Source organism: Sphaerodactylus townsendi, linkage group LG08 (assembly GCF_021028975.2).
Source record: "Sphaerodactylus townsendi isolate TG3544 linkage group LG08, MPM_Stown_v2.3, whole genome shotgun sequence".
NCBI lineage: Eukaryota > Metazoa > Chordata > Lepidosauria > Squamata > Sphaerodactylidae > Sphaerodactylus > Sphaerodactylus townsendi.
Window position 1 is genome coordinate 113,282,982 of NC_059432.1, and position 71,465 is coordinate 113,354,446.

Sequence of the window (71,465 nt, forward strand, 5' to 3'; positions counted from 1 at the left end):
TTCTTCTTCTTCTTCTTCTTCTTCTTCTTCTTCTTCTTCTTCTTCTTCTTCTTCTTCTTCTTCTTCTTCTTCTTCTGTGTTTTGATCCTGCAGGGCTTTTTCTTAGCCAGGAACTGACTGGGTAGCCGGGCGGCTTTCTCTCAGACACTCTGCTAAGTAATATCGGGCCCCTTGCAGTGAAAAGTGCTTCACACACATGATTGCCAGAATGTGGACTTAGCATCAGTCTCACTCTGGGTCTGCCTTGTCCATCTGAATGTGCGTTCCTGCACGGCAGGGGGTTGGACTTGATGGCCCTTGGGGTCTCTTCCAACTTTATGATTCTATGAATAACATTGGTCCCCAGGCGTCCTCTTCTCACAGCTACTCCTCTTCCGCGCGTTCCCTGTTGCAGATGCTGTTACACGCAAGTAGCCCAGACGGTGTGCCAGGAACTGTATAATAATAAAAAGTCTCTCCTTGCATTGTCTGTCCTTAAGCTGGTTAAGGAACCTGAACAGGCAAAGAAGACCAGAGTCAAGGGTGTGAAGAACACTTTGCTCCACAGAGTACGTAGTCAGCAAGATGGGGCATGCAGCGAAGAGCTCAGCAGGGTTTGGACTGCGCAAATCTGAAAGCAAACATAAAATCTCAAGCAGAACTGAAATAAAGCAGTTGTTTTTCAGTGGGGTGCATGCAGTTGGTGTAGAAACTACCTACCCTGTTTCCCCGAATATAAGACATCCCCCAAAGAGAATAAAGGCGTGAGAGTAGAGGTTTTTGCTGAAGTCGCTTGAAAATCATCAGGCATCCCCCAAAAGTAAAGAGGCCCACAGTAGCAAAGTTTTTTGTTTACGGAGAAGCATGCCCGATGGGAACAGAGCCTTAATGAAAAATAAGACATCCCCTGAAAATAAGACACAGTGCATCTTTGGGAGCAAAAATTAATATAAGACACTGTCTTATTTTCGGGGAAAGACGGTATGTCTGAAGCATACTCACAGAGAGAGGTAGCAAGACAGTGAGGCAAGTCACAGTTTGTACCCCTGGGGCAAGAGGGAGAGACCCTCCCAACTCCCAAAGAAAGAACCATCTCCTGACATCCACCTCCGACTCAGAGGGGCGACCAGAGAAGAATCTCCAAGCCAGATGTAAGATGAGCTGACCCGTTAGCTCCAGGTAATAGTCAGGCCCTGGTATTTTGCAGAAATTGGAGCTTTTGGGTTGTTTTCAAGAACAGCCTTATGTAAACGGCAGTCTAGCCCCGGGCCTGGGTTAGCAAGACCACCTTGGCTGACAGTAGAAGGGAAGATAGCCCATGTTACCGTAAAGAGTTGATGGTTTTAAGCTGTTTGGATGCGCATTTTAGGCTGTGCTGTGGTTGTTTCTCTGCTCATGAGTGTGTGTGTGTGTGTGTGTGTGTGTGTGTATTATCTGTTGTCAACTGTTCCTGGCTTCAGGCAACCGTATGAATTGATACCTCCAAGATGTTCTCTTGTTAACAGGGTTTTTTTTTTCATAGACTGCTTCATTTGGGGTGAAGAAAACAGTATAAATTCATTCATTCATTCATTCATTCATTCATTCATTCATTCATTCATTCATTTATTAGGCTTGATAGACCGCCCAACCCCCGAAGGGCTCTGGGCGGTGTACAATGAGACATAAAACAAATACAATATAAGATCTCATAATACAATATAGCGATAAAACATTAAAATTCATTACAATACATTATAGCAGCAATTCCAAAAATTACAGATAATATATGACTGAGGATCGTTCCCCCCTGCCTTGCTCCTGAAAAACCTCTAGGAATTTCTCAGTCCAGACTTGGCAACTCTGACTATTAACTTCTATGGATCCACAAACGTCAAGAAGCAAACCGGCTACTGGCCGTTCCCATAAAACATGACGATTTTGGTCCCTTTATGCCAAAACTCTGCCCCCTCCCCATATGTGCATGCATACACAAGACTGTAACAGCTTTAGCTTGATGGCCATCCGGCCAAGAAAAGAGGGGGCCCCTGCCTCCGGGTGGACGGGCGTAATTGAATCCAGGTTCTCCGGAAATGGAAGCCGTCTATTTGATAAGTGTGTGGTCATTATTACCGAGCGATGGCCCCGGGGAGCAAATGGAGCAGAGCCGCTACCCACCCCTGGAAGTAGAGGGAATTACTGGGTAAGCGTGTGGTAATAAGGATTTGCAGATGATACCAAATTATATGAAGGGTGAGTAGGAGAACCACAAAGGGATTCGCAGAAGAGCTCCAAAGCGGACCTTGATAGGAGAATTAGGTGAGTGGGCTCCAGGGAAATGGCCAAATGCTACAGTTCAATGTAGCAAAATGTAAAGTGATGCACATAGGGGCAAAAAATCCAAACTTCACATACACGCTACAGGGGTCAGTGCTATCAGTCACAGACCAGGAAAGGGATTTAGGTGTCTTAGTTGATAGTTCCATGGGAATGTCAACTCAATGCATGGCAGCTGTAAAAAGAGGCAAACTCTATGCTGGGGATAATTAGGAAAGGAATTGATAATAATGGAAAACTGCAAAGATTGTCATGCCCTTATATAAAGCAGTGAAGATGCTGACCGCACTTGGAGTACTGTGTCCAGTTCTTGGTGGCGCATCTCAAAAAGGATGCTCCGATTGAAGAGATAGAAAGAAGTGCAGAGAAGTGCAGAGGGCAACAAAGGGATTGGGATTGAGGGATTGGAGCACCTTCCTCATGAGGAGAGGCTGCAGCGTTTTGGGAGACTCTTTAGTTTGGAGAGTGAGGCTGAGGGGGGGATTATGATTGAAGTCTACAAAATTATATGCATGGGAGTAGAAAATGTTGACAGAGAGAAATTTTTCCTCTCTTTCTCCCACGAAATACTAGAACCAGGGGGCATTCATTGAAAATGCTGGGGGGAAGAATTAGGACTAATAAAAGGAAACACTTCTTCACGCAACCTGTGATTGGTGTTTGGAATATGCTGCCACAGGAGGTGGGGATGGCCACTAACCTGGATAGCTTTAAAAGGGGCTTGGACAGATTTATGGAGGAGAAGTCGATTTATGGCTACCAATCTTGATCCTCCTTGATCTGAGATTGCAAATGCCTTAACAGACCAGGTGATCGGGAGCAACAGCCGCAGAAGGCCATTGCGTTCACCTCCTGCATGTGAGCTCCCAAAGGCACCTGGTGGGCCACTGCGAGTAGCAGAATGCTGGACTAGATGGACTTTGGTCTGATCCAGCTGGCTTGTTCTTATGTTCTTATGTTCTTAGAGCGGCTTTGCTTTCAGAAGCAACGTTTTGGGTTAGTGGAATGACTGGTGGATTCTCCTTGCGAACAGCTGAGGCCAACTGGGGCCAAGGGAGGGATAGATGGAGGGATAGATGGAGGGATGGAGGGATAGGCAGATAGATGGATAAATAGATAGATGGATCGATGGATCGACAGATAGATAGGCGGATAGATAGGCGGATGGATAGGCGGATGGATGGATGGATGGATGGATGGATGGATGGATGGATGGATGGATGGATGGATGGATGGATGGATGGATGGATGGATGGATGGATGGATGGATGGATGGATGGATGGATGGATGGATGGATGGATGGATGGATAGATGGATAGAGAAAATAAGAAGAATGAATGAATGAATGAATGAATGAATGAATGAATGAATGAATGAATGAATGAATGAATGAATGAATGAATGAATGAATGAATGAATGAATGAATATTTTTTCTGGCAAGTCACAGCTGATTTGTGATGATCCTGTGTAGGGTTTTCAAGGCGGGAGACAGTCAGAAGTGGTTTGCCATTGTCTTTCTCTGCATAGCGACCTAGACTTTTCTTGGCGGTTTCCCATCCAGACCCTAAACAGCCCCCCCTCCTGCTTCACGTCTGATTGAGCTAGCCTGGGCTGTCCAGGTCAGGGCGTATATAAATACGCTGAATTGCTTTTACAAGTATGAATGAATCATAGCATAACATACATCATTTACTCCAATGCAGGACTAGATTTTTATCCAGGTATGCCATCAAAAGGCCGGGGGGGGGGGGGGGGATTTTACATTTGTGGACAATTCACACTTATGCCAAATAATAAAAATCATTTTGTGTATACCATTTTTTAGAGGGCTAGTCTTATATTCAGGGTGTTCTTCCTTTTAAGTAAATGTAGTATTTTGTACCTTTGGATGTTCCAGATGCACGCAGTAAAGGATGGCCGATTCTAATGCTGATAGTGATGTGTGGCTATGCTCAAAAAATCACAAGCAGATTTAAAAAAAAAAAACTTTGTACAATCAAATTAGGGTTCTCATCATCCCCGCTGGGGGTGGGGGTGAAGAAAGTGTATGCACTCCTTAAGTTTACTTAGAAGTCATTCATCCAGCATGGAAACATTTAGTCCTTCTTGGCATGGCTAGGTGGTTGTAAACAAGGCAACCTCTGGCCCCTCCCGAAAGCTGTAAACTGAGTTTGCGTCGACACAAACAGAAATTGCCTTTTGCAGTGGCGGCATTCTGAACCTGACAGACAGGTGAATTGTCAAGGGTGATCGGCTGGGAGTCATCTCCCTCTTTGAGGACTAGAGGAATTGATGCCATAAAAACCCTGATGTAAGGTCAGGGAAGGATTCACGTTTCATTCGCTTTTGCATTTCATTCAGACTTAGACTTGCTGCAAAGATTCATGCCTTCAACTGTATTGCTTTTGTATACTTGGAACTGTCTAGACTAGAGCTAAGAGAAACCTGTTTGTATTTTTTTCTTTTCTTCTCTTTTTAATAAACTTTTAAAAGCTCAGTTACTAGACAATGTTGACAGAGAGAAATGTTTCTCTCTTTCTCACCATACTAGAACCAGGGGGCATTCATTGAAAATGCTGGGGGGAAGAATTAGGACTAATAAAAGGAAACACTTCTTCACGCAACGTGGGATTGGTGTTTGGAAGATGCTGCCACAGGAGGTGGTGATGGCCACTCACCTGGATAGCTTTGTTACCGCGCTGCTCAGGATAACACTTTCCGTTCCAGAGGTATCCCGCTCTCGGCAGCGCCCAGGAACCCAAGCAAGACCCGACAAGGCTTGGATAAATAAAAGTGATTTATTGAGATGCTGACCTAAGTGTCAGCACCTCCCTTCCGCACAAACACTGCGCTGCCTAGCAGCCTTGCAACCCCTTAAGTACACTTTCTCCCGTCGGGGCCCGGGAGAACCAAAGACAGCCCACCACCATTCATTAACAAAATTCAAAACAACCAATCATTCATTTGCAACATGCAGGAACCAATCCAAGTGTCCGATAAGGCATCCCTTCTCAAGGTTTGGCCTTAGAGCAGAGTGAGAGGCGATGGCGTGTCCACTGACGGGGGACACACAAAGGTTTTCTCCAGGTGTCTTCCGGGGTCAGGAAGCAAAGAGCGATGACGTGAGTCCCTTATCTGCCTGCTGACGAGATTGAGGCAGGGCAGAAGCGGCTTCGACCGAGGGTTTCCCTTTGTCCAGCGTGCATCAGGGAGACTTTTACACGTGAATGGGAAGGGGTGGGGGGGCAGAGATGGCTCTCTGCCTTGGGCCAAGGAGGTTCCATACAATCACAAATACAGGGAAACTTACAAATCCTATTTCTACCTAATACAAACCAGTTTCTACCTAAATAAATACAAAACGGAATAAATCCTCCAATCGTTTTAATTCAGACATAGTCCAGGAGCGGGATTCTCTCCTGGCTCCGCTATCAGCTTTAAAAGGGGCTTGGACAGATTTATGGAGGAGAAGTCGATCTCTGGCTACCAATCTTGATCCTCCTTGATCTGAGGTTGCAAATGCCTTAGCAGACCAGGTGCTCGGGAGCAGCAGCAGCAGAAGCCCATTGCTTTCACCTCCTGCAGGTGAGCTCCCAAAGGCACCTGGTGGGCCACTGCGAGTAGCAGAGAGCTGGACTAGATGGACTCTGGTCTGATCCAGCTGGCTTGTTATGTTCTTACTTGAGAGTACCTGGATCAAGGACTCTGTTTCTCTGTACATTACAGGAAAGTGGGCACCCATCTTAGGGCAACCTCCCTGTTCCTTCTCAGTGGGGGATTCCCCACTCTGACCCTCTCCCCCCCTCCCGCTGCAAATGGTGGCCAGCATTGATGTATCAATGTCACTTCAGGAAGTGATGTCATCACGATGCCAATGACCATTAGTCGGGTATTTGGTCAAAAATTGTGTGATAAAAAGGATTGTACTATAGAATTTCTGCCCAAATACCAGAGTGTCCTAATGGTCATTGTACAAGTTGCACAGTGGCAGATAGGAAGGCGCTCCAAAGAGTGATCGCTACTGCACAGAGGATGATCGGCTGCCCTCTCCCCTCCTTGGAAGAACTCTATGATTCCCGAAGCCCAAAGAAAGCCCAACATATTCTGAGAGACCCGTCTCATCCAGCACACTCTCTTTTTGAACTGTGACCATCCGGCAGACGATACAGGTCTATCAAAACTAGGACAAAGAGGCTTAGAGACAGCTTCTACTCTAGAGCTGTGGCTATGCTGAACTCCGCGGCTACGTGTTGATGTGTTTGGGGCTGTGTAGGGATGGGTGGAGGAAGGGGAAAGGGAGGATGGGGTATGAGTCTGGAATTGTGTGCATTGAGGAAGGCTGCTGTAAATTTCGTTGTGCGGGCACAATGACAATGAAATGCTTATGCTTATTGGCATTGTGATGATGTCACGACCATTATTATATTCTAAATATTTTTTTCCAAAACTGTAAAATCTGTCTACTTATCAACTTGTGTCCTCCAGTGCAAGGATCACAATACCAACACCGACACGTACTGATGATTCTCCGAATGCGTACTGCATCTCCACTATTTATATTTCATTTGATTGTTCCTTTTACATTTGTGACTGAGAATCTTGATGTGACCGGTCTTCTTGATTTCTTGCTTCTAGTTAAACCAACTGGATAAGGCAGCAGATGCCGCCCACACCTTCTTCCTGGCAAACCCGGAACACATGGAGGTTCAGCAAGACCTTGAAAATTACAAGACCACGGCAGGAAAAGTCGATTTGGTTGACCGAGAAGCCAGACAGCACATGGTAAGATTGGGAGGTTATCATCGTTGTTCCACAGGTTTGAAATAAGGTTGGCGCTAAAAATTTGTCTAAAGTGGAGCCTGCAGCAAACTTCAGGACAAAAATACACCCAGTGAAGTTAAAACCTTGTTTCCCATTGACCAAAGTGGAGCAATTTGGCTCACAAATCCTGACCAGGGTATTGATACCCTCGTCGGCGTCGGCATCGGCGTGGTGGTGGCGGTGGCGGTGGCGGTGGCAGTGGCGGTGGTAAGCACAAAAAGTGGACAGAATGAACACCAAGGATACAGCAAACCCAGCGTGACCAAATGAACAAAGCCTGTATCAACAATAAAGAAAAGATTTTTAATAACGCAACTGTACTGTTATTATTGTTCCAAGCCAAATACAAGGAAAAATGATAAGCCAGAGTTAATTTGATTCTTAAATAAATACACTGCTTCAATGCGGAACATTGAGGGTCCTTATTAGGTAAATCACAAGTCCGAGTTCACATTAAATTCCAGGAGCAAAATCTTTTATAACTTCTCACTGTTGAAATCAAAATCTTCTTACGCGTCTCAGTTGTTGTACAGCAACTGTAAACTCCATACTGAGAAGCTTAAGAAGATTTTGAATTCAATACTGAGAAGTTTTAACAGATTTTGCTGCTGGAATTTATTGTGGACCTTGTGATTTACCTGAATAAGGACTCTGAAAGCCCTGCATTGAAGCAGTTTATTTCTTTAAGATGGAAATCAGTTCTGGTTGATAATTGCTCCCTATAATTGACTTGCAACAATAATAACAGTATAATTATGTTCCAATAGATATTTTCTTCATTGTTGACACAGCTTTTGTTCATTTGGTCATATTGGGGAGGGGGGTTCTGCATATCCCTGGGTGAGGGGGCTCCAGACTGAGGCTTGTGGGTGCCAGATTGGCTGCCAACATGTTTCCCGGTGCCGACCAAGTATTTTAGAAAGTGGCTAGGGCCAAGTAGGGAGGGAGGGAGGGAGGGAGGGAGGGAGGGAGGGAGGGAGGGAGGGAGGGAGGAAGGAAGGAAGGAAGGAAGGAAGGAAGGAAGGAAGGAAGGAAGGAAGGAAGGAAGGAAGGAAGGAAGGAAGGAAGGAAGGAAGGAAGGAAGATAGGAAGGAAGATAGGAAGGAAGGAAGGAAGGAAGGAAGGAAGGAAGGAAGGAAGGAAAAGGAAGGAAGAAGGAAGGAAGAAGGAAGGGAAAGGAAGGAAGGAAGGAAGGAAGGAAGGAAGGAAGGAAGAGAGGGAAGGAGAAGATAGGAAGGAAGGAAGAAGGAAGAGGAAGGAAGGAAGGGAAAGGAAGGAAGGATAGGGAAGGAAGATGCGGAAGGAAGATGGGAAGGAAGGAAAAGGGAGGGAAGGGAGGGAGGGAGAAGGAGGGAGGGAGGGAAAGGAAGGAGGGGAGGGGAGGAGGAAAGGAGGTCGGGAGGAGAAGATCACGGGAAGAGGGAAGATCGCGGGAGGAGGGAGGGAGGGAGGGAAGGAAGGAGGAAGGAGGGGGAAGGGAGGGAGGGAGGGAGGGGGAGGGAGGGAGGGAGGGGGGAAGATCGGGAGGACGGAGGTAGGAAGGAAGATAGGAGGGAGGGAGGGAGGGAGGAGGGAGGGAGGGAGGGAGGGAGGGAGGAAGGAAGGAAGATAGGAAGGAAGGAAGGAAGGAAGGAAGGAAGGAAGGAAGGAAGGAAGGAAGGAAGGAAGGAAGGAAGGAAGGAAGGAAGGAAGGAAGGAAGGAAGGAAGGAAGGAAGGAAGGAAGGAAGATAGGAAGGAAGATAGGAAGGAAGATAGGAGGGAGGGAGGGAGGGAGGGAGGGAGGGAGGGAGGGAGGGAGGGAGGAAGGAAGGAAGATAGGAAGGGAGGGAAGATAGGAAGGAAGATAGGAAGGAGGGAGGGAGGAAGATAGGAAGGAGGGAGGGAGGAGGGAGGGAGGGAGGAAGGAAGGAAGGAAGATAGGAAGGACGGAAGATAGGAAGGAAGATAGGAAGGAGGGAGGGAGGAAGATAGGAAGGAAGGAAGGAAGGAAGGAAGGAAGGAAGGAAGGAAGGAAGGAAGGAAGGACTGATACTGTAGACATGATTCTTCACCTGTCGCTATCTAAAGAATCCATCAAAGAAAGCATGAAGCGCGCGCTATTGCGCAGCGCAGTTCAGCGGCAGCGCGCGATCGTCTCAGATCCTATCCCTTCCTCCAGTCCGCCTCGCGCTCATCCGGGCTCCTGGTCGTCAAGTCCGCCATCCATCTTTCTTTCGTCAAATCTGCGGATCATCTCCTTTCAGCTCAGCTCAAAAGTCTGGCAGAGGCCACTAGCTTTGGAGAACAGATGTTTAATTTGGTGAGAATTTATATCGGATGGGATGCAGGAAATGCTTCGCTGCACTCTGGGAACTGTGGGGTATAAAATAAACATAGAAGTCTACCAGATCATCTACAAGGTTCGGCGTTCAGAATTAAGGTGGTAAAGGCCGGCAATCCGGTTAAAATTAATCGTTTCCGCCGATCGCTTCACTAGAAGTTATGGGGTCAGGCCCAAAGGCCAAAACCAAGGGCTTAAAGTAAAGGATACAAGCCAAATTACATTAAGGTAAATTATCCGGAATTGGCGTCAGTCATGAATTGAGCAATAATGTCACAATTAAGTCATCAATATGTCAATATGCCAGGAGATGTTCTTAATGCTCCCAGAACATGCAGAGATTTAGATTCGTAGTTTGACCTGATTTAGCATATTTCACACTATTGACATCCTGTTCCTCGGATGTTCCTGCTTTCTTATCTAAATGTGCCTTTTCTTTGTTCTGGGGATGCCTGCATTCTTTAACATGTTTTAGAACAAAAGGGATCTTTTAATGACACTATAAATTCCATTAGGCCGAATGCTAATAGACCAGGGCAGAGAGCCTACGCGGTCTCTCGCTTGGTGGATTATGCCTGCTCCCACCCAGGGCCTAGCTAGGAAGGGAAAAAGAGAGAAAACGCCAACCCCGCGTGGCAGCCACTGTTCTGGGCCACCAGGATTTTACCAAGGGTTCTGTGCAGATGTAACCTCTAACTGTGGGTTCTGTGGGGCAGAACCTGGAATGAGTTTGCAACAACAATTTTTAAAAACAAAATGGTTTACTTTCTTAACACATAACATCAACATTTAACATCACATTTCAAGGTCCGGTTCAGGTTGCATTTTCAAGTCCTTATATTTACAGTCTACTGATACTGCCAAGTCCAATTCTTCCTGCAAGTGGGTTGGCTCCTGAAGACTCCAAGGGCTTGAGGAACAGGATTCAACATGATGAAGGTTTCCAGGAGAACTCTCACACCCATGACAACCACAAAAAAGAAACCCTGAAACAATAAAGCTCCAACATTTACAGCATAGCAAAAATAAAGGTCAACTACCTTCCCAGTAGTTTATGGCATTTCAGTTACCTTAACAAGGTGTTAAGGGCTTATACAGCTTAGGTCCGAGTCTGGTAGCCTTATTATCCTCCAACTACATGAGGTCTGCAGCCTCCTCCTGCTTTGGGTCTCCACCCCTTTCTGGGTCAACCCATTCTGAGCATGGGGGTTACACATACAGTGTAGAGCTAAGCTGTGTGTCCTCCATAACTTGGACGTGCCGTTCAAAACCGTGGCGCTCTTTGTTGTTTGAATTTGCAGTCTTTTTCCCACAATGGCTGCACCTCACCTCATCTTTACACATTCTGGCTTTTGCAGGAGGATTACCTTGCTGGAGTGAGGCATTATGACCAAGAGGAATACCACCTGGCCATCCATTTCCTGGAGCGGGCGCTGGACGGATACAGCACCGCTGACACGGAGTGCCGAATCTTGTGCGAGGGCCCCCAGCAATTTGAAGAGTATGAATATCTGAACTATAAAGTCACCCTCTATGAAGCAATTGCAGGTAAGGGGCCCTGTGGAAGAGGTGTGGGGGTTTCCTCTCCATGAGCATCCCCTCTGGCACCCACCTAGGCTAGAAAGGAACCCAACTGGGTCTAATTCCTGGGTCCCAGCAGGGCATCCAAAAAAGGAGCAGGAAGGGACATACTGAAAACAGAGCTGCCTGTCAGGACCACCTTGGTTGGGCCCTAATTCCACCTTGGGCCCTGCCTATCTCCTCCCTTTCCTCCTCCTTTTTCCTTTCTTTGGCCTTTTAGATTGGGCGCCTGTGTATATGTGTTTTACACAATCTTGTTGTTTTAATTTATTTATTATTGTTATTAATTGCTGCTGAGTTTCTAATGAGTTAAATTTTATGTTGCATCAATTTGCTGTTGGAAACAACGTGTTGTGAAACATCCTCGAGCCCTTCGGGGATGAGGCGGCCTATAATTTAATTGATTGATTGATTGACAGACAGACAGACGATAGATAGATAGATGATCCTCTGAAGATGCCAGCCACAGATGCCAGAAGTGAGAAAGCGTCGGGAAGATAATGCAACTGGAAGTTCTGACCATACAACCGGAGAATACACTAGCACCTTGATGATTCGACTGCATTGAAAGCCTTCCTTAATAGGTAATTCGAAGGTAGGTAAGGTAGGTAGGTAGGTAGGTAGGTAGGTTAGGTAGGTAGGTGGGTGGGTAGGTAGGTGGGTGGGTAGGTGGGTAGATGGAGTGGGTAGGTGGGTAGGTGGGTAGGTGGGTAGGTAGATTGGGTACTTGGGTAGGTAGGTAGGTAGGTAGGTAGGTAGGTAGGTAGGTAGGTAGGTAGGGAGGTAGGTAGGTAGGTAGGTAGGTAGGTAGGTAGGTAGGTAGGTAGATAGATAGATAGATAGATAGATAGATAGATAGATAGATAGATAGATAGATAGATAGATAGATAGATAGATAGATAGATAGAAGACTGAATGTGACGTGGCACCTTCTGGCAGCAAAGCAAATTTTAAATCTGCCACACGTGGTTTTGCTTGTCACAGAGAGAGTGGGAAGTGAAATCGGGTGTGGAGGAAATACATTCGTACAAGAAACCTTGCCGCAGTGAACATTTGCCTCCGCCACGCAGCAAACACCCTGTGCATAATTGTCCAAGGTGTCTACTGTGGGGAGAGGAAGGGAAGGAGTTTGTGAGCCGCTTTGAAACTCCTTACAGGAGAGAAAAGTGGGGTATAAATCCCAATTCTTCTTCTAATCACTCGTATATTGAAGGATTTCCTCTTTTTTCCCAGATTCCACTACGCAGCAGTGGCTTGGGAGGTTAAGAGCTCGTGTATCTAATCTGGAGGAACCGCATATGATTCCCAGCTCTGCCGCCTGAGCTGTGGAGGCGAATTCAGATTATCCTGTGCACTCCCACACACGCCAGCTGGGTGACCTTGGGATAGTCACAGCTTCTCGGAGCTCTCTCAGCCCCACCTACCTCACAGGGTGTTTGTTGTGAGAGGGGAAGGGAAAGGAGATTGTAAGCCCCTTTGAGTCTCCTGCAGGAGAGAAAGGAGGGATATAAATCCAAACTATTACTCCTCCTCCTGCTCCTTCTTCCTCTTCTTCTTCTTCTTCTTCTTCATCTTCTTCATCATCCTCCTCTTCGTCTTCTTCTTCTTCATCATCTTCTCCTTCTTCTCCTTCTCCTTCTCCTTCTTCTTCTTCTTCTTCTTCTTCTTCTTCTTCTTCTTCTTCTTCTTCTTCTTCTTCTTCTTCTTCTTCTTCTTCTTCATTGGTTGCCCGTGCACACGTCAGGTCTCCAGGATAACTACCTGTAGGCCAGTCACAAAACATCATGGTCTGTTGAAGACCCACCTTCCAGTCCAAATTCCTCAAAGCCAGTGGGCGTGGGTGACACGGTCCAGCTGGCAGGCACTCAACTGCTTAGGAGGATGAGGGCCTGAAAATCCACGGGAAAACAAGAGCTCTCGGATCTCTTCCGCCGGTTGGCCTCATCCCAGCAGGGTTAAGAATGAGGAATATCATGAATGGCTTGATTGGCCATGAGGGGAAACGCTGGCAATAAACCGGAGCCCGTTTGGCTGGAAGAGACCTATTTAGCTGTCGAAGCCTGACGCACTCTGCGGGCTGAGGTTTATTTAGATTGCTCTCGCTGCTACTATGGAAAATAAATATAGCCCTTCAAAGCAATAGACTTAGCAGAAGGTATTTGTGTAGAAAGGCCCAGAACCCAGAAAGGCCCAGACCCTGGAAATTTGCCCCGGGGTTGCTGAAGAGGAGACGGAGGTCCTTTCTCCTCCTGAGAAGGCTGCTGCTAGGTTAAGGCCTGAGCCGATTTTAGGATGTTAATCCATTTGTCCAGGTGAGGATAAAGAAGCCTCAATAAGGAGAAATAGAAGAAGAAGAAGAGTTTGGATTTTTATCCCCCCTTTCTCTCCTGCAGGAGACTCAAAGGGGCTGACAATCTCCGTGCCCTTCCCCCCTCGCAACAAACACCCTGTGAGACAGGGTGGGAGCACAAGGAGGAAAACCGAAGCTGTATGACTAACCCAAGGTCACCCAGCTGCCAAGCGTGTGTGGGAAGTGCACAGGCTGATCTGAATTTGGGCTTAAGCCTCCACAGCTCAGGCGGCAGAGCGGGGAATCCTGACAGGGGATGATGGGAACTGTAGTCCATAACATCTGGAGGGCCACAAGTTTGACACCTGTGATCTAGACACTGTACTCCTATTGATGCAGCTTAGAATTGCATTGGCTTTCTTGGTGTTGGTGCTCCTTAGCTGTATTCAGCTGATTTTTTATTATGGAACAGCATCAGGAATAGGCATTTACACTGCTATTGCCAGAACTAAGCCTCCATTATACCCCACCCTCCCCTGACTACCAGTTCCCATGGGGGGGGGGGGATGGCAGCTTTCCAGTCCCACGGTCCAGAGACAAAGAAGCCTTCTCCCCCAAGCTTCCCCCCCCAGATCAAAACAACCTACATTCCACACTACTGACAGAGCTACAACAACAGATGTCTAATGAGCTGATAAGGCATGGCCTGAGAAGCAAAGTGGAAAAACACAAGCACAGCAGGGAGGGGTAATGAGAAGAGAAAGGTTCCCACATCCCGTGCAGGAAGCAAAGCAGCATCAAACAGGCTGATGCTAGGCCCTGGAAACTTGGTTCAATAATCAGACTCTGGTTTTTGGTTCAGTTGTCTTTATGTAGGCACACAAGTCCAGATCATTGGGTCAAAGCCAGTTCTACCAGACACACATTCACGTTGCACATTTATCCCCTGGAATCCCCCCTCCCATATTCTCAGTGCAGAACATCTCTGCTAGTTGGGGTGCTGTGTGGTTTCCGGGCTGTATGGCCGTGTTCTAGCAGCATTATCTCCTGACGTTTCGCCTGCATCTGTGGCTGGCATCTTCAGAGGATCTGATAGTAGGAAAGGAATCCTATATACTCCACTTGCTTTCCTTTCCTACTGTCAGATCCTCTGAAGATACCAATACAAATAAGCAGCATCGAAACTTCTTTAGCATGCTACTAGAACACGGACATCCTTCCAGGCTCTCCAGTGATTCCGGCCGTGAAAGCCTTCGACAATATCTGCTAGTTGTTGAATTTGCTTGTACCCAGCACCAAGGTTATGCTATCAGCAGCAGATAACAATGTGAAGCTGCCCGGCTGCTAGCCCAGGGTCAGATAATAACTCTTTCCCATGGCACCAGCATGTCAGGGGAGGCCTAGTTGTATAAACGTTACAAAGCAGCCGTAAATTCAGGTCAAGCTAGCAGCAAAGAATATGGGCCCCGGGCATACCAGACATGACCCTGAGAGCTGATCATGACACTCGGCTGCCATATCACACTGCTGACTCGAGTTCACTTTGTGGTCTGCTAAGACTCCCAGATCCCTTTCACACGTATTGTTGTCTCGCTTTTCTTTCCAGGCTGAGGCGTGTGTTTTTGTCTTTCTCTGTTTCCCTCCCAGATCACTACATGCAAGTCCTCGTGTGTCAACATGAGTGTGTGCGGGACCTGGCGACACGGCCCGGGCGTCTCTCCCCCATCGACAATTACCTCCCCCTCCATTATGATTTCTTGCAGTTTGCCTATTACAGAGGTAAAAATTGCTTTGCTGGGCTTTTCTTCTGCTTCAGGTGTTTTGTGGTTTCTGTGGCTGCTGCTGAGACCTTTAGAAAGACGGTTGCCAGCCCCAGGTTGAGACATTCCTGAAGATTTAGGCGTAGAGGCCAAGGGAAGCAGGGTCTGGGGTGGGAAAGAACCACAGCGAGGTGTCCTGTCACAGACTTTGTCCTTGGAAGGTGCCGTTTTCTCCCTGAGAACTGACCTCTGCCATCGTGAGCACTGTTGTAATTCCAGGAGATTTCCAGGAGATTTCCAACCCTCCTTAGCAATGGTGAGAGATGTAAGGAGTGGTGTCCCCCAAGGATCCGTTTTGGGACCAGTGCTCTTTAACCTATTCATAAATGACCTGGAAGTAGGGGTGGGTAGTGTGGTGGCCAAGTTTGCAGATGATACCAAATTATGTAGGGTGGTGAGAACCACAAAGGATTGCGAAGAGCTCCAAGCGGACCTTGATAAATTAGGTGAGTGGGCTAAGAAATGGCAAATGCAGTTCAATGTAGCAGAATGCAAAGTGATGCACATAGGGGCAAAAAATCCAATCTTCACATACACACACTACAAAGGGTCCAAGTTCTATCAAGTTTTAGACCAGGAAAGGGAGTTTAGGCATCTTAGTTGATAGTTCCATGGGAATGTCAACTCAATGCATAACAGCTGTGAAAAAAGGCAAATTTTAGGCTGAGGATGATTAGGAAGGAGTTGATAATAAAACTGTAACGATTGTCATGCCCTTATATAAAGAAGCAGTGAATGCGTGACCGCACTTGGAGTCCTGTGTCCAGTTCTGGTCACCACATCTCAAAAAGGATATCGAAGAGATAGAAAAAGTGCAGAGAAGGGCAACGAGGATGATTGAGGGATTGGAGCACCTTCCTTATGAGGAGAGGCTGCAGTGTTCGGGGCTCTTTAGTTTGGAGAGGAGACATCTGAGGGGGGATATGATTGAAGTCTATAAAATTATGCATGGGATAGAAAATGTTGACAGAGAGAAATTTTTCTCTCTTTCTCACAATACTAGAACCAGGGGGCATTCATTGAAAATGCTGGGGGGAAGAATTAGGACTAATAAAAGGAAACCCTTCTTCACGCAACGTGTGATTGGTGTTTGGAATATGCTGCCATAGGAGGTGGTGATGGCCACTCACCTGGATAGCTTTAAAAGGGGCTTGGACAGATTTATGGAGGAGAAGTCGATCTCTGGCCACCAATCTTGATCCTCCTTGATCTGAGGTTGCAAATGCCTTAGCAGACCAGGTGCTCAGGAGCAGCAGCAGCAGCAGAAGGCCATTGCTTTCACATCCTGCCTGTGAGCTCCCAAAGGCACCTGGTGGGCCACTGCGAGTAGCAGAGAGCTGGACTAGATGGACTCTGGTCTGATCCAGCAGGCTAGTTCTTATGTTCTTATGTTCTTATGGCCCATGACTATAGACTCAATGGAAGAACTCAGGATTGGAACATGATGATGATGATGATAATGAAGAAGGAGGAGGAGGAGGGGAAGAAGAAGAGGAGTAGTAGAAGTAGTTTGGATTTATATCCCCCCTTTCTCTCCTGTAAGGCTGGCATCTTAGAGAATCATGAAGATGCCAGCCACAGATGCAGGTGAAACGTCAGGAGAGAATGCTACTGGAACACAGCCATACAACCCAAAAAAACCACAACACCCTATGTGAAAAGTGTCTATTCCACTGATATCAACAGAAACTCCACAGAAGTTCCCCAGTAGCTTGGTTTTTGGGACGTGTGGGCAAAACAGAGTGTCTATCGCAGTCCTCCTCGTACAAGCTAGCAAGGGGTTTGAGGTCAGAGGTATTTTGTTTATCCAGATGCACGAATTAATGTTTCTCCAGATGCACATCCAGACACACTTATGCTGCCTTTTCTTGCATTTCCATGCTCAAATATTTACATATCTGGGTAACCCCAAGTCTTTCCTCCCAGCAGAAATAACGAACTCACGTCAAATTTCATTTTGTTTAAGAAAAAAACACTTAACAGTTTTTATGCTGATTTATTCACACTGACATTTACTTTGTTGTTTTAAATATTTTAATTGTCGATTAACAGACAGCGATGAAATAAAAACACAGCTGGGGCCACAGCTGGAAAGGCTGTAGCTGAACCTGTGCCTCTGGTGCCCCCTAGAGGACTAGGCCCGCCTCTGCACTCACAGGAGCTTAAGAAAATATGCGCACAGGTCCGCTGTAGGGAATTAGATTGGTTATTTCACCCCATCTCAGCCCTCCAGGCTGTGCGTGAGTGGTGTGTTCCAGGTTGTCGAAATGTACTGCCCGTCCACACCGGAAGATTGAGAATCCAGGTCATCTGTGCATCTGACTTCCAGTAGAGAAGGCCTCAGAGAGAAATCCATCTTCTGCGGGATATATGCAGTGGTGGGATTCAGATAATTTAACAACTGGTTGTTTACAAGCACCATTTTAACAACCGGTTCTGCCGAAGTGGTGCGAACCGGCTGAATCCCACCCCTGGATACATCCCGTCATTTTGGTGGAGTCCTTTGGCATTTGTGCAAAAATTTAGGCTATTTCCACACAGGTTAGTTGCCCTGACTTATTTCTTTTCTTGCATCAGTTGCGGCATCTTGGTCCATTTGTGTATCTCCCTGGGTTTCAGTTTCTTTCTTCCAGTCTTTCTCAAACCTGCTTTGCTCCCGAGTTTTGGGAAAGGAATTGATAATAAAATTGATCATTAGGAAAGGAATTGATAATAAAACTGCAAGGATTGTCATGCCCTTATATAAAGCAGTGGTGCGACCGCACTTGGAGTCCTGTGTTCAGTTCTGGCTGCCACATCTCAAAAAAGATATTGAAGAGATAGAAAAAGTGCAGAGGAGGCCAACGAGGATGATTGACTGCCCTGCAATGCCGGAGCGGTCGCCAGGGCGGGGGGGCATGTCCCCAGGCCTCGGCGATGCGCCGGACGGCCGCAGCAACGGTAGGGCGACCGTCGACGGCGCTCTGCGGCGCCGTCTTCCCGGTTGTTTCTGGGACCGTTCGTGCAAACGGTCCCAGGGGGGTTGGGTTGGCGTCGTGTACGCTGACCCAACCCCAATCATGGCCGTGCGGAAACGGCCATAGAGTTGGAAGAGACCCCAAGGGCCATCAAGTCCAACCCCCTGCCATGCAGGAACACGCCATCAAAACCACTCCCGACAGTTGGCTATCCAGCCTCTCTTTAAAAATGTCTGCCTGAACGGGTGAAGGGCACACATGCGAACGGGGAAAAGGGGAAAGGGTTCCTTTAAAATGACTGCAACCCATTATGCGTATGTTGTGCGGAATCCACCATTGTTATACTATTCCTTCAACGTCCTGATTTAATTGCCTGCAGAAGCAGACGCCACGCAACAAAAGTTTAAAACCATCGCAGTGATTTAAAGAAAAGTTAAAGCAGTCAAAATGCAGGCGACAAACATTTCTGTAATAATCTGTCCACACCTCCCATGCAAAGCCAAGCCCTCTTAAACTGCCCTGCCTTGCATAACCTATTGAGCGGGTGCATTCCTGACTAAGCCAGGGACTCACACAACAATCCGTGCTTTTGTGCTGCCTTAAGTGCATTTTTTAAAAGAACCCAAAGCCTGGTGCGATCATTATTTTCGTGCAGGCAGCGGGCTGTGTTTGAAGACATCTTTGGGACCACAGAGTGGCAGGAAAATCCCCATTGGGCTGATAACGGCTGCCCTAATTTGTGGACTGGCTAGCAACACATTTTTCCTGATATAACCATTAAAACTCCAAGAACATGGAGTGAGTAGAAAATAATGGTTCTTCCTTAGTTTTCAGTGGCCGGCTGAGTTGGTGTCTCAATGAGCAGAGTCTACAACAACACAAGCCTTTATTGGCATATAAAACAGGACAAATTTTTAAAACAAAACAAGGTTAAGAAATACAGTTGAAATTACTAATTTCCAGTATAAAATTTGCAACAGTTTCACAAAAGAGCGCATCAGAGCTGTTCAGGAGACTGGGTATCTTATAACACTCATGCCACTGAGAACATTGCAAGAAAATGGAATTCATGTATTTCATGCGTATCTTATTGTATTTAGGGCATTGAAACAGAGAATGGTCAAGTGTTTCAACCGTAGTCCTATCACATGAACAAACTCTTTTAGCACGTTCCATATTCTTAAATCTTACCTCCAGCAGAGCTGATGGCAGCACATTACATCTTGCAGCTGAAGTAGCGCTCTCCTCTGGGTGTGGATTAATCAGCAGATCAAAGATATGTTGCCATAATTCCATGCTCAGCGATGTGGGATTAATAATGTAGTCGGAGAAACAGGTTGTCTTGGCAGCACGAAACAAATTATGAAAATCAAGATCCAAGAGCCGATTCTTCACTAGTCTGAAGGCTTCCACCTTTGTGAGCATAAGGAGTGATTCCAAGGGGAAACCGATAGCTTCAACCTTTCCAAAGGTCAAAGTATACCATTCTGAAATAAAGTGATCTGATAACAGAGAGGGAATATAGCTATTGGATCCCACTAGAAAATGTATATGCAGCCAATACTTTATGGCCCTTATCCATGCCAAGGTTTCTAGAGTTGAGCAGAGTCCATTTCTTAGTTGATTTATCCATCTGCTATGTTTTTATTCTGCCCTTTCCTAAAGAAACTCTGAGAAGTGGGTCACCTGCATTTTATCTTTCCCCTGTGGGATGGTCAGAGTCCACCTGCCATCCTATTTCACCCATTTTCCCCTTTTCTTGCCCTCTTTTCCTGATTCTTCCTCTTGACCCCATTAAATTAAATAGTAAAATTATAACAGAAGGTAGTAGAACCATGTTTAAATCCCCTAATGGCCTAGTGGTAGTTTTATGTTGTTTATACATTCATTGTAGGCACTGTTCTTACAGTGTAAGGATCCTCTGAAGATGCCAGCCACAGATGCAGGTGAAACATCAGGAGAAAATGCTACTGGAACACGGCCATACAACCCAGAAAACCCACAACTCCCCAGTGATTCTGGCCGTGAAAGCCTTTGACAATACATTGATTCAGTTCTGTGATTGGTGGCTCAGCACTCCTGTGAGCTCCCAAACCATTCACTCATTTTAGAAGAAGAAGAAGAAGAGTTTTGGATTTATATCCCCCCTTTCTCTCCTGCAGGAGACTCAAAGGGGCTGACAATCTCCTTGCCCTTCCCCCCTCACAACAAACACCCTGTGAGGTGGGTGGGGCTGAGAGAGCTCCGAGAAGCTGTGACTAGCCCAAGGTCACCCAGCTGGCGTGTGTGGGAGGGCACAGGCTAATCTGAATTCCCCAGAGAAGCCTCCACAGCTCAGGCGGCAGAACGGGGAATCAAACCCTGTTCCTCCAGATTAGATACACGAGCTCTTAACCTCCTACGCCACTGCTGAATTACACGCAGCTGATTCTCACGCTCTTGTTTCCAACAACCAAGGAGATTTTACTTTCAGGAAGGGGGAATCTTCTCGACAAGTACCTGCAAATATAGGGCAACTTTGCAAGTGTTCATGTCTGTGACATTCTAACCACTACACCACACTGTCTACCTGTTCTAATGACCCTCTTCCCAGAGGTTTTTACAGGCGGTGTCTTTGGGGGTTTGTGATTTTAAGGGGTGGGTCTCGAGCACAGGCTAGGAAGCAGAAAACGTGCCACGAAGTTCCCACCGTCCCCCAATCTCTCTTTCAGTTGGTGACTACAAGCAAGCTCTGGAGTGTGCCAGGTCCTACCTTCTCTTCCACCCGGAGGACGAAGATGTCCTAGACAACGAAAGCTACTATGAAACCCTCTTAGAAGGGTCCGAGGATCTTGCAGGCATCGAGCCCAGGGAGGTAAGAGGCCAATCTATGAATCTGGAGACATTTATGCATCTTGACTCTCGCTCTTGCAGCAATCTCCTTCACCGCTGATCCGTAACGTGCAGATGAAATAGAAATTGTGCGTTGGCAGGTCTGGCTCTACACATGTAGCCCCCGGGCAAACTTTTTGCTTTACGCAGCTGGGAGCTGAGTGGAGCGTAGAGGAAGGGGCTGGAATCTCAGGTAGGGACTGATGAGCACTCCAGGATCATGTGACTACACCTCCCATCAAGCCCCTCTGCCAACATGGCCAATTGGGAATTGTAGTCCATGAACATCTAGAGCGCCATAGGTTCGCTGGTGGGAATTGTAGTCCATGAACATCTGGAGCGCCATAGGTTCGCTGGTGGGAATTGTAGTCCATGAACATCTAGAGCGCCATAGGTTCGCTGGTGGGAATTGTAGTCCATGAACATCTAGAGCGCCACAGGTTCGCTGGTGGGAATTGTAGTCCATGAACATCTGGAGTGCCATAGGTTCGCTGGTGGGAATTGTAGTCCATGAACATCTGGAGTGCCATAGGTTCGCTGGTGGGAATTGTAGTCCATGAACATCTGGAGCGCCATAGGTTCGCTGGTGGGAATTGTAGTCCATGAACATCTGGAGCGCCATAGGTTCGCTGGTGGGAATTGTAGTCCATGAACATCTGGAGCGCCATAGGTTCGCTGGTGGGAATTGTAGTGTTCCAATACACACAGGTAGTTGGGCATAGCAGAAAACTCATTCCCCACTATGCCTACTTGCTTTGAGAGCCAGCGTGGTGTAGTGGTTAAGAGCTGGTGGATTCTAATCTGGAGAACTTGGTTTGATTCCCCACTCCTCCACCTGAGTGGCAGAGGCTTATCTGGTGAACCAGATGTATTTCCCCACTCCTACATTCCTGCTGGGTGACCTTGGGCTAGTCACAGTTCTCTCTGAACCCTCTCAGCCCCACCTGCCTCACAAGGTGTCTGTTGTGGGGAGAGGAAGGGAAAGGAGTTTGTAAGCTACCTTGAGACTCCTTACAGGAGAGAAAGATGGGGTATAAATCCAAACTCCTCCTCCTCCTCCTCTTCTTCTTGTTCTGGTGGATCACAGTGGGGTACTAGTAGCATCCAAGTCCTCTGGGGAGGTGGAGGCATAAAATACTTACCTTGGGGCCACTCTGCTTATCCCAATATGGCTGCTGAATGCATCATATCATCAAGAAGAACAGGAGCACCCACAAGAGCTTGGCTTTGCGTATGGTGACATCCAAGGTCTCCGCCCCTCGGGCACCTGATCCAGAAAAAATTCAGGAGATCAAATTCATTCATTCATTCATTCATTCATTCATTCATTCATTCATTCATTCATTCATTCATTCATTCATTCATTCATTCATTCATTCATTTATTTATTTAATTTATAGGCCGCCTCATCCCCAAAGGGCTATACAATGCTACCTCATGCTGGCTAGAGTCTGTCTTTTGGACTATGAGATCTATTTGATTTCTGTTAAAACTACTAAGCAATCATGGATAAGTTTTATATTTTGATTTTAGCCAGTTCAGTGATTTTGTCTCTGTTTGCTTTTGTTCGACTGATTGTCTGCACAGTGTGCCGGCTGACTATAGTTTGTTGAATGATGCTAAGTTCAATAAACTTCAGAAATATATTTTAAAGCAATCCTTTTTTCTCTGAGTCGTGTGTGCGTTCAAAATCCTGACCCATGTTTAAGGAGAGAACATAAGAACATAAGAACATAAGAAAGAGCCTGCTGGATCAGACCAGAGTCCATCTAGTCCAGCACTCTGCTACTCGCAGTGGCCCACCAGGTGCCTTTGGGAGCTCACATGCAGGATGTGAAAGCAATGGCCTTCTGGTTGCTGCTGCTGCTGTCCTAGGAGCACCTGGTCTGCTAAGGCATTTGCAATCTGGAGATCAAGGAGGAATCAAGATTGCGGTTAGCCATAGATCGACTTCTCCATAAATCTGTCCAAGCCCTTTTTAAAGCTATCCAGGTTAGTGGCCATAACCACCTCCTGTGGCAGCATATTCCAAACACCAATCACACGTGTGAAGAAGTGTTTCCTTTTATTAGTCCTAATTCTTCCCCCCAGCATTTTCAATGGATGCCCCCTGGTTCTAGTATTGTGAGAAAGAGAGAAAAATTTCTCTCTGTCCACATTTTCTACCCCAGGCATAATTTTATAGACTTCAATCCTCTCCCCCCTCAGACGTCTCCTCTCCAAACTAAAGAGTCCCAAACGCTGCAGCCTCTCCTCATAAGGAAGGTGCTCCAATCCTTCAATCATCCTCGTTGCCCTTCTCTGCACTTTTTCTATCTCTTCGATATCATTTTTGAGATGTGGCGACCAGAACTGAACACAGGACCCCAAGTGCGGTCGCACCACTGCTTTATATAAGGGCATGACAATCCTTGCAGTTTTATTATGAACTCCTTTCCTAATTATCCCCAGCATAGAGTTTGCCTTTTTCACAGCTGCCATGCACTGAGTTGACATTCCCATGGAACTATCAACTAAGACACCCAAATCCAACCATGTAGAGGAAGAGTTACCTACTCTCCTTAAACGTGGGTCAGGATTTTGAACGCACACACGACTCAGAGAAAAAGTTGCTTTCTTTAAAACATAATTTTGAAGTTTATTGAACTTAGCGTCATTCAACAAACTATAGTCAGCCGGCATACTATGCATACAATCAGTTGAACAAAAGCAAACAGAGACAAAACTATTGAACCGAGTAAAATCAAAATGTAAAACTTACCCATGATTGCTCAGTAGTCATTACAAAAAGCAAGCAGGTGTTATCGTCCAAAGGACAGACTCTAGCCAGCATGAGGTAGCATTGTATAGTATCAGTAGTTACAGGCAGGAAGGATTTCCAAACACATGCCTAGAATGGGACCAGATATTACGTTCGTGGGTTCCATTTCCTCGTCTCTGTGCAGATCTCAGAAGATGCTTCAGATAAAACTCAGGCGCTTACGCTGCATGGCTGGGGATGTTTGAGTGCTCGTAAATCACGGCCGTGTTCTGCTTGCTGGGGCGGGGGAGCCCCTGCCGATCTCTTCCCAGTCAGTGTGGCTTTAGGTCTTTCTCCCTGGCTCTTTCAGTATGCTGTGATGTTCCTGCAGCGGCATCAGCTGGAAGCGTACCTGCTACAGACGGCTGCGGAGGGGCTGGGATTCTCGTACACTGAGCCGGTAAGGACGCACAAGTGCCACGGAGGCGTGGCCTGTGAATTTTTGGAGAAATTTAGGCTAGGAATCCTGCAGCACCCTGAAGTCCCATTGTTGGCTTTGAGGAAGCCATTCCCTCCCTCCCCCCCTCCCCTCTCTCTGGTCCCTTCCGCACATGCAAAATAATGCGTTCTCAAACCACTTTCACAATTGTTTGCAAGTGGATTTTGCTATTCCGCACAGCTTCAAAGAGCATTGAAAGCAGTTTGAAAGTGCCTTATTCTGCATGTGCGGAATGAGCCTCTGCTTTGTATTAATTCCTTCAGGGTTCATGTGAGGATATCTTCATTTAAGATTTTAGAAGAATTTTGTACTCCAAAAAGCACGGCAGAAGCACCTCTTACCATTCACGTTTATCCCAAATTGTTAGCAAATGAGAACGTGATTGGCTCATCGTCTCATCCAATCCAGCATCCCGAGAGCACGGTGTAGTGGTTAAGAGCAAGTGGATTCTAATGTGGAGAACCGGGTTTGATTCCCCACTCCTCCACCTGAGTGGCAGAGGCTTATCTGGTGAACCAAATGTGCACCAGTGGCGTAGGAGGTTAAGAGCTCGTGTATCTAATCTGGAGGAACCGGGTTTGATTCCCCGCTCTGCCGCCTGAGCTGTGGAGGCTTATCTGGGGAATTCAGATTAGCCTGTGCACTCCCACACAGGCCAGCTGGGTGACCTTGGGCTAGTCACAGCTTCTCGGAGCTCTCTCAGCCCCACCCACCTCACAGGGTGTTTGTTGTGAGGGGGGAAGGGCAAGGAGATTGTAAGCCCCTTTGAGTCTCCTACAGGAGAGAAAGTGGGGATATAAATCCAAACTCCTCCTCCTCTTCTTCTTTCTGCATTTATGTTTCTGCATTTATGTACATATTGTGTTTTATTCAGGTGTGTGTGTGTATTTTAAATGCTTTTAAACGTTTGAAGTCTTTTAGTGTTTTACTATCTGTCCCCTTGAGGATCCTGAATTGGGTGGAAAGATGATACAAATTTTTTAAAAATAACAATGATGATGATAATCTTGCCACGGTACAAATCGTTTGAATAAGTCTTCTGCAATGCCATTCAGTTTGCTTGTTCGTTTGCTTTGTAAATAATGGTTTTATTGATGCATCTTAAAAGTAAAGATTACAATTAAAGTTCATAGTTTATTTGTGTTTAACAGTCCATAAAAAATTTTGACAACAAACTGCAAAACGGAATTTTGCCATATCTACTACAGTTTTAATTTAGACCATTAAGAAGCAACCTTAATGTTACAGTATCAGGAAAAGGGGCAAGTTTAACTATTTAGAAAGAAACTTTTTCTTTTCTGCTTCGTATTTAGGACAGTCAAAAGCCCAAGCACAGATGACTCAAGTACATCCGTTTGACTGTCCCAGAATCTTTGATTTGAAGGAATTCATAATTAGCAGCCCTTGGGGATTTTGGAAGTTCATCACACAGCGCAGTCATAAATTCTTGTCTCAATTTAGGGACTATTAACGTTACAATTAAAATGAACCACTATCTCTTTAGGAGTGGTTCGAATCCTTTGGCATCTCCAGATGTTATGGACTCGTAATTTATCAGCTTAGCCCTCCCCTGCCAGCATGGCCACCATTGGCCATGGTGGCAGGGCTGATGGGAATTGTAGTCCATAACATCTGGAGTGCCAAAGGTTCGCCACCACTGCACTAACTTGTCAAATACATCATATTCACAAAGCGGTTCAGACTGGATTCCTTGAGATCTGGCAGTTTGGGTAAGAGAGAAGATCACTTCTCTTCTCTTTACAGAGCTATTGGAGCATCTCTGGGGCCCGACTGGATGAACACAGGTAAGGGTCAGTTTCTTCAGCCCCCTCTTGGGGATGGGAAGTGGTAGTGAATCTTAGACTCCAGGATATGGACTACAATTCCCATCAGCCCCTGCCAGCATGGCCAATTGGGAATTGTAGTCCATAACATCTGGAGTGCCAAAGGTTCGCCACCACGGGAAACCCTCCCTCGATGAGAGCGAGGTTTTGAAAGGGGGTCTCCTGGAACACCTTCCGTCCTACCCAGCAGTCTGTTCCACCTGCTTTCTGGTTAAGCTCAGAATATTGTTTAAGTCAGTTTTGCATTTGGCACGCTTTAAATCACAGGGAAAGAAGGGATTTCAATGCATCAAGAATCCTTTTTTTTTTTTTTTGCAGTGCTTTCAACAAATGTATTTTAAATCGGTGGGGGGGGGAGAGATATGGAAACAATCAAAAGCAACCTTGCAAGGGGGAAAGGCTTTGTTAGCTGATGGATTTTCTACTCGTTTCTTTGTAAGCTCTTTGCCAAGATTTTATTGGGAACAATGCTCAGGAAGCGTATTCATGGTATTGGTCATGCGGAAAGTGTTTCACTGCAGCGGACCAAATTGAATTATTTTGTCACACCTGACTTATCTGTTAATAATATACGAATACCCATTCTCCACAATAAAAAAGGTGGGAGGAAATCCTTGCCTTTTAAATATGCACACAGACCCTGGCGTACATTCAAGGGGTTGCCTTGCCTCAGCACACATTCAAGTAAGTCTCACATACAGGCGAGGGATAGCTACATTCAGGGAGGTGGAGGAGTGAGGAGGAGGGGAGTTTGGATTTATATCCCCCCTTTCTCTCCTGCCAGGAGAGACTCAAGCAAGGGCTGACAATCTTTGCCCTTCCCCTCACAACAAAACCCCTGTGAGGTGGGTGGGGCTGGAGAGAGCTCCGAGAAGCTGTGATTCAGCCCCAAGGTCACCCAGCTGGCGTGTGTGGGAGTGCACAGGCTAATCTGAATTCCCCTAGAGAAGTTCTCCACAGCTCAGGCGGAAGAGCTGGGAGTCAACCCCCGTTCCTCCAGATTAGTTACATGAGCTCTTAACCTCCTACGGCACTGCTGCCAGATAAGAACTAATCACCACTTTTAAGATGGCTTCCCTCATCTTTACGGGATAGCTATTGACTAAATACAGAATATTGAAAACCCAGCGTGACCTGGCCAGCTCCCGGATATATTCTGGCTTCGAAAATCTTCAAAGTCTTGTAAGCGCATGGCATTTTCCATGCAGGTCGGCTGGTCCTATATAAAGTTGTTCTTACAACACAATTAAGATTTGTTTTGGCTCTGCAAAGCTTTCTCTTGCTGCAAAAATATGTCTGGAAGCTGACTGCTCATGTTGTTTTTTCAGTATGCAATATTTAGTCAGTAGTTGTCCCTGTAAAGATTAGGGAAGCAATTGTAAAAGGGCTGGTTAGTTAAGAACATAAGAACAAGCCAGCTGGATCAGACCAGAGTCCATCTAGTCCAGCTCTCTGCTACTCGCAGTGGCCCACCAGGTACCTTTGGGAGCTCACAGGCAGGAGGTGAAAGCAACGGCGTTCTGCTGCTGCTGCTCCTGAGCACCTGGTCTGCTAAGGCATTTGCCATCTCAGATCAAGGAGGGTCAAGATTGGTAGCCAGAGATCGACTTTTCCGCCATAAATCTATCTAGTTGGTGTGAATTCCTCCTTGTCTGTATGTGAGACTCACTTGAAGATGTCCTGGGGCACTGCTGAGACAGGCCCTTTAATGTTTACATTGTTGATTTAGTTACCTCACAAATTATACAGTCAATAACTGCTAGCCGTGTTGTGGGCAAATATTTGCTTGTTTGGTAAAACGTCAAGGGCTAGACTGGCCACACAAACTCTTTCTCCGTTTCTGCCCATTATCTTATCCACAGGATTCCTTCTGGCGTCCACAGCAATCAGTTGGAGGGTTCTGGGCGGCCTGCAGGAAAGAAGACCATGCCCAAAGGGGACCGTGAGCTGAGGGAAGGTAAGACGGGGCTAAAGGGGGACTCATTGTCTTCGAGCATTCGGAGGACGAGTTTGCTCTGCCCACCACTTCTGGAGGAGTTCCCCCCCCCCCACTCTGCCTGTACTGACTCATTTTGAAAACAGAACCATTTCTGGGCTCACCCGAAAGCCCTCCTGGATGCTTTGCTCTCCCATCCCAACCTTAACCCAGACCATGTGGGTGGCCAGGCAGGCTGTGTTTCCACAGTGGCTATGGACAGGCATGCTCAGAAGCCCACCCTCCTTTGCTTCACACATTCCAGAGGTTTGCCTAAATGTTGCAGGCATACTCTGAGGGCTAAAATATTGGAAACTCTGGTTCAAACTCTAACCCTTTCTTCATTCCATAAAACACACTTTGGCTATCAAATGTCCTATGCTGCCCTCCCCAATTCTTCCTCTACTTCACTGAAACTCCTCCGAGTCCCCGTTGTTCTCCAAATATATTACTAAGAAGTACAGGTTGTAGCCCTGATGTTCAGGCACATCATAAGAACATAAGAACTAGTTTTGTTGATCAGGACCATAGTCCACGATCTCCGCTTCTTTCTGCTACCGTTAGTATTCAATAGGTGCCTTTGGGAGCCTTCAATGCGTAGGATGGGAAAGCTAATGGCCTTTCTGCTGCCAGCAGTTAAAGCAGTTGCTCCTGAGAGTTAATTTTGGTTTGCTAAGGCATTTGCAATCTGAGATCAAGGAGGATCAAGATTGGGGATTATAGATCGATTTCTCCTCCATAAGTCTAGGTTCAAGTTCTCTTTTTAAAGTTGGTTCAGGTGAGTGGTCATCATCACCTTCCTGTGGTTGCAATATTCTTAAACATTAATCACACGCTATGGAAGAAGTGTTTCCTTTTATCAGTCCTAATTCTTCCCCGCAGCATTTATTAGTCCTAATTCTTCCCCCCAGCATTTTCAACGAATGCCCCCTGGTTCTAGTATTGTGAGATTACTTTGTGTACACTTTGTGTACACTGCAGAAACTGCCGATTTGCAGACAAATCCGTATTTCATCGAGACATGTGTCAGATCATTCAAATAGTTAGCAGTCCCCGTTCCCAGCTACCAGGATAAGCCTTCTTTGTAGGTCAAACTGGAGCCCAGAAGAGAATTCTCAGCCTTCTGCTGACTTCAGGCAGAAATTGTGCTGCGGTTGACAAGAAAAGCAGGAGCGATTTCCCTGGAAAAGTCCCAGACAGCTGCAAGTTTTTGATGCCCCCCCCCCCCCCCCGCCGCCCCTTTCTGCCTCTTTCGGTTCTGCAAGCGCGGATCAGTTTCCCGTGATTTAAAGCCGCTCAGCTTTCTCCCACATCTGTTTTTCTCTGCCACTGCGCCATTCCAAAACACGCGGCTGAGCGTTTCCAAGCGCCTGGCTTTGGTCTCCGTCAGATGTGTTTTGGTTGCTGTCGAGCCATCTGGGGACAGCAACAGCTCCTGGCTGACCTGGGGAAAACACAGCGACCTCAGTCTGGGTGAGAGGGCGTCACGTCCACGGAGTTCCTTGTGGCACGTGGCTGATTCACTGGGTTGCCCCTGATGATCTCCCACCTGAGGGCAAGAACCGGTGAACACCAGTTGGGAAAATGCACCCCTGATGCTGACCTGTTATTGTGTGCCGGGATTGGAGGTTGACCAGTAATCCAGAAGTCTACCTGTGGCAAAGAGTCATATTAGTCTGTAACTCCAGTAATCTAGATAAACAGGATCACAACGTTCCTTCGCCAGCATGGCCAATTGGCCATGCTGGCAGGCTGATGGGATTTGTAGTCCACTTAACATCTGGAGAGAGCCGCAGGTTGCAGAGACCCATTGCTGGCAGGGGCTGGTGGGAATTCGTAGTCCACTTAACATCTGGAGAGCCACAGGTTGGCAGACCCACAGCTGGCAGGGGCTGATGGAATTGTAGTCATAATCTAACATCTGAGAGCCGAGTCGCTGCAGACCCATTGCTGGCAGGGGCTGGTGGGAATTGTAGTCCACGAACATCTGGAGAGCCGCAGGTTGCAGACCCATTGCTGGCAGGGGCTGATGGGATTTGTAGTCCACGAACATCTGGAGAGCCGCAGGTTGCAGACCCATTGCTGGCAGGGGCTGATGGGAATTGTAGTCAACGAACATCTGGAGAGCCGCAGGTTGCAGACCCCTGGTCATGGCTCACTGGAGTCCCCATGAGACCTTCCTTAGAGCTCTTCCTACTGCTGGGAACGTTTATCCATGTCTTTAAAGCCATTCCTTCCGGGAGATTTCGCCCACATTACGTCGATCTGTCGTGCCTTATCTTGAAAGACCGCTGACCAGCTGGAAGTGATTTCCAGGACTTCTGAGCATCCCCCCCAATACCTGCCAGCTGGAAAGACCGTGCAACAGACAGAGGACAGCCTGTCCCTTGGAACAAAGAACTGCCGCTAATGTTGGACGTTAACATTCTGACACGTTTTGGGTTCTGGGCGCTCCAGGGGCGACATTCCCAAGAGAGCTTGCCAGGCGGAACGGAGCTGTGGAGCCAGGGTGGAGAACGGCCTGGGGGGCCGGAAGCTGTCGTTGGAGCTGGATACTGGGAAGCTGGTTCCAAGAAGGCCTCTCTGTGTTACATCTCCTTTTAAGAGGTTTGTGGAGGCTCCCAGTGAGCATTTAACAGAGGAATCATTGGGATAAAAACAACCATCACGAGAAGCAGCGATGAAGAAGAAGAAGAAGAAGAAGAAGAAGAAGAAGAAGAAGAAGAAGAAGAAGAGGAAGAGGAGGAGGAGGAGGAGTTTGGATTTATATCCCCCCTTTCTCTCCTGCAGGAGACTCAAAGGGGCTGACAATCTCCTTGCCCTTCCCCCCTCACAACAAACACCCTGGGAGGTAGGTGGGGCTGAGAGAGCTCCAAAAAGCTGTGACTAGCCCAACTTGTGTCTTAACAAGCTCATAGAAACTCTTATCTCGCAGTGATAAGAGTACTCAGCTAAACAATCTGGCAGGCTGGTCTGTCATTGGATTGGAGCACCTTCCTTATGAGGAGAGGCTGCAGCGTTTGGGACTCTTTAGTTTGGAGAGGAGACGTCTGAGGGGGGATATGATTGAAGTCTATAAAATTATGCATGGGGTAGAAAATGTGGACAGAGAGACATTTTTCTCTCTTTCTCACAGTACTAGAACCAGGGGGCATTCATTGAAAATGCTGGGGGGGGGGGGGAGAATTAGGACTAATAAAAGGAAACACTTCTTCACGCAACGTGTGATTGATGTTTGGAATATGCTGCCACAGGAAGTGGTGATGGCCACTAACCTAGATAGCTTTAAAAGGGGTTTGGACAGATTGATGGATGAGAAGTCGATCTATGGCTACCAATCTTGATCCTCCTTGATCTGAGATTTCAAATGCCTTAGCAGACCAGGTGCTCAGGAGCAGCAGCAGCAGAAGGCCATTGCTTTCACATCCTGCACGTGAGCTCCCAAAGGCACCTGGTGGGCCACTGCGAGTAGCAGAGTGCTGGACTAGATGGACTCTGGTCTGATCCAGCAGGCCAGTTCTTATGTTCTTAAGGTTCCCCCAGGTTGCACCCTAAATATATTAAAGCGCTTACAAGCTCTTCCAGCTCTCTTTGGCATGAATTGTCCCTTTGAATCAAGAGATGCAACGTTAAAGCTCGTACTGTGTACGAACGCTGATACTCTTACAGCTAAGACTTGTTATAATTAAAAACTCTGTTCTTGAAGATATTGAGTACATATAGTGTTGTTGTGAGCATCATTGTCGCACTCATTCTGTTGTATATATGCACTTTATTGTTTGATACACATTTTTGAACACATAAAAAGCGGTGTATGCAACGCGTTTCTGATTGTGTATGAATTGTCCCTTATCAGTCAGTACCCTTATTCCAATTTCTGTAAGAAAATAATCCACGCAACACAACATAGCTGAATGGATGTGAGGAAGTCACCTTGAGTAATTATCCCGATTAAGATTGAAGAATTGTAATCTGAAGAAGAATCTATCAAAAACGGTTACAGTAGCGCAACCCGTTTATTATTGGATATTCAATTGACGGACTTGGCTCAGACCGGTCCGCATTGCCATATAGACCTACTTCTACTGACTGGAATGCAGTATATGCAGCTATTGATAAGTGATTGATTATCTCCAAAGAAGAGGTTCCGTCCAAGTACCTATACGGACGAAGACATAGGACCGAGTGAAGAAGACATCGCTAAGTCACCTTGACTATGTTGTAGGGTGATGTGATATGTGTAGTATTGTAAGAGTCTAGGCCAGTGATGGCGAACCTTTTCGAGACCGAGTGCCCAAATTGCAACCCAAACCTCACTTATTTATCGCAAAGTGCCAACACGGCAATTTAACCTGAATGCTGAGGTTTTAGTTTAGAAAAAACCAGTTGGCTCCCTCTTCCTCCGCCCCACCCGCTCGAGCAGGGGCCAGCCTCTCTGTGCCTCTCTAGCATCTCTGCCTCCTCTGTACCCCCCCCCCTCGGACAGCAGCCACCCCCCCCCCCGGACAGCACAGGCACCAGGCCCACCAGCCGAGTCCTCCCTGCTCACCGTGGTGCGTGCATGTCGTGCTCAGTGACCCAGGCCAGCCTAGATGTGTTTGTGGGGGGTGTGTGTGTGATTTTCCGCCCCCCACATGACGAACTCTGTGTGCGCATGCCCACAGAGAGGGCTCCAAGTGCCACCTCTGGCACCCGTGCCATAGGTTCGCCATCACTGGTCTAGGCTCTGATGTTGTTTGCACTTTTCACTGGTTGCACTTTATGTTTTGCACTTTATATGTGGGCTTAGCGCAATTGATAAAGTAGCGGTTGATGCAGCGCGTTTGTTGTTTGTGGAGCTGTTAACGTTGCATCCATTGAGAAATTGGTTCTTCCATGGGTCCCTGATCAAAATTTCTCCAGGGAAATCTCAGGAAGGCTGTTCTCTCCACCTCTCTAGGGGGTCCCCTCCTCTACAGCAACGTGAAATTTGTCTATAATTCGGAGCAGCTGAACGGGACCCAGCGGGTGCTGCTGGACAACGTGATCTCGGAGAAGGAATGTCGGGAGTTGCACCAAATTGCCAACGTGAGTAGCTGGCCGTACGGTTTCGGTGAATTTTGACAAAGATGTACACACTCTGACAGCCTCAAGGCACGTGTACTTCCTATTTTGAGTAGCCTGAATTCACTGGGAGACATATATTGAAAGGTGGGGATACCTGACCACGCACATGTTTTCTGTTTCAGGGCATTGTACTGGCTGGCGATGGATACAGAGGGAAAACCTCGCCGCACACACCCAACGAGCGTTTCGAAGGGGCCACCGTTCTCAAGGCTCTCAAGGTGCGAGTTTTGCTGTACAACTTTGTCCCTTTATTTCTTGGAAATGTCCCCATTAAAATGCTTGAGGCCGTTCGTGTTGGAATTTCCAGCCTTGCTTGCATGCAGCAGCAGCACAAGCAGCAGGGAATTCTGGGAAGCTGCACGAACATTCTAAAGGTGACAGTTAAAATCCGTTGGTGGTATTCTGTTGTTCCCTGACTGACTGCTCTTGAAAGGACCCTGCTCCCCATTTTTAATGAAAAAAAACCAAGGCTTGAAGGCAGGCAATACTGTTGTGGCTGCTTATCAGCCATCCCAGTGGCCACTGAGAGGGCATTCGTTTCTTAAAGCTACAGGCACTTCTGTTGTTCGTGGGGGGGTGGGGGGGTTTAACTCCCTCCCAATGCAGTTTTTTTGCAGACCTGGGTGTTTTTTTCAGATTGTGGAAAGACCCGTTTAATCAGTTCACGGCTCCAGTCTCTGGGACTAAGTATCCACAGATCTGGCCACATTGACAATTAGAAGAAGAAGAAGAAGAAGAGTTTGGATTTATATCCCCCCTTTCTCTCCTGCAGGAGACTCAAAGGGGCTGACAATCTCCTTGCCCTTCCCCCCTCATAACAAACACCCTGTGAGGTGGGTGGGGCTGAGAGAGCTCCGAGAAGCTGTGACTAGCCCAAGGTCACCCAGCTGGCGTGTGTGGGAGTGTACAGGCTAATCTGAATTCCCCAGGCTAATCTGTACAGGCTAATCTGCATTAGATAAGGTTTCCCCCTTTTCCTATCTGTCCCATTTGGTCCCGACCCAGCTGAATACGTATTTTTCCTCTCTGAGCCTAAACTCCACTGGGCCCACTCTTTAGCCAGATGTAATATCCTGTAATATCTTTAAGACAAGGAAGGTCTAAAAAAGTACTACATCATGAAATATTGTGCATTTGTGTGGTGCATTGCGAAGAACCTGTGGGTTATGTTTTGCATCACTGCCCCCTTTATACAGAGGCAAGAATGTCGTTATTATTGCCCCATTTAAGCGGCACAGATAAATGGACTGACCAGCAAAAGATAGTGTATTTATTAAAGAACCGCTCCAGAGCCATCCTAGAACAGACTGCAGCAGTGGCGTAGGAGGTTAGAACAGGAGCAGCAGTGGCGTAGGAGGTTAAGAGCTCATGTATCTAATCTGGAGGAACCGGGTTTGATTCCCAGCTCTGCTGCCTGAGCTGTGGAGACTTCTCTGGGGAATTCAGATTAGCCTGTGCACTCCCACACACGCCAGCTGGGTGACCTTGGGCTAGTCACAGTTCTTCTGAGCTCTCTCAGCCCCACCTAACTCACAGGGTGTTTGCTGTGAAGGGGGAAGGGCAAGGAGATTGTCAGCCCCTTTGAGTCTCCTGCAGGAGAGAAAACGGGGATATAAATCCAAACTCCTCCTCCTCCTCCTCCTCCTCTTCTTCTTCTTGTTCTTCTTCTTCTTCTTCTTCTTCTTCTTCTTCTTCTTCTTCTTCTTCTTCTTCTTCTTCTTTTTATATATTTTGTGTGTGTTCTGATGATATGCTGTTAAAGGTGTGGTGTATTGTATTGTATTGTATTGACAATTAGATATACTGAAGATGAATAATTTTGTTTGCTTCCAGTTTGGATACGAAGGGCGTGTCCCTCTGAAGAGCGCCCACCTTTTCTACGATGTCAGCGAGAAAGCCCGCAAGATTGTGGAATCCTACTTCATGCTCAATTCCACCCTGTATTTCTCCTACACGCATCTGGTGTGCCGAACGGCCTTGCCAGGTAAGTCGAGTCCAAAGCGTGGCACCTCCCTCTCTCCCCAAATAACCGGATGGAGGGCATCTTAACTTCGTGCACCCTTTGCCTTTAAGACCACTGCAAAGTCTCCACACACTAGGGCCGTGGTGGCGAACCTTTGGCACTCCGGATGTTATAGACTACAATTCCCATCAGCCCCTGCCAGCATGGCCAATTGGCTATGCTGTCAGGGGCTGATGGGAATTGTAGTCCATAACATCTGGAGTGCCAAAGGTTCGCCATCACTGCACTAGGGGTTCTTTTTGTCATGCCCGCCAACCTCCTGCCAGTGGTCAGACTCAGGTTCATGGAGCAACCTGCCTCTTCCTTGGTGGTCTCCCGTGCAAACCAGCCCTGCTTAGCTGGCAAGATCGGGCCAACCAGGTCAGGGCCTGAGGTCCAAAGTGAAGATCACAAGCCCGTTCTCATTCCCCTCAGGCCAGCAGGGCAAAAGGAATGACCTCAGCCACCCCATTCATGCGGACAACTGTCTTCTTGACCCCGAAGCCAATGAGTGTTGGAAAGAACCCCCCGCGTACACCTTCCGTGACTACAGGTAAGGCCTAAGATACAGGTGCGGGGGGCACAGAGATGCTCCCATCCCTGATTTTGTTCCGCTGCAACCTTTCTTCATGTCTTGGTCTGACTCCAAGGCCCCTGTCGCACATGCAAAATAATGCGTTTTCAAACCACTTTCACAACTGGGGTGCTGTGTGGTTTCCGGGCTGCGTGGCCGTGTTCTAGCAGCATTCTCTCTTGACATTTCGCCTGCATCTGTGGCTGGCAGCATCTTCAGAGGATCTGATGGTAGGAATGGAAAGCAAGTGGAGTATATATACTGTGAGGTCAAAAGGTGAGGCCCTCTGAATAGAAGTAGCCTGGCATGTGAGTCACAGAGAAGTCTGTAGCATGTGAGCCTTTGACAATACACTTTCACAAAGCCTTCGACAACACACTTTCACAACTGTTTGCAAGTGGATTTTGCCGTTCCGCCCAGCTTCAAAGAGCACTGAAAGCAGTTTGAAAGCGCATTATTCTGCATGTGCGGAATGAGCCCCAGAGCAGTTCTGTTGTTTGTTTTTCCTGTACTGTAAATCAGTGGGGCCGGAGGGTGGGTGGGCGGGCGGTGGTCGAAGGCCACTAAATGATTTTACAGCCCAGACCAGGGTTTTAAGCTAGAGGCTTCCTGGCCACGATTGGGAATGAATCCCATTGGACAGGATAGGATTTGCATCAGAGTAAATGTCCAGTTAATTGGACTGTGGTGCTCAGACGCTCCTTGCGGCAAGCGGTCCCGTGATGTGCCTTTTTCTTCTCTTTCTAGCGCTCTCCTTTACATGAACAGCGATTTTGAAGGGGGCGAATTCATCTTCACCGAAATGGATGCCAAGACTGTGACGGTGAGCAAGGCCCTCTCTTTGCTGTGGGTTGGGCCACAAGATGGACCACGTAGGAGTGGAGGCTGAGAGTGTCTTACTGGACCAAGGACCCCCAGCAAGCTTCTGTGGCAGGGCCAGGATTTGAACTTGGGTCTCCCAGATCTTAGTTTATTTATTTATTTATATATCAAATTTATAAACCGCCCACCCCCGAAGGGCTCTGGGTGGTGTACGCTGGGCCAAACATACAATGGCCAAAACAACATAAAATAAAATAAATTAAAACAAGTTAAAACAATATACAAAAATCCATAAAACTATCAGCATCAATACAATATACATAACAGCAAGATTATAAAAGTGTGTGTGGCGCCCGATCCCAAGGCCGGGCGGGGGTAGCAGCATCAGTCAGATATTATATTGGACGTGCTGATGGTAAAATGGCACATAGCATGGGGGCATCCTGGAGGGGGGGGGGTCCGCGGCCGGCCTCACCAAAAGCCCGGTGGAACAAAACCGTTTTACAGGCCCTGCGGAATTCTCCAAGGTCAACACTCTGACCACTTCATCCCACCGGCTGTAGGATTAATATGTTCTTGGATATTGGCAATTTAGCTTATTTGGGGATGTTGTAGAAACAGCTATTTATTTACTCTGTTGCAATATATGATATTATAAATAAACGTACAGATAACTAAGGGCATTTCCCCACTTGCCACGCATTCCCCTATGTCACGCATGCTGCTCCTCCCTCATCGTGCTGCCATTGGGCTCGCTCGGCTTCCCATCGCACTTGCACTTCATCGTCAGCCAAAGCCTGCCTCGCTCGAAGAGCCTTGCCAGGAATGACGAGACGCTGAGTGGGGCGCTGACAGCGGGCGGTGTCAGGGCAGCCGCGCTGCTGTCACGCTACTCTGTAGTGGGAGTAGTTAGACCCCGGGCGCCACTTTGCCTACAGTGAAGCTGGCAGAAGGTAAGTGGGAAAACGCCCTAAGCTAGCATTTCACTAAGTCAGCAACTTTAAACTTAAATTGCAATCCTCTCACGCCACCTACTGGTCTGATGTGAAAATTAATTCTGGTAGGTTAATGTTAGATTTTATTGAGTGATGCACAGAATTATTCCCTGGTTTGCCTCCTATACAGAATTATTTTGTAATATACAAAGCAGCAGTTAGGTTTCCTAGCTGAGACAGAAAATCCATGTTCAAACGCTGATCAAATGGTGGACACAGAAGTGGGGTGCGATTCCCTCCCCCCTGTGCACATACAGAAAGAAAGTTTGTTATGTATTTTCAGTCCTTTTCATTTTCCAGCTTTAAGTTTTGCCTACTTGTGCTGATTTTTGTTTTGTGTCTTTGTTTTGTCCCAACCCTTGTCGAAATGTATTTAGAACGTTGACATTTTATTGATTTGGGGTATTGTGGGGTTTCCGGGCTGCATGGCCGTGTCCCAGTAGAATTTTCTCCTGACGTTTCGCCTGCATCTGTGGCTGGCATCTTCAGAGGATCTCTGAAGATTCTAAGAGATTCTTCAGAGGATCTGAGATGCCAGCCACAGTTGCAGGTGAAACGTCAGGAGAAAATGCTACTGGAACACGGCCATACTGCCCGGAAACCACACAGCACCCCAATGATCCTGGCCATGAAAGCCTCTGATTTAATTAATTAATTTATTTATAAATATTTATGCCCCACCTCAAACCAGCATGTCTGGGCAGCCTTCACGGATTAAAATTGTTGTGAGAGTTGGGATTGATATATGGGTAGGGTATTGTCAAATTGCCAGCTAGGTAACGATTATACTGGAACATTTTAATTGTTTATTTATCAATGTAGAGTTTTAATATTGTGGGTTAAAAAATGTGTGTTAGCTGCTCTTCCCTTGGCCAGGGAAGGTGGGGCATTAAATGATATAAATAAATAACAATAAAAACTACAACAAAATATAATAAACAGACTGTAACAATTGAAACAACAATAAAAATAACATTAAATTAAAAACCCCACCCCGCGCTCCCGCACCCCCCACACTGGGGGTGGGGGGTGTTTATTTATTTATTTATTTATTTATCTATTTATTTATTTTATTATATTTGTATACTGCCCTCCCCAAAGGCTTAGGGCGGTGTCCATCAATAGTAAAAACAGCTTCAAACATCGTATATAATTTATATAAATACATAAAATAACAAGACTCCCGATGGCTTCAGCCAGGGAGTCTAGCCAAATGCCTGGCCAAAGAGGAAGGTCTTCGCCATGCGCCTAAACCCAAAAAGGGTAGGCACACGGCAGATCTCCAAGGGGAGACAATTTCTTTTAAGCATAAGCATAAGCATTTTATTGTCATTGTGCATGCACAACGAAATTTACAGCAGCCTTCCTCGATGCACACAATTTTAGACTCATACCCCCTCCTCACTTTCCCCTTCCTCCACCCATCCCTCCACAGCCCCAAACACATCAACACGAAGCCGCGGAGTTCAGCATCGCCACAGCTCTAGAGGAGAAGCTGTCTCTAAGCCTCTTTGTCCTAGTTTTGATAGACCTGTGTCGTCTGATGGATGGTCACAGTTCAAAAAGAGAGTGTGCTGGATGAGACGGGTCTCTCAGAATATGTTGGGCTTTCTTCAGGCTTCGGGCATTATAGAGTTCTTCCAAGGAGGGGAGAGGGCAGCCGATAATCCTCTGTGCAGGAGTGATCGCCCTTTGGAGCGCCTTCCTATCTGCCACTGTGCAACTGGAGAACCATACACAGGTGCAGTAGGTGAAGACACTCTCTATAGCACAGCGGTCAAAGGACACCAGGAGTTTTCCATTCAGTTGTTGTTTCCTTAATAGTCTCAGATAGTACAGTCTTTGCTGGGCCTTCTTGACCACCGCGGCAGTCTAATGTCTCTGTATAGGCATTAGCTGTTTCCTGGGAGTAGTTACAAGTGTGTTCTTGATTTTTGCAGGCGTCCATCAAGCCAAAGTGCGGGCGAATGATCAGTTTTTCCTCCGGGGGGGAGAACCCTCATGGTGTGAAGGCCGTCACGAAGGGTCAGCGGTGCGCAGTGGCGTTGTGGTTTACCCTAAACCCGCTTTATCGGGAATTGGTGAGTTTTCCATTGTTGGGACAGTTGGATGAGAAGGTGAACCCCAATAATGCTTTCTTGAAGACTGACTGCTGCATCCATCCCATTTAATATAGGTCAAATCACCACATCTCCAGAATCCGAATCAGTGTAGAGCAGTGGTGGCGAACCTATGGCAGGGGTGCCAGAGGTGACACTCAGAGCCCTTTCTGTGGGCATGCGCAAACAGAGTTCATCATGTGGGGGGGGGGCAGAAAATCACACCCACACACCCACACACACATCTAGGCTGGCCTGGGCATGACCCTTTACCTGGGAGTAAGCTCAGTTGCTGGCAATGGGGCTTGCTTCTGAGTAAACCCTCCTAGGGTCGTGATTCACCCATTCGAAGTTTGCATGGTTGCTTCACCAAGCTTACTCCCAAGTAATGTGTGCCTCAGAGCCAACTGTTTTTTTTCTAAACTTAAACCTCAGTATTCAGGTTAAATTGCCATGTTGGCACTTTGCAATAAATAAGTGGGTTTTGGGTTGCAATTTGGGCACTCGGTCTCGAAAAGGGTCGCCATCACTGGTGTAGAGCCTTCTCTTCGGCTGGGCTCAGGTTAATGCCATCTGCAATTCTTTTTGGAAGATACCGAATGTAGCATATTTCGAAAGACATTGCCCCTGTAAAGCCAGACCGCATGGAAGTTATCTAGCATGCTCTATTTTTACCTCAAGATCTGAGCAGAGTCTTATCTGGTGAACTAGATTTGTTTTGTTTTGTTTGTTTGTTTGTTTAATTTTAAAACCGTCCATCCCTGAAGGGCTCTGGGCGGTATACACCAGGCCAAAAACAGTATTACACACAATAAAATAAATGAAATTAAGTTAAAAACAATGTACAAAAATAATAAAACGTAGCAGCATCAATACAGTACAATACAGTACAACAAGATGATAGAAGTATGGCGCCCGATCCCAAGGCCGGGCAGGGCAGCAGTGTAGATTAGATGTTATAGTGGGCATGCCAATGATGGAATGGCACACAACACAGGGGCATCCTGGAGGGGGAATCCACAGCCAGCCGGCTTCTGTGTTCCTCCACATGAAGCCTGCTGGATGATCATTGGCCAGTCCCAGTTCTCTTTGAACTCTCTCAGCCCCGCCTGCCTCACAAGGTGTCTGTTGTGGGGAGAGGAAGGGAAGGAGTTTGTAAGCCCCCTTGAGACTCCTTACAGTTGAGAAAAGCGAGATATAAATCCAAATTTCACCACCACCACCACCTCCTCCTCCTCTTCTTCTTTTTCTTTTTTCTTTTTCTTCTTCCTCTTCTTCTTCTTCCTTATCTTCTTCGTCTTCCTCTTCTTCTTCCTCCTCCTCTTCTTTGTCTTCTTCCTCTTCTTTTCTTCTTCTTCCTCTTCCTCTTCCTCTTCTTCCTCTTCTTCCTCTTCTTCTTCCTCTTCTTCTTCTTCCTTCTCTTCGTCTTCTTCTTCCTCCTCTTTTCTTCCTCTTCTTCCTCTTCTTCCTCTTCTTCTTCTTCCTCTTCTTCCTCCTCTTCCTCTTCCTCTTCTTCTGCCTCTTCTTCTTCTTCTGCCTGTTCTTCTTCTTCATCTTCGTCTTCTTCTTTACCTCTCCAAACGTGCAGAGGTTTCATCTGCCACATTCCTGGAGCACTGCTGCCACCTAGCGGCATTGTTTGGAAAGCGCTAGGAAAACGTCCCTGTGATGTTGCAAGAAAAACAGGGAAGGTGGTGATGATCCAATTGCTGAATATGTGTGCAAGCTTCTGAGTGACACAGAAGCCCGCAGGACCAGAAAGCTCAAACAGAGGGGCACAGAAGTTCTCCTAACTGGGTCCCTGAATGCTGGCAAGGGAGGTGAGGCCCATTTCTCAGACTCAGACTCTCAGACTCAGACTCACATCAGTGGCGTAGGAGGTTAAGAGCTCGTGTATCTAATCTGGAGGAACCGGGTTTGATTCCCAGCTCTGCCACCTGAGCTGTGGAGGCTTCTCTGGGGAATTCAGATTAGCCTGTGCACGCCCCCACATGCCAGCTGGGTGACCTTGGGCTAGTCACAGCTTCTCAGAGCTCTCTCAGCCCCACCTACCTCACAGGGTGTTTGTTGTGATGGGGGAAGGGCAAGGAGATTGTCAGCCCCTTTGAGTCTCCTGCAGGAGAGAAAGGGGGGATATAAATCCAAACTCTTCTTCTTCTCTTCTTTGAAGAAGACTTGTTCTTTCTCACAGCCACTCATGTTCCAAAATCTCATTCCCCCAAAATCTCGTTGACATCTCAGGTGCTACTGAGCTCAGAGTTACCTGACCTCGACCCCTATCCCTGCTGCGTCTTCTCTTTCCCGCCCCCGGTTCTCCATCCCTTAACCTCCTCTTTCTTTGTTCTCCAGGAGCGGATCCAAGCTGACGAAATCGTGGCCACGTTCAACCAGGAGTATCTCGGACACAGTGAATTCGGCATCAACCCCAAGGACGAGCTATGAGCCAGGCCCAAGGACATGCAATGTTTTTTTAAAAAGAAAAAATATTTATTTAATATTTGTTTCAAAGTCTTATCAGAACCCTTTATTTTTGTACAAAGCCTGAATCTAAATTAATGGACAGAGTCAGTAGGGAAAGAAAAGGGGGGGATTGCAAAGCAGTCAAAACCCTCTCCGCTCACACTGTGCCTCCCAGTGGCCCTCCGAGTCTTCCACTGGGATTCTCCTGCACTTTCTCAGATTCCAATTCCAGTGAGCCGCCTGTTTACAACATCCCTGCGCTGGTGCTGGCCGTTCTGTTACCCTGTGGCGCTGAGTTTGAGAGCGCCGAATGAAGAAGCGTTTTTGTTAGCACTTTCCACACAAATTATCTAAAACGTTTTCAGTTCCCCCTCCCTTTACCACGATATTTGTCTGCACTCACCCCCTTGAAAGGATTGCTGGCCCCCATTAGGTTCCCCCCTCTTCTGAGCTATGTGTTGAATCGATGCATCTGTGCTTCAGTTTCTTAAAGTGATTCTCATCATTGGTATAATCAACGCTTTGAGGATTTAACCGCACAATTTTTTTAAAAAAAGCACAGAGAAATGATTACAAATAAACAGTTGAGGGGGGACGCGGACCCACAAAATGGCACCGTGGAGAAGGTTCGGGGACGGCACAGAGGAACGGAAAACGTCGTCAATAGATCGCACAGCAACCGAAGACATTTTGAAAGCGTTTTTGACTGAAATGTTTTAAAAAGAGATTCGTTTAAAACAATTTGAGGCTGGGGGGAAAAACATTTTCAGAACGTAAGGTGGGGAGAAACAATGTGGAACTCGGTGGAGGAAACATTTTGTTTCCTGCCTCGAAACATTTTAAAAGGTTTGTGCAGAAAGGGACATTGTCTTCCTCCTGATTCTCAACCGGATCATCATCATCCAGATTAATTCTCCTGTGGTTTTCCAGTGAAAAGAGAGGAACAACCATATAGGGCCGTGGTGGCGAACCTTTGGCACTCGAGATGTTATGGACTACAATTCCCATCAGCCCCTGCCAACATGGCTGATGGGAATTGTAGTCCATAACATCTGGAGTGCCAAAGGTTCGTCACCACTGATATAGGGGGTAGGGCAGGCGTGGCCAACCTATGGCACCCCTGATGTTCATGCACTACAATTCCCATCAGCCCCTGCCAGCATGGCCATAAAGGGGGAACTAATTGGCCATGCTGGCAGGGGCTGATGGGAATTGTAGTCCATAACATCTGGAGTCCCAAAGGTTCGTCACCACTGATATAGGGGGTAGGGCAGGGGGGGCCAACCTATGGCACCCCTGATGTCCATGGACTACAATTCCCATCAGCCCCTGCCAGCATAGCCATAAAGGGGGAACCAATTGGCCATGCTGGCAGGGGTTGATGGGAATTGTAGTCCATAACATCTGGAGTGCCAAAGGTTCGTCACCACTGATATAAGGGGTAGGGCAGGGGTGGCCAACCTATGGCACCCCTGATGTTCATGGACTACAATTCCCATCAGCCCCTGCCAGCATGGCCATAAAGGGGGAACCAATTGGCCATGCTGGCAGGGGCTGATGGGAATTGTAGTCCATAACATCTGGAGTGCCAAAGGTTTGTCACCACTGATACAGGGGGTAGGCCAGGGGTGGCCAACCTATGTCACCCCTGATGTTCATGGACTACAATTCCCATCAGCCCCTGCCAGCATGGCCAATGGGTTCCTCCTTTATGGCCATGCTGGCAGGGGCTGATGGGAATTGTAGTCCATGAACATCTGCGAGTGCCATAGGTTGCCCGCCCCTGGGGTAGGGGATACACCTCTGTCTTTGGTCACGAAGGGAATCATATCCCAGAGAATAGCCTGGGGGCTTCTGATGCTGTATATTTAAAACAAAAATAAGCTTGGCCAGTTCATGGCTGGGGGGATTTCTCGCTTCTACGACAAGGTGGAGACCTCGGTAGAAAGGGAGCAGTAACAGCTGCCCAAGTTCACGGGGTCGATGCGCTGGAGAAGATACGGGGTGGAGAATTAGCAGCTACGTTACAGGGTCTTCCAGGGAAGCCATCAGATCTTTGGGGAGGAAAATCCAAACAGGGTGCACGCACCCACGCCAATCAACGTGGGCCTCAATCCACCAGCACCACCTCTTGTGCAAACCTCACTGTGCTCTTCCACAAATTTATTCAGGGGGGCTTGCTTGGGAGAACACCCCAGAGGGTCTTCTCTTTCTGCCCCTGGAGAACAGACACGCTGCAAACGCTTCTTCTGAAACTCTCCTGCTTTTAGCAAAACCAGCTGCCAACAGGGCTGTAGCGTCCTCTCCACCTGCTCTGCCTCCTTCAGGATGAATCCATTCCAGGCTTAGCAAGTCGCCAGAGGTTTACCCGCCACCAAGAAGCTAAAAGGGACTAAATGTTGTATCTGAGGCCGGGAGGAATAAAAGGAAATTCACAAAACAGACCCGTGCGTACTCTTTTTGTCAGCAAACTGGTATATTTATTTAACTCATTTGTTAGCTGTTTTTCTCTCCTGTAGGTACTCCAGGTGGCTTATGATATAAGCATAAGCATTTTATTGTCATTGTGCATGCACAACGAAATTTACAGCAGCATTCCTCGATGCACACAATTTCAGACTCATACCCCACCCTCACTTTCCCCTTCCTCCACCCATCCCTACACAGCCCCAAACACATCAACATGAAGCCACGGAGTTCAGTATCGCCACAGCTCTAGAGTGGAAGCTGTCTCTGAGCCTCTTTGTCCTAGTTTTGATAGACCTGTATCGTCTGCCGGATGGTCACGGTTCAAAAAGAGAGTGTGCTGGATGAGACGGGTCTCTCAGAACATTTTGGGCTTTCTTCAGGCTTCGGGAATGATAGAGTTCTTCCAAGGAGGGGAGAGGGCAGCCGATAATCCTCTGTGCAGGAGTGATCACCCTTTGGAGCGCCTTCCTATCCGCCACTGTGCAACTGGAGAACCATACACAGATGCAGTAGGTGAAGACACTCTCTATAGCACAGCGGTAAAAGGACACCAGGAGTTTTCCATTCAGTTGTTGTTTCCTTAACAGTCTCAGATAGTACAGTCTTTGCTGGGCCTTCTGAACCACCGTGGCAGTCTGTACGCCCCAGGTCAAGTCCTCTTTAATCATGACTTAGAAATTTAAAACTAGCCACCCGCTCTACTTGATCTCCATTTATAGTCAAGGGCTGAATTCCTGAGCTATTCCTTCTATAGTCCACTATAAGCTCCTTTGTCTTGTTAGCATTAAGAACCAGGTTATTTTCCCTGCACCATGAGAGCAATTGGTCCACCTCACTCCGATAGGCAGAAACACCGGGTCATTCCTGATCCATGGGGTCATTACTGACACCAATCCATTACCGGGTCATTACTGACCCATAGGGGAATGTCACATCCTGACATTTACTAGCTATGTTCACAGCGTGGGTTGCTGCTGCCTTCCCCCATTCATCTACAATTTACCCCCAGCCAGCTGAGTACTCTTTTTTACCAACCTCGGAAGGATGGAAGGTGAGTCAATGTCGAGCCGGCTGCCTGAAATCGACTTCCGTCGGGATTGAGCTTGGGCTGTGAGCAGTTTCCCAAAAGTCTCACTCATTGAGCAATGCATAAGAACATAAGAACTGCTGGATCAGACCAGAGTCCATCTAGTCCAGCTCTCTGTTACTCACAGTGGCCCACCAGGTGCCTTTGGGAGTTCACGTGCAGGAGGTGAAAGCAATGGCCTTCTGCTGCTGCTGCTGCTCCCGAGCACCTGGTCTGCTAAGGCGGTGCACAGCCTCAGATCAAGGAGGATCAAGATTGGTAGCCATACATCGACTGCTCCTCCATAAATCTGTCCAAGCCCTTTAAAGCTATCCAGGTGTGGCCATCACCACCTCCTGTGGCAGCATATTCCAAACACCAATCACACGTTGCGTGAGGAAGTGTTTCCTTTTATTAGTCCTAATTCTTCCCCCCAGCATTTTCAATGGATGCCCCCTGGTTCTAGTATTGTGAGACAGAGAGGAAATTTCTCTCTGTCCACATTTTCTACCCCATGCATAATTTTATAGACTTCAGTCATATCCCCCTCAGACGTCTCCTCTCCAAACAAAAGAGTCCCAAATGCTTCAGCCTCTCCTCATAGGGAAGGTGCTCCAGTCCCTCAATCATGAGGAAAACAGGGTTTCCCCACCGGGTTCAGGGTGAAAGCACAGGGCTGCTTCGATGCAGAAGCAGCAGCCATGCGAACAGCACCCCCGGAGTGGTGTTTTTGCTGTTTCGGGGGCGCTGGTTTTGGTTCGTGCCCAGAGGGCCAAAATGCAGGTCTAACAGAAACCATCTTCCCTGGGGCAGTTATTCCATAATCGAGTTCCTGCTCGAAATCGTCCTCTCTTGTGTACCCAAAGAAATTTCTCTAGTTGATGGGACGGTCTGGAGGGCCTTTCCCTGTGATCTTAATTCCCGGACGGGAACGTGTGGGTGAATGTGATCCTCCAGATATCCCAGTCCCAAAACCGTGGGGGGCTTTAAAAGACAAAACCTGCACTGGGAATTGGGCTTATTCTTTCTATCTATCTATCTATCTATCTATCTATCTATCTATCTATCTATCTATCTATCTATCTATCTATCTATCTATCTATCTATCTATCTATCTATCTATCTATCTATCTATCTATTTATTTATTTATTTATTTATGAGTTTTTAATGAGTTTTTTTATACCGCCCCACCCCCGAAGGGCTCTGGGCGGTGAACAACAGATTAAACAACCTACAATTAAAACCATTTAAAACGCAACAGTCAGCATATAAAAAACAGCGTCCGTAACGAAATCCTTATTAAAAGCTTCCCCAAAAGGGGAGAAGGGGGGGGGTCCCATAGGTGGTAAGGGACCTCAGCACAGGAAACTAAAGTAGGGGGGAGGGGAGGGAGGGGGGGCACACAGCGGCCGAACACTCCAAAAGCCCGGTGGAACAACTCCGTCTTACAGGCCCTGCGGAACTCACCGAGATCCCGCAGGGCCTGGACAGCTGGAGGTAGAGTGCTCCACCAGGCAGGGGCCAGGGCCGTAAAAGCCCTGGCCCGAGTGTAGGCCAGCCGCATCATGGAGGGGCCGGGGACTAGCAGCAAATTGGCCTCTGCTTATCTGCTTATCCGTGGCCAGTGCAATTGTGGTGGTATTGGTCGCATGTGTTCAACCGTCTAGCCATAGCCTATTGCACTAGCTGCAGTGTCTGAATGATTTTCCAGGGAAGCCCTGAGCAGAGTTCCCTGCAGTAGTCCAGGCTAGGAGCAAATAAGGCATGGATCACCATGGTGAGATCTGACTGACTCACCCGCTGCAGCTGAATGCGCGACGAGCTGCCACGCCCACTTGGTTTTCTAAGGTCACTGTTGTGTCAAGCAGCACTCGCAAGCTGCCAGCCTGGCTTTTACACACACACACACACACTTCACATTAGGCATAACAGAAAATAACTCAGAATTCTTCTGTAAACTACCCAATTAAGCATCTTCAAAAGATGCAGCTGCGCAGATACAAACAATATAGCCAAAAGGCTTTCCAGTCTCAGGTGCGAATGAAATAACAAGAATATTGTTGATGGAATTGATAATAAAATTGATAATTGGAATTGATAATAAAACTGCAAAGATTGTCATGCCTTTATATAAAGCCATGGTGCAACCGCACTTGGAGTACTGTGTTCAGTTCTGGTCGCCACATCTCAAAAAGGATATCGAAGAGATAGAAAAAGTGCAGAGAAGGGCAATGAGGATGATTGAGGGACTGGAGCACCTTCCTTATGAGGAGAGGCTGTAGCGTTTGGGACTCTTTAGTTTGGAGAGGAGACGTCTGAGGGGGGATATGATTGAAGTCTATAAAATTATGCATGGGGTAGAAAATGTGGACAGAGAGAAATTTTTCTCTCTTTCTCACAATACTAGAACCAGGGGGCATCCATTGAAAATGCTGGGGGGAAGAATTAGGACTAATCAAAGGAAACACTTCTTCACGCAACGTGTGATTGGTGTTTGGAATATGCTGCCACAGGAGGTGGTGATGGCCACTAACCTGGATAGCTTTAAAAGGGGCTTGGACAGATTGATGGAGGAGAAGTCGATCTATGGCTACCAATCTTGATCCTCCTTGATCTGAGGTTGCAAATGCCTCAGCAGACCAGGTGCTCGGGAGCAGCAGCAGCAGCAGAAGGCCATTGCTTTCACCTCCTGCACGTGAGCTCCCAAAGGCACCTGGTGGGCCACTGTGAGTAGCAGAGAGCTGGACTAGATGGACTCTGGTCTGATCCAGCTGGCTTGTTCTTATGTCCTTATGTTCTTAATATCCTGGGCTTCCAAACTTGAAGTGACCATGCTTCCAATGTACACAATGTTCTACAAATATTTACAAAGTGCTTTTGTGGGCTATCTACCCCTGGTTAGGTATGAGTTTGTCAAAAACCTCTTTCTTTGAATAATTAATCATTACTCTAATGTGAAATCAATTTACCAGACCAGATTCCTACTGCATGCTCTCTGTTGCTGTGAGGTCCTCAAAGGAAAGAGCTGATTGGCACAGGCTTCTTCCTTTAACCCTTAATGGTCAACTGTATTACAAGTATCCAGAAAAAATCAATATTTTGATTAAGTCCATGGGGCTAAATGCAGTTCAATTGAAACATGAACTTAGAATCTTCAACAGATGGAATCTAGATTTGTGTTTCGATTACACTGCATTTATCCCCATGGGCTTAATCAAAATATTGATTTTTCTGGATGCTTGTGACAAATTGACAATTGACCATTAAGGATTAGAAATAAGAAAACGGAGGACATGCCAATTAAAACAGTTTGGTTTGGGTGCTTGTTGTGAGGAGGGGAAGGGAAAGGAGCTTGTAAGCCACCTTGAGACTCCTTACAGGAGAGAAAGGTGGGGTATAAACCCAAACTCCTCCTCTTCTCTAAATGTATCCTTATTATTTGGTACAAATAATCGAGCCAGTCTTCTGAAGATGTGTAATAGGTTAGTTTACAGAAGAATTCTGAGTTATTTTCTGTTATGACGATCTACCGAACGAAATGCGTTACAATTAATTTGAACCATAGTGAGGTATGGTCAATTGTCAATTTGTTACAAGCATCCAGAAAAATCAATATTTTGATTAAGTCCATGGGGCTAAATGCAGTTCAATTGAAACATGAACTTAGAATCTTCAACAGATGGAATCTAGATTTGTGTTTCGATTACACTGCATTTATCCCCATGGGCTTAATCAAAATATTGATTTTTCTGGATGCTTGTGACAAATTGACAATTGACCATTAAGGATTAGAAATAAGAAAACGGAGGACATGCCAATTAAAACAGTTTGGTTTGGGTGCTTGTTGTGAGGAGGGGAAGGGAAAGGAGCTTGTAAGCCACCTTGAGACTCCTTACAGGAGAGAAAGGTGGGGTATAAACCCAAACTCCTCCTCTTCTCTAAATGTATCCTTATTATTTGGTACAAATAATCGAGCCAGTCTTCTGAAGATGTGTAATAGGTTAGTTTACAGAAGAATTCTGAGTTATTTTCTGTTATGACGATCTACCGAACGAAATGCGTTACAATTAATTTGAACCATAGTGAGGTATGGTCAATTGTCAATTTGTTACAAGCATCCAGAAAAATCAATATTTTGATTAAGTCCATGGGGTAAATGCAGTTCAATTGAAACATGAACTTAGAATCTTCAACAGATGGAATCTAGATTTGTGTTTCGATTACGCTGCCTTTATCCCCAAGGGCTTAATAAAAATATTGATTTTACTGGATGCTTGTAACAAATTGACAATTGACCATTAAGGAGCCAATCTTCTGAAGATGTGTAATGGGTTAGTTTACAGAAGAATTCTGAGTTATTTTCTGTTATGACGATCTACCAAACGAAACGCGTTGCAATTAATTTGAACCATAGTCAGGTATGTTGTGGTGCATCGTGCTGCTGTGTTGCTGACAGCCAGCAGGAGGTGCTAATGCTGTTCTTACCTGCTATAAGGGCAAGGGTGGCCAATCCCTTGTGTATGGCAAGGGTGAAGGCTTGCAAAGGCAGCCGAGCAGGCCCTTGGCCACTGGCGCGAGGGTGCGCTCTCTTGTTAATTCAGCCCCGGGGATGAAAAGTACCAACCCGAACCGTATAAACCTTCAGGGTGAGGAAAAGAGTCTTCAGTGTGAGGTTGGGAATGCTGCTGAACCGTCTACCACGCCTTGGAAGGATGAAAGATTTATTTACAATACCGAGCACTGAGTTTGAAGTAAACGGATTATTAAATCTATCCCTGGGAGGTAAGCCACAGAGCACTGCCAGAATCTGGCTTATCCCACAAATTGCCACACCCTGTGCTCCAAACGAGGCAGGGAGGGGCCCAGACTGGTTTGGTAGCTTTCGCACACAGCTACTGTGTGCCTACAAACCACCCTATATTTGAAGGCCTGGGAACGCGCCTCTCCAAAATGGCCGAGCCCACCGATCTCATCGGTGGGCTCGGCCATTTTGGAGAGGCCCGTTCCCAAGCCTTCAAAAATAAGGTTGTAGTAGTAGTAGTAGTAGTAGTAGTAGTAGTAGTAGTAGTAGTAGTAGTAGTAGTAGAAGAAGAAGAAGAAGAAGAAGAAGAAGAAGAAGAAGAAGAAGAAGAAGAAGAAGAAGAGGAGGAGGAGGAGGAGGAGGAGGAGGAGGAGTTTGGATTTATATCCCCCCTTTCTCTCCTGCAGGAGACTCAAAGGGGCTGACAATCTCCTTGCCCTTCCCCCCTCACAACAAACACCCTGTGAGGTAGGTGGGGCTGAGAGAGCTCCGAGAAGCTGTGACTAGCCCAAGGTCACCCAGCTGGCATGTGTGGGAGTGCCCAGGCTAATCTGAATTCCCCAGAGAAGCCTCCACAGCTCAGGCGGCAGAGCTGGGAATCAAACCCGGTTCCTCCAGATTAGATACACGAGCTCTTAACCTCCTACGCCACTGCTCCTACGCCACTGCACTGCTGTAGGCACGCAGTAGCTGTGTGCTGAAGCTACCAAAATCCAGTACCAAAATCCACGGCGCTGGAATCTTCCGGCAAGGAAGTGACTCTTCTGTACGCGCTCCAAAACCACCTACCCACCTCTCGACTCAGAAGAACTTCCCTCCTTCCATCCTAGTCTCAGATCTTCCATATTTGTTGCCTTTTTATTTTTTTTCTATTGCTGCGTCTTCTTTGAGAACAATGTTGTTGACAAGGGATTTTCCTGGCGCATTCACCTTGCTGACAAAGCACTTGGCAAGCCGAGCACCTTTTCAAGCAACTTATCATCAGCTCAGGTACACAACCTGTACTTGAGAGCTCAGGCTGTTCATCACCTGGGCAAATGGAAGTTGACTTGGCTGAAACTGAGAAGACAGACAGCTCTGAACGTGGCCACGCAAGCAGATCTTGGAAGGGCTAGAACAGTTTGGATTTATATCCTGCTTTTCTCAACTGTAAAGAGTCTCAAAGCAGCTTAGAAACTCCCTTTCCCCACAACAGACACCTTGTAAGGTAGGTGGAGCTGAGAGAGTTCAGATAGAACTGGGACTAGCCCAAGGTCACTCAGTAGGTGTCATGTGTAGGACGGGGGAAACAAATCCAGTTCACCAAATAAGAGTCCGCCGCTCACATGGAGGAGTGGGGAATCAAACCCAACTCTCCAGAGTCCACTGCTCTTAACCGCTATGCCCCACTGGTTCTCTAGAGGTTATGATTGGCCAGCCTGCCAACCAATCATGTAACCTGATCTGAAAATCCCTTTTACTTCCCCAATGAGCTGATATCTCACTTGACATTTTACCCAGTCTTATTTGGCCCAAGAAGAAGAAGAAGAGTTTGGATTTATATCCCCCCTTTCTCTCCTGTAAGGAGACTCAAAGGGGCTTATAATCTCCTTGCCCTTCCCCCCTCACAACAAACACCCTGTGGGGTGGGTGGGGCTGAGAGAGCTCCGAGAAGCTGTGACTAGCCCAAGGTCACCCAGCTGGCGTGTGTGGGAGTGCACAGGCTAATCTGAATTCCCCAGATAAGCCTCCACAGCTCAGGCAGCAGAGCGGGGAATCAAACCTGGTTCCTCCAGATTAGATACACGAGCTCTTAACCTCCTACGCCACTGCTGCTCCCCCTTTCTTGCTTGCCCCGATTCTAAGGCACCACCAGGTTATTCTGACACCAGAAAAATATCACTAAAGGGGTGGGGAGAAGGCAGGGTGAGTTAGAGCCAAGGGAAACAGGTTTGTTCACCTCATCAGGAGATGAACATCTACCTACCCGTTTTTCCAGCCCAACCAGGAACTTTTTCTCCTGGGAAATCTGTCCCCATCATCTCCAGCCTCCACTCTTTCAATGGCCCCAAGAAGCAGACCCAACGTTCGTGAGATGGGATGTGTCAGGTGGCAGCTGCTCAGATCCTCCATCACCAACAACATGATTTTGGCCTCCCCTGACAAGGTGGAAAAAGCATCTGCTAATAAAGAGAAATAGATGAATGCTTCAACCGGGTTCAACCACAAGTGCCCATCATGGGTGTTTGCTTTGGTTGAGGCTGCCATCTTGCAACCGGAGAGGAACCCAGGAGTAAGCACGGCCTTTGGGTCACGTTCAAGACTGTGGAGAAATAGGGGAAATTTCCGCACAAGTCACTGAAAACATTTGCAAAACATTTTCAATCCCCCCCCCCCGTTTGTTTGTACTAACCCCCTTGAAATGCTTCCTGCCCATCAATACTGCTGCTAGTATTTTAATGTTTAATTTATTTATTGTTTTAGTTGAAACTATTTGATGTATTTTAAGTGTTTGATTGTTTTGTGAACCGCCCTGAGCCCTTCGGGGGTAGGGTGGTCCATTAAATTGAATTAATAATAACAACAACAACAACAACAACAACAACAACAACAACAACAACAACAACAACAACAATAATAATAATAATAATAATAATAATAATAATAATAATAATAATAATAATAATAATAATAATAATAATAATAATAATAATAATAATAATAATAATAATAAAAATACTCTGGGACTTTAGAATACAGACAGACAGACACCTGGCACACAACACCCCAGACATAACAGTGGTAGAGAAAAAACATGTTTGGATCATAGATGCTGCTGTGCCAGTTGACAGCAGGGTAGAGGACAAAGAGCTGGAAAAGATAACAAAATACAAGGACCTACAAATTGAAGTTGAACGATTGTAGCAAAAAAGAACAACAGTAATCCCACTAGTAGTTGGTGCTCTAGGAGGAATCCCAAGAAATCTTGAAAAACATCTGGAAAGCCTAAACTTGGACAGAACATCAGTCCACCTGCTGCAGAAAGCAGCACTTCTAGGAACTGCACATATTCTACGCAAATACCTCTAATATCCTAGGTCCTTGGGAAGGACTCGATATTCAGAGATGAATTCCAGACACTTGTGCTGTGTTGTTATGTGTATAATAATAATAATAATTGATGTTGCTGTGCCAGTTGACAGCAGGGTAGAGGACAAAGAGCTGGAAAAGATCACAAAATACAAGGACCTACAAATTGAAGTTGAACAATTGTGGCAAAAAAGAACAACAGTAATCCCACTAGTAGTCGGTGCTCTAGGAGGAATCCCAAGAAACCTTGAAAAACAGCTGGAAAGCCTAAACTTGGACAGAACATCAGTCCACCTGCTGCAGAAAGCAGCACTTCTAGGAACTGCACATATTCTCACAAATACCTCTAATATCCTAGGTCCTTGGGAAGGACTCGATATTCAGAGATGAATTCCAGACACTTGTGCTGTGTTGTTATGCGTATAATAATAATAATTGATGTTGCTGTGCCAGTTGACAGCAGGGTAGAGGACAAAGAGCTGGAAAAGATCACAAAATACAAGGACCTACAAATTGAAGTTGAACAATTGTGGCAAAAAAGAACAACAGTAATCCCACTAGTAGTCGGTGCTCTAGGAGGAATCCCAAGAAACCTTGAAAAACAGCTGGAAAGCCTAAACTTGGACAGAACATCAGTCCACCTGCTGCAGAAAGCAGCACTTCTAGGAACTGCGCATATTCTACGCAAAGACCTCTAATATCCTAGGTCCTTGGGAAGGACTCGATATTCAGAGATGAATTCCAGACACTTGTGCTGTGTTGTTATGTGTATAATAATAATAATAATTGATGTTGCTGTGCCAGTTGACAGCAGGGTAGAGGACAAAGAGCTGGAAAAGATCACAAAATACAAGGACCTACAAATTGAAGTTGAACAATTGTGGCAAAAAAGAACAACAGTAATCCCACTAGTAATAGGTGCCTCTAGGAGGAATCCCAAGAAACAGCAGAAAACAGCTGGAAAGCCTAAACGTGGAGGGGACATCAGTCCGCCTGGTGCAGGAAGCAGCACTTCTAGAAGGCTCTTCATATTCTACGCAAATACCTCTAATATCCTAGGTCCTTGGGAAGGACTCGATATTCAGAGATGAATTCCAGACACTTGTGCTGTGTTGTTATGTGTATAATAATAATAATAATTGATGTTGCTGTGCCAGTTGACAGCAGGGTAGAGGACAAAGAGCTGGAAAAGATCACAAAATACAAGGACCTACAAATTGAAGTTGAACAATTGTGGCAAAAAAGAACAACAGTAATCCCACTAGTAGTCGGTGCTCTAGGAGGAATCCCAAGAAACCTTGAAAAACAGCTGGAAAGCCTAAACTTGGACAGAACATCAGTCCACCTGCTGCAGAAAGCAGCACTTCTAGGAACTGCGCATATTCTACGCAAAGACCTCTAATATCCTAGGTCCTTGGGAAGGACTCGATATTCAGAGATGAATTCCAGACATTTGTGCTGTGTTGTTATGTGTATAATAATAATAATAATAATAATAATAATAATAATAATAATAATAATAATAATAATAATAATAATAATAATAATAATAATAATAATAATAATAATTTTGTGATTCTTCTGGTTTATTTTGACTCCACTGTGGATTTATAGTTTTGATACTTCAAAGCCTTGTGCATAGTTCATAGTTTTCAAAGCCTCGTGCAGCTATTCTCCTTGGGTCGTGTCGTTGTAGCTTTGAAGATATAACCCCCAAAATTAAAAAAAAAACCTGACAAAAATAAACAGGCGAGACAACGGAGCGAGCTCAGAAAATGGTACTCAGGGTAAAGTCCAGGGAGTGCAGAGAGGGGTGTGACATACGCACAGCAAGTGAAAACATTCTGAGAACATTTTCATAAAAACAGTTGATGAAATCCAAAATGCGTATGAAACATTTTGAGGCAGGAAATAAAACGCTTCGGCCTAAAAACCATGTTGAACTCCTCAGAGGGAACTCTTTATTTTCCTGCCTTAAAACTTTTTATTTTGGGTGTGCGGAAAGGGCCAAGGTGAAAAAAGCATCCAGTAATAAAGAGAACTAATTGGAAAGAAAAAAAATCAAATTTCTCCTATCAGATAAGAACTCTGAAATTACAACGAAAGCGGCTGAATTTTTAGCATATGTTGCTGTAAGAAGGAGCCTGGAGTTGTGTGTGCTGCATTTTGTGTGTATTTGTTACTGCTTTTGAATGTTTTAAACATTTCTCTTTTATGCCATTAAAGGTATTTGTTGTTGCTGCTGTTGAGAACTGAATGACTGTTTCAACAGAGAGAAATGTTTCTCTCTTTCTCACAATACTAGAACCAGGGGGCACCTTTTTTATGAGGAGAGGCTGCAGCGTTTGGGACTCTTTAGTTTGGAGAGGAGACGTCTGAGGGGGGATAGGATTGAAGTCTATAAAATTATGCACGGGGTAGAAAATGTGGACAGAGAGAAATTCTTCTCTCTTTCTCACAATACTAGAACCAGGGGGCATGCATTGAAAATGCTGGGGGGAAGAATTAGGACTAATAAAAGGGAACACTTCTTCACACAACGCGTGATTGGTGTTTGGAATATGCTGCCACAGGAGGTGGTGGTGGCCACTCACCTGGATAGCTTTCAAAGGGGCTTGGACAGATTTATGGAGGAGAAGTCGATCTACGGCTACCAATCTTGATCCTCCTTGATCTGAGATTGCAAATGCCTTAGCAGACCAGGTGCTCGGGAGCATCAGCAGCAGCAGAAGGCCCATGCTTTCACCTCCTGCAGGTGAGCTCCCAAAGGCACCTGGTGGGCCACTGCGAGTAGCAGAGAGCTGGACTAGATGGACTCTGGTCTGATCCAGCAGGCTCGTTCTTATGTTCTTAACAGGCTTCGATGAGTCCCCACCCGTGCTGGGCTGAGTCATAACAAGATGGGACCGGGGGGGGGGGGAATCCCCCATCTCCAGATGACGGAGATCAGTTCCCTTGGAGACAAAATGGCCCCTTCCACACATGCAAAATAATGCAGTCTCAATCCACTTTCACAATTGTTTGCAAGTGGCTTCTACTATTCCGCACGGCTGCGAAGTGGATTGGAAGTGGAGTGAAAGTGCGTTATTCTGCAGGTGCGGAAGGGGCCAAAAGGATGCTTTCAATGCCTTGTCCTTCTCTGGATCCGTCCCCCAAGCTTCAGGAGTTTCCCCAACCTGAACCTGGCAGTTCTACCCGCCCCCACACACACACACACCAGTGGTGGTGGTGGGGGGGGACTTGGAAACCATGGCTCATTCCGCACATGCAGAATAATGCACCACCTTCAAACTGCTTTCAGTGCTCTTTGAAGTTGTGCGGAATAGCAAAATCCACTTGCAAACAGTTGTGAAAGTAGTTTGAAAACGCATTATTTTGCGTGTGTGGAAGGGGCCCATATTGAGGGGCCCATAACTGCAAAGATTGTCATGCCCTTATATAAAGCAGTGGTGCGATCGCACTTGGGAGTCCTGTGTTCCGTTCTGGTCACCACATCTCAAAAAGGATATCGAGGAGATAGAAAAAGTGCAGAGAAGGGCAACGAGGATGATTGAGGGACTGGAGCACCTTCCCTATGAGGAGAGGCTGCAGCGTTTGGGACTCTTTAGTTTGGAGAGGAGACGTCTGAGGGGGGATATGACTGACGTCTATACAATTATGCATGGGGTAGAAAATTTTTCTCTCTTTCTCACCATACTAGAACCGGGGGCATCCATTGAAAATGCTGGGGGGAAGAATGAGGACTAAAGGAAACACTTCTTCACGCAACGTGTGATTGGTGTTTGGAATATGCTGCCACAGGAGGTGGTGATGGCCACTAACCTGGATAGCTTTCAAAGGGGATGGACAGATTTATGGAGGAGGAGTCGATTTATGGCTACCAATCTTGATCCTCCCTGATCTCAGATTGCAGAGACCTCAGCAGACCAGGTGCTCGGAAGCAGCAGCAGCAGAAGGCCATTGCTTTCACCTCCTGCCTGTGAGCTGCCAAAGGCACCTGGGGGGCCACTGCGAGTAGCAGGGACTAGATGGACTAGATGGACTCTGGACTAGATGGACTCTGGTCTGATCCAGCAGGCTCGTTCTTACGTTCTTATGTTCTTATGAGGCTCCAGCCAGAGTTTTTCCTCAACAGGATCCAGGAGGCTTCTTCCATTTTGACGCAGGTGCTGCATGAGTGATGAGCTGCATCAGATGCCCACCGTGTCTCCCGTCGACCCAGGAAAGCCAGGCTCGGCCTGCTGCTGCTGGGAAGCAGACGATGAGGAAATGCAGCCGGGCCCCCTGGGCAAAGGAGCTTAACCAAGGGACGGCCACACCAGGGAAATCCCATTTTGACAGATTAGCGCACAAAAGGGAGACGGCAACAAATCCGCTCGTGAGAGGGCCGTGGGTGGCTGAAGCCACTGAGAACAGCCTGGGGCGCCGACTCCCAGATTTGGCAGGGCAGGGCTGGGAGACGGGCACGATCCAAAGTGCGGCTCCTCACGGGGACGGTGCGGCTCAGCCTGCAGCCCAAGCTTGGGCTGGCAAGGTACAAACTGGAGGAAGAGATCAGCTCCCCTTCCCCAGTTTGTCATCCACCCCCTCGGCTCCCTGGAGAGTCTCCTGGGTTTCTCTGGGAGCTTTGCCAACCCCCAGGGGGCAGCTGGAGGTCTTCAGGTGTGACCTCCAGGTTATGTACATCACTTGTTCATTCAAAATATTTATTCCACTTGACCTCGAGGAAATGGCGGCTTTGGAAGCTTTTGTGCTGCCTGGCATTATACCCTACAAAGGCGCCCAACTCTCCCAGACAAATCTCCGGGTCGTTCTGAAACCAGAGTTGGCAGCCCGAAAGAACCAGAACTCCCTGTGGTTGTCAGTTTCCAGGTGGGGCCAGGTGGGGCCTGGAATGACCACTCACCTCCAGACAACAGAGATCAAGCGCTCTAGAGAGAATGGAGCAGCGGTGGCGTAGGAGGTTAAGAGCCCGTGTCTCTAATCTGGAGGAACCGGGTTTGATTCCCAGCTCTGCCGCCTGAGCTGTGGAGGCTTATCTGGGGAATTCAGATTAGCCTGTACACTCCCACACACGCCAGCTGGGTGACCTTGGGTTAGTCACAGCTTCTCGGAGCTCTCTCAGCCCCACCTACCTCACAGGGTGTTTGTTGTGAGGGGGGAAGGGCAAGGAGATTGTAAGCCCCTTTGAGTCTCCTGCAGGAGAGAAAGGGGGATATAAATCCAAACTCTTCTTCTTCTCTTCTTGGGTGGGATGGGGGGGGTGGGCAGGGCTGGGATCCAAATAATTTAACAACCAGTTCTGGTGGTGGGAATAAAATAATTTAACAACTGGCTGTTTACAAGCACCATTTTAACAACCGGTTCGGCCGAAGTGGGGCGAACCGGCCAAATCCCACCACTGGGTGGGGGGCTCTATGGCATTACACCCTTTCCCCACCCCCAGAGCTCCAGGAATTCCCCAACCCATAGCCAGCAACCCTATTTTCACTCGCTATACACCACACATTGCAGGGGTCTCTTAAGCAATGAGCCCCTAATCCTGTTCTCTATGGGCACTTTTATCCTGCCCTTTTTCCCAAGGACCATCTTAAAAACATCACCTGCTTGGCTGTGTGGAACAAACAGGCAGAAAACATTTTATTTTTCCTGCCACCCCCCTTCCCGTTAGAGCACCTCTTTTTCATTTTTTGCAGCAGCGTGCGCCTGCCATTTTGCCCTGCAGAGATTCTCCATGAAGAAGAAGAAGAAGAGTTTGGATTTATATCCCCCCCTTTCTCTCCTGCAGGAGACTCAAAGGGGCTGACAATCTCCTTGCCCTTCCCCCCTCACAACAAACACCCTGTGAGCTGGGTGGGGCTGAGAGAGCTCCGAGAAGCTGTGACTAGCCCAAGGTCACCCAGCTGGCGTGTGTGGGAGTGCCCAGGCTAATCTGAATTCCCCAGATAAGCCTCCACAGCTCAGGCGGCAGAGCTGGGAATCAAACCCGGTTCCTCCAGATTAGATACACGAGCTCTTAACCTCCTACGCCACTGCTGCTCCTGCCTGCCTCCGTCATTTGATGAGAATTTTTGCACGGAGGTTTCCTCTGCTTGCCGCTCATGCTATTTCTGTTTTAAAAGTACAGAAATAAAGTGGTTTTTTCCCTGGCCATCCTGCGCATGTGTCTCTCCCCCCCTCCTTTTTTTGGGTTTGTTTACAGAGTTTACAGCACCCTGTAAACTTTGTAGCTATGAACACACAGATAAGAGAATCGCAGCTACTTAGAGAACAAGTTCCATTACGAAGCAGTGGGTAGACCTGCCCTCTGCAGACTGACTCCTTTTCATACTTCAGGAAAAATAAAATGTCTGCTGTGCAGAACATAAAAGGCAAGAGGTTCTTTTAAAAACATCCTAAGGATGATGTATTGTTGAAGGCTTTCACGGCCAGAATCACTAAGGATCCTCACAATGCTAGAACCAGGGGGCGTCCATTGAAAATGCTGGGGGGAAGAATTAGGACTAATAAAAGGAAACACTTCTTCACGCAACGTGTGATTGGTGTTTGGAATATGCTGCCACAGGAGGTGGTGATGGCCACTCACCTGGATAGCTTTAAAAGGGGCTTGGACAGATTGATGGAGGAGAAGTCGATCTATGGCAGTGATGGCGAACCTATGGCACGGGTGCCAGAGGTGGCACTCAGAGCCCTTTCTGTGGACACACGTGCACAGAGTTCATCGGGGGGGCGGGGGCGGAAAATCACCCCCCACACACACATCTAGGCTAGTCTGGGCACAATCCTTTACCTGGGAGTAAGCTCAGTTGCTGGTAATGGGGCTTGCTTCTGAGTAAACCCTCCTAGGGTCGTGATTCACCCATTCGAAGTGTTGCACGGTTGCTTCACCAAGCTTACTCCCGAGTAACGTGCTCCTCGGAACCAACCATTTTTTCTAAACTAAAACCTCAGTATTCAGGTTAAATTGCCGTGTTGGCACTTTGTGATAAATAAGTGGGTTTTGGGTTGCAGTTTGGGCACTCGGTCTCGAAAAGGTTCACCATCACTGATCTCTGGCTCCCAATTTTGATCCTCCTTGATCTCAGATTGCAAATGCCTTCGCAGACCAGGTGCTCAGGAACAGCAGCCGCAGAAGGCCATTGCTTTCACATCCTGCCTGTGAGCTCCCAAAGGCACCTGGTGGGCCACTGCGAGTAGCAGAGTGCTGGACTAGATGGACTCTGGTCTGATCCAGCAGGCTCGTTCTTATGTTCTTATGTTCTTAAGATGCCAGCCACAGATACAGGCGAATCATCTGCAGAGAATGCTGCTAGAACACGGACATGCAGCCCGGAAACCACACAACACCCCAGCCCAAAGGACATTTTATTTGTGCTGTGCAGAAAGAAAGAAAAAGCCCAGGCAACTCTTTTTAAGATGTCCTCAGGATGTCTTATCCATGTTGTGCAGAACGGGCCATAGTTAGGTTTTAACTACAGAACACAATTGTTCGGGTGTGTAATTGGCATGTGTGAGGCCACCTTGAGGTTGCCCTCGGCCAGGATAGGGTGGGGTAAGAATACAATAAAATAAAAATGCACCTCCCCATGCAAGGGAGGGACACGCAGCTGCCACTTCTCTCTGCAACACTGTTTTGTAACCTTTAAGGAAAGCTGTGTGAGAAGTTGCCCAGGGTGGCAGGAGAGAGGAACGCTTGCAGGGTCAATCGAAGACAACAAAGACCACCTGAAGACACAGTGCTGATTTGCTGCTCAGAGGCACAGGCAGTGGTGGGATCCAAAAATTTTAGTAACAGGTTCCCAGGGTGGTGGGATTCAAACAGTGGCGTAGCGCCAATGGGGCGGGGCGGGGCACGACGGGGGCGTGGCCGGGCATTCCAGGGGCGGGGCATTAATAATTTCTCTGTTACTGTAAAAAACTCTTACTGTAAAAAAAAGTTCCTAATTTCCAGCTGGTATCTTTCTGTCCATAATTTAAACTCATTATAGCAAGTCCTATCGTCTGCTGCCAACAGAAACAACGACTTCTCCTCTCATTGACTGCCTGTCAAATACTTAATACTTTCAAATACTTAATTTTGTTTCTAGAAATCAAAAGAAGGAGACTTTCCTTAAACAAGGAACTTGACCATATTTCTAAAACATGTTTGTAAAACAGCCCAACAGGGAGAATGATCCCGTTTTCTACCTTCGCTAACCAGCCACACGGGAAACAACAGGACTTGATGATTTTTGGACCTAATGGGATTTCTAACGGAAAAGCGGACCCAATTAGTAACCCCCTCTCGGCACACACAAATAATTAGTAACCCACTCTCGGGAACTGGTGAGAACCTGCTGGATCCCACCTCTGGGCACAGGCAGAGTGTCAAGAGCCACAGTGTGTGCTTTTGGATTGCCAACTTGACAACAGTGCCTTCGCAAACCCAGCCAGCCCCGCCAGCCACGCTGGCCCCCCCTTGTTTTGCTGCTGGGAGGAGGTTCAGCCCCACCCAGCTGGCATATCAGGAAGAGATCCGGGGATTTTCCCCAATGAAGCTGGAAACCAGTGGGTGGGTGTCGTGTGGACAAATACTTAATTAGCAGAGTTAATGCAATAATGAGGCAGAGACCAGTTGCTTTACTGAAATAAAGTTTACTTACTACAGGGAAGGGAAACTTGGAAGAAAAACAACAAACGTCTTTCTTACTAGCTAGCACCAACAGCCAGCTTGCTGCTTAGACTATTACATGGCTACTAAGCTATGGGTAGAGTGAACTGACCTGAACTGAACACGTGCAGAGTGCAACACAAAGAAGATATGTCTAAAGCCTACGTGCAGACCTGCATGTAGCCCACCCACCCAACCAACCAATAGGTATCGATTACCTGGTCACTGACTTCTGACCTCACTAGCTAATTAGCATGCAACAATTAACTCCTTCATTACTGAATTGTGTTACTGGCACTCGCCAATTCCCCTAAGAGTTGCGCAAGGGAATCAGCTACCTTGAGAGGTGGTGAGCTTCCCCTCACTGGCAGTCTTCAAGCAGGGACTGGACACACACTGGTCAGGGATGCTCTAGGTTGACCCGGCCTTGAGCACGGGGTTGGATTAGATGGCCTCTAGGAGTACGATTCTGTGATTCCACGTCTGCATTGCCATTTGTGCAGACAGGGGGACCAGGCGAGACTCTTACTGCTGTATTCTTCCAGAGATGAGCAGTGGGCCTGCTGGCACAGAGGCCCCGCAGCTTACAGAAAGGAGGGCAGCTGCTACCCTGGTGCTGCGATGGGAAAGGCCGGCTGCCGTGTCCCTAGCAGATGAGCTGCGCCTGAGTCAAACTGCTTCCTCCTGCCATCCCCTCTCTTTATTGCCATGGGAACTTGCTGCCAAAGGCACGGGCGGTGGCCATTTGGAAATGGCACAGCTTCACACGGCTCCTCCACTTCCCCCTCCAGGAGGCAGGTGAGAGGCTGCTGTCAGGTGAGGACAGACGCGGCAGGTACAGTAAGCCTCGCACAAATTGCACTGGGGGCGGCTGTGCAGCGGTGATAAGGGAGGGAGAGTCATTGTGCCGTGCACTGTCCCGGCGTGGCAGCCATAAGAACATCAGAACATCAGAACAAGCCAGCTGGATCAGACCAGAGTCCATCTAGTGCAGCTCTCTGCTACTCGCAGTGGCCCATCAGGTGCCTTTGGGAGCTCACCTGCAGGAGGTGAAAGCCATGCCAGGGTGAGGCAAACACTGTCCCCCTCCAAGCTCCGGAGGGAACAGGGGCCTCGTCGAAGGCAAGAAGAGGTTTCCCCTTCAGCTGCGGAAGGAGGAAAAGGCCGCCAAGTTGTAGGAACTGAGCCGGAATATCCCTGGGTCTTGATGCCGGCTCCAAAAGGCACCAAGCAACTGTCTGAAAAAAACTGAAAGGAGTTGATAATAAAATTGCAAGGATTGTCATGCCCTTATATAAAGCCGTGGTGCGACCGCCCTTGGAGTCCTGTGTTCAGTTCTGGTCGCCACATCTCAAAAAGGATATCGAAGAGGTAGAAAAAGTGCAGAGAAGGGCAACGAGGATGATTGAGGGACTGGAGCCCCTTCCTTATGAGGAGAGGCTGCAGCGTTTGGGACTCTTTAGTTTGGAGAGGAGGCGTCTGAGGGGGGATAGGATTGAAGTCTATCAAATTATGCAGGGGGTAGAAAATGTTGACAGAGAGAAATTTTTCTCTCTTTCTCACAATACTAGAACCAGGGGGCATCCATTGAAAATGCTGGGGGGAAGAATTAGGACTAATCAAAGGAAACGCTTCTTCACGCAACGTGTGATTGGTGTTTGGAATATGCTGCCACAGGAGGTGGTGATGGCCACTAACCTGGATAGCTTTCAAAGGGGCTTGGACAGATTGATGGAGGAGAAGTCGATCTGTGGCTCCCAATCTTGATCCTCTTTGATCTGAGATTGCAAATGCCTTAACAGTCCAGGTGCTCAGGAGCAGCAGCAGCAGCACAAGGCCCTTGCTTTCACCTCCTGCACGTGAGTTCCCCAAGGCACCTGGTGGGCCACTGCGAGTAGCAGAGAGCTGGACTAGATGGACTCTGGTCTGATCCAGCAGGCTCTTTCTTATGTTCTTAAGGCCATTGCTTTCACATCCTGCACGTGAGCTCCCAATGGGACCTGGTGGGCCACTGCGAGTAGCAGAGTGCTGGACTAGACGGACTCTGGTCTGATACAGCTGGCTTGTTCTTATGTTCTTATGTTAAACAACTCACACAGACAAGCGGGTGTTGCCGTTTTGATATTCTTTGGCTTCCTTTTGTTCTCTTGGTTGCTGCTGCTGCTGCTGCTTGGGGAACTTTCCCTTTTTTCATTGTTTGGCTGCCCTCAACCTCCCTTGCCCTCACTGCCATTTTCATCCCATTGGCTGTTATCAGCGGCTGGATTTTGTTCACAGTTGCCTGGAAAGCTGTCGTGACAGACCTGACATCCTTGGGGGAACCAACACAATGGCCTGGGCTGATCCGATCGAAGGCACGTGAAGGGCAGGCGGCAGGAACAGCGAATGCAACACTGCTGGGCCGTAGGTAGCGCGGCTGGAGAGCTCCTGTGGTTACAACTGATCTTCATATTAGACCAGGGGTCTGCATCCTGCGGCTCTCCAGATGTTCATGGACTACAATTCCCATCAGCCCACTTGGCCATGCTGGCAGGGGCTAATGGGAATTGTAGTCCATGAACATCTGGAGAGCCACAGGTCGCAGACCCCTGTATCAGACAAATCAGTTTCCCTGAAGAAAATGGCCGCTTTGGAAGGTGGCATTATAGTCCACTGAAATCTGGCCCCTCCCCTAACCCCTCTCTCCTCAGGCTCCGCCTCCAAAATCTCCAGGTATCTCCCAACCTGCAGCTAGCAACCATAAGGGGCTACTGGACTCAAATACAAGGATCATCCCCCGATTGAAAAACAGTTTTGAATGTAGTGTATTGTCAAAGGTTTTCACAACCAGAACCAACTGGCTGTGGGAGTCCCAGTTAGGAGCAAAAACCACCAGACCACAACCACACAGCCCGGAAAACCACAGTTATGAATTTGGCAAGCAGGCCACATATCTGGCAATATTTGGGTATGGGTTTTAGAAACCCCAACATTTTCGGCAAGATGCCGAATAAATCGTTGTTGGCTTTATTCGGCTTCGCTGAAAATTTCTGGTTTTTAAAACCTGGACTTGAAATTTGCTGTACAAAAAGACTGTGGCCAACCCAACAGAAGACCTCTGGTCACCAGCGCCCGTGGGTAACGCTGAGGGGAGGCCTCTCTACCTCTGCCCTGCTTATTGACTTTCCCTCCAGGGCAAATGGTTGGCCACGGCGTGAGATGGGACGGTGGCCTAAGCGGATCCTTGCTGGTCTGATCCAAGAGGGTTCTTGTAATGTTCTTAACATGAGGGGAAGGCTTCAGCCTCTATGCCAGTGGTGGCGAACCTTTTCGAGACCGAGTGCCCAAACTGCAACCCAAAACCCACTTATTTATCGCAAAGTGCCAACCTGGCAATTTAACCTGAATACTGAGGTTTTCGTTTAGAAAAAACAGTTGGCTCCGAGGCGTGCGTTACTCGGGAGTAAGCTCGGTGGTAGTCGATGGCTTTGCTTTGAAGCAACCGTGCAACTCTTCCAATGGGTGAGTCACGACCCTAGGAGGATTTACTCAGAAGCAAGCCCCATTGCCAGCAACTGAGCTTACTCCCAGGTAAAGGATTGCGCTTTAGTTCTTTGCATGAAAATCAGTGGGGTTTAACAGCACTTAACAGGGTTACCTACACTGCTTCCCCAAAACTAGGTCTTAGGTTTAATGCTAATAATTGAGTCCAGCGGCCCAGCCTAGATGTGGGGAGGGGGCACACTGCGTGTGCCCACAGAGAGGGCTCTGAGTGCCACCTCTGGCACTCGTGCCATAGGTTCGCCATCACTGCTCTACGAGGTAGTGATGGCCACTAAACTGGATAGCTTTAAAAAGGGCTTGGACAGATTTATGGAGAAGTCGATTTATGGCTACCAATCTTGATCCTCCTTGATCTGAGGTTGCAAATGCCTTAGCAGTCCAGGTGCTCGGGAGCAGCAGCAGCAGAAGGCCATTGCTTTCACCTCCTGCACGTGAGCTCCCAAAGGCACCTGGTGGGCCACTGTGAGTAGCAGAGTGCTGGACTAGATGGACTCTGGTCTGATCCAGCAGGCTAGTTCCTATGTTCTTATGTTCTTACGCACTGCTGTTGGACCTCCAGAAGACCCGGTTGGCCTTTGTGAGACAGGAGGTGGAACCCTCCCTGGTCTGACCCAGCAGGCCCCGTCTGACATTCTTATGTTTTCCCCCCTCAGTGCAGCAAGAGGGAGGAGATCTGAGCTGGCAAATGGTTGCCCCAACCGTGCCAACTCTTCCATTTGTTTGCCTTGATTCACGGCTTAAAACTGGGCGGCTGGGCGGGGGCCGATGAGGTTTTCCATTTTCTTGATGGAATCGGCCTTTGTTTATGTTCTCAGAAGGAGCCTTTGGGTTTGGGCGTGAAGGAGGGCAGGGCCCGGTGGTTTGCACGTCTATCTCCACCATGACAGTTTGAGCCTTGCCAAGCGCCAGCCAGGCCGAGCTTGGGGGCGGATCCAGGAGGCACCTGCCTGCCCTCCCCTTCTCAGGCAGGGCCCTCCAAACAGCCACAGCAAACAACTGCAGCACGAGAAGAAACCCCACTATTCTTGCTTAGGGTTGGCTGGTTCCCTTTGGTTAACAGAGAACTGCGGGGGAGTAGGGTAGGCTGACCAGACGTCCCGCTTTTGGCGGGACAGTCCCACCTTCAAACAATTTGTCCCGTGTCCTGCCGGTTATTTCAATTATCCTGCTTTTTGGAAGGCTGCTGCACTGCCTTCTGGGGCGCAAGGCAGTGCGGCAGCCTCCTGCATGCGCAGCCGCAGGAGCACGGCCTTCTGGGGCGTTGCCGTTTCCCGCCCTGTCACAGGGCGGGAAACGGCAGCGCCTAAGCTGCGATAACGCTCGGTAACAGTGGCTGTCTTGGCAGCATCGCACGCAACTGCGCCTGCCTACCCGCCCGTCCTGGTTCACAAAGGTGACCATCTGGTCACCTTAGAGTAGGGCTGCCAGCACCAGGTTGGGAAACTCCCTGAGATTTGGGGGTGGGGACTGGGGAGGACGAGAAGAAGAAGGAGGAGGAGGAGGAATTTATACCCCCCTTCTCTCCTGTAAGGAGACTCAAAGGGACTTACAATCTCCCTTCCCTTCCCCCCCTCACAACAAACACCATGTGAGGTGAGTGGGACTCCAACGAACTGTGACTAGCCCAAGGTCACCCAGCTGGCAAGCGTTGGAATGCACAACAATGTGCTGGAGTCAGCGGTGGGATTCACATAATTTAACAACCGGTTCCAAACTTCTGGCGATGGGACTCAGTGGCGGGATTACAACTGGTAGTGTGGCTCAGTGGTGGGATTAGCTACCAGCTCTACCGAAGTGGTGCGAATAGGCTGAATCCCACCACTGGTTGGAGTGGTTCCCCAGATAAGCCTCCGCAGCTCAAGGGGCAGAGCAGGGGAATCAAACCCAGTTCTCCAGATTGGAGTGCACCTGCTCTTAACCACTACGCCACGCTGGCTCTCAACCTCGCTGGGATACAACACAGAGAGTCCAGCCCAGGAGGGCCCACTTGGAGATCGGCCTCTCTGGAGGAGATGATGAGGCCTCCAAAACATGCGGAACCAGCCCTCAAGTGCCCTGCTCTTCATCAACAGCCTGGGTGGCCAACGTCCAAGCGAGCCCGAGTGATATGGGGTCTTGGCCATTGAATAAGGTTGCCAGCTCTGGCCCTTTCCACGCAAATCCCCTGAAACATTTCTAAAACGTTTTCAGCTCCCCCTTTGCAACCATGTATGTCTGCACCCACCCCCTCGAAACCATTCTTAGCTGCCATTTTGTGAAGGTTTCCCTTTTCCTATGTTGAATCGAATCTTCAGTGCCTCGTTCTGCCTTCTGTAGAAGAAGAAGAAGAAAAAGAAGAAGAAGAGGAGGAGGAGGAGGAGGAGGAGGAGGAGGAGTTTGGATTTATATCCCCCCTTTCTCTCCTGTAGGAGACTCAAAGGGGCTGACAATCTCCTTGCCCTTCCCCCCTCACAACAAACACCCTGTGAGGTGGGTGGGGCTGAGAGAGCTCCGAGAAGCTGTGACTAGCCCAAGGTCACCCGGCTGGCGTGTGTGGGAGTGCACAGGCTAATCTGAATTCCCCAGATAAGCCTCCACAGCTTTCATCTCCTGCACGTGAGCTCCCAAAGGCACCTGGTGGGCCACTGCGAGTAGCAGAGAGCTGGACTAGATGGATTCTGGTCTGATCCAGCAGGCTCGTTCTTATGTTCTTAAGGCCATTGCTTTCACCTCCTGCACGTGAGCTCCCAAAGGCACCTGGTGGGCCACTGCGAGTAGCAGAGAGCTGGACTAGATGGACTCTGGTCTGATCCAGCAGGCTCGTTCTTAAGGCCATTGCTTTCATCTCCTGCACGTGAGCTCCCAAAGGCACCTGGTGGGCCACTGCGAGTAGCGGAGAGCTGGATTAGATGGACTCTGGTCTGATCCAGCAGGCTCGTTCTTATGTTCTTAAGGCCATTGCTTTCACCTCCTGCACGTGAGCTCCCAAAGGCACCTGGTGGGCCACTGCGAGTAGCAGAGAGCTGGACTAGATGGACTCTGGTCTGATCCAGCTGGCTTGTTCTTATGTTCTTATCTGCTGAGCCTTGAGAAGTGGCTGCGATTCTGGAAGAACGACAAGTCCTACTTTGAGACTGGCAAGGCTTTCATTTGGCGTGTCATGGGTTAAAACAGGCACCTGAACCTTAACCCAGAAACAAATATGGTACCTGAACACAGATAGTTCCCAGCAGGCAGGTGCCGGCACACGGTGTGCCTGCAGCCGTTTCCAAGTGTTCTTCATGGGCAGGCCCATGTACAGCACATTACAGCAATCTAGCCTCCAGGGAACAAGAGCGGGGGTCACTGTGTGTCGATTGGCTGTGCCCATCTACATCCCTCGCAGGGGCGTCGTCCATCCCAACCGATGCCAATAATCACTCTTCAGAGTTTGCTGTTGAATTCAGAAAATTGCTGTGGAGCATGAAAACATGCAGAGAGTTTGCATCCTCAGTATGGAACGAGCACCCTTTATGATGTCTCTGGAAACAGAGTTGCCAACCTCCAGGTGGTCCCTGGATATCCCCTGGTTAGACCTCACCTGGGATATTGTGTACAGTTCTGGGCACCGCAATTCAAGAAGGATACTGACAAGCTGGGACGGGTCCAGAGGAGGGCGACCAAAATGGTCAAAGGTCTGGAATCAGAGGTGGGATCCAGCAGGTTCTCACAGGTTCCCAAGAGTGGGTTACTAATTATTTGTGTGTGCTGACAGGGGGTTACTAATTGGTGATTTTGCCCCGTGGTTTTTGCCTTAGTTACGCCCCTCCTCTCCGCAGTAGCGCGCAGAACTTGAAGCAGTCTAGCAGGAGGGTCACTGGCGTGCGTGGCCGCCTGCGCCTGCGTGCATACGTTTCCCGCCCAAGGACCGGCGCAGCAGCTGCGTCCTTGCCACAGCCCCGCCCAGGAATGCCCAGCCATGCCCCGTTGTGCCCCGCCCAGCCCCATTGGCGCTACGCCACAGTTTGAATCCCACCACCATGGGAACCTGTTCCTAAAATGTTTGGATCCCACCACTGTCTGGAATCCGTGCCCTATGAGGAGAGACTTGGGGAGCTGGGAATGCTTAGTTTGGCGAAGAGACGGTTAAGGGGGGACATGATAGCCATGCTTAGATATTTGAAGGGGTGTCATGTTGGTGAGGGAGCAAGCTTGTTTTCTGCTGCTCCAGAGACCAGGACCAGGAGTCATGGGTACAAACTGCAGGAAAAGAGATTCCACCTAAACATCAGGAAAAAACTTCCTGACTGTCAGGGCTGTTGGACAGTGGAATGTACTCCCTTGGAGGGTGGTGGAGTCTCCTTCTCTGGAGGTTTCTTAGGCTGATTCCGCATGGGCCAAAAACGGCAGTGTGAAAACGGTGTGGAAACAGTATAAACCCTTTTACACTGTTTTAAACCCTTTTACACCGTTTTCACACCATTTTCACACTGCTGTTTTTGGCCTATGTCAGTGGTGGCGAACCTTTGGCACTCCAGATGTTATGGACTACAATTCCCATCAGCCCCTGCAATCATGGCCAATTGGGCATGCTTGCAGGGGCTGATGAAGCTTCCATCCCTTTATCTGGATGAAGTCACACCAACCTATAATGGAATCAGCCTTAGAGAGGCAGGATGGTCATCTGTTGGGAGTGCTTTGATTGTGTGTTCCTGCATTGCAGGGGGTTGGGCTGGATGGCCCTTGGGGGTCTCTTCCGACTCTACGATTCTATGATTGCTGCTGTCAGAAACCATCAGTTTCCTTGAACAAAATGGCTGCGTTGGAGGGCGATGTTATGGCATTTTAGCTCGCTGTCATCCCTCCCTTCCCCAAATCCCAGGCTGTATCTCCAGATCGCGAGGTATTTCCCAACCCAGAGTTGGCAACTCTATACTGGAAAGGCGGGGAGCTCAGAGTTCCTTCCATGGAGGAAGGTTGGCCTTGGGTCACCCCCGCTGACTCCTAGGTGTTCCAGCGCTTGCTGTAGGGTCTGGAGCAAGCAGGACTCCAAGTTCTCAAAGCAAAGGTTATTTGAGTCTGCTGCCGGGGAACAAGAGCGATTGTGTTTTTTTTCACGAGCCAGTTTCCCCTCCAGCCAAACAGCTCCGGCTTAATCAGCATCCGTCGTCAAGAGAGCGGCGGGGTCAGGTCGGTTTGTGGTGGGAGCCTCCGTGAGGCAACGCAGGCGGTCCCCTGCAGGGAAAACACCTCCCACCCTCCCCTCCGTCCTTTGGCAACCCAGCGCCTGCCGAAGGGGAAAGCAGTTCTTGGCATGGTTCCGGGCCACCATTTTGGGATCGTGCAGCTGGTGTGGAGAGAACGGATCTCATTTCCATTCATACCATTAGTCACCGATTATGTTCACACCAGGCCTTTCTGTTCAGCAGGCAACTCCGGGGAGTGAACATGGGGGCATTCTGGACTTGCCAACCTCCAGGCGGGACCTGGAGCTCTCCTGGAATTATACATGATCTTTAAACTACAATGATCAGCTCCCCTGGAGAAAATGGCGGCTTTGGAGGGTGGGGTCTACAGTATGACATCACTGCTGAGCTTCCTCTTCTCCCCAAACTCTGCCCACGCCAGTCCCACTGACCCTCCCCCCCACTGGGGTTTGTTTCCCCGCTCCTGCACACGAAGCCTGCTGGGTGACCTTGGGCAGGACTCTCTCCCAATTCTGATGGGAATTGTAGTCCACGAACATCTGGAATTGGCCATGTTGGCAGGGGCTGATGGGAATTGTAATCCACGAACATCTGGAATTGGCCATGCTGGCAGGGGCTGATGGGAAT

General features: G+C 47.8%; 1 protein-coding gene across 1 annotated transcript; it reads left to right on the forward strand.

The window, feature by feature from the left end:
* Window positions 1-6,931: 6,931 nt before the first annotated feature.
* P3H2 (prolyl 3-hydroxylase 2) lies at window positions 6,932-43,075 on the forward strand. Its single transcript, XM_048506998.1, has 14 exons — window positions 6,932-7,079; window positions 10,798-10,987; window positions 14,958-15,089; window positions 20,799-20,941; window positions 24,069-24,158; window positions 25,962-26,002; window positions 27,904-27,998; window positions 32,956-33,083; window positions 33,245-33,340; window positions 34,956-35,106; window positions 35,560-35,677; window positions 36,446-36,521; window positions 39,456-39,596; window positions 41,964-43,075. The coding sequence occupies exons 1-14, from the start codon at window positions 6,996-6,998 to the stop codon at window positions 42,054-42,056; spliced, it is 1,578 nt and encodes a 525-aa protein (XP_048362955.1). The 5' UTR covers window positions 6,932-6,995; the 3' UTR covers window positions 42,057-43,075.
* The last annotated feature ends 28,390 nt before the right edge of the window (window positions 43,076-71,465 follow it).

Coding starts and splice junctions, on each gene's coding strand:
- P3H2 (XM_048506998.1), top strand. CDS start 6,996: ATGGAGGTTCAGCAAGACCTTGAAAATTACAAGACCACGGCAGGAAAA. Junction 35,107..35,559: donor GTGCCGAACGGCCTTGCCAG/GTAAGTCGAGTC, acceptor CATTCCCCTCAG/GCCAGCAGGGCAAAAGGAAT. Junction 39,597..41,963: donor ACCCGCTTTATCGGGAATTG/GTGAGTTTTCCA, acceptor TTTGTTCTCCAG/GAGCGGATCCAAGCTGACGA.